This window comes from Echeneis naucrates, chromosome 16 (assembly GCF_900963305.1).
Source record: "Echeneis naucrates chromosome 16, fEcheNa1.1, whole genome shotgun sequence".
In the NCBI taxonomy this organism is placed as follows: domain Eukaryota; kingdom Metazoa; phylum Chordata; class Actinopteri; order Carangiformes; family Echeneidae; genus Echeneis; species Echeneis naucrates.
Window position 1 is genome coordinate 11,276,758 of NC_042526.1, and position 60,948 is coordinate 11,337,705.

General features: G+C 41.2%; 2 protein-coding genes across 6 annotated transcripts in view; both read right to left on the reverse strand.

The window, feature by feature from the left end:
- sema3e (sema domain, immunoglobulin domain (Ig), short basic domain, secreted, (semaphorin) 3E) overlaps positions 1–10,063 on the reverse strand; it is an 18,909-nt gene extending 8,846 nt beyond the window's left edge. For all 3 annotated transcript variants that reach the window (XM_029522504.1, XM_029522503.1, XM_029522502.1), the window contains exons 1-2: positions 9,500–10,063; positions 65–225 (exon numbers count right to left, since the gene is read on the reverse strand). In XM_029522504.1, the coding sequence (XP_029378364.1) occupies positions 65–225; positions 9,500–9,617 (279 nt within the window). In that variant the 5' untranslated portion in view covers positions 9,618–10,063. The remainder of the gene's footprint in view (positions 1–64; positions 226–9,499) is intronic.
- A 13,318-nt stretch (positions 10,064–23,381) lies between these two features.
- sema3ab (sema domain, immunoglobulin domain (Ig), short basic domain, secreted, (semaphorin) 3Ab) lies at positions 23,382–57,107 on the reverse strand. Of its 3 annotated transcripts, none has more exons than XM_029522498.1 (18): positions 57,023–57,107; positions 42,265–42,617; positions 35,002–35,162; positions 34,556–34,618; positions 32,033–32,152; positions 31,178–31,268; positions 30,276–30,395; positions 29,949–30,091; positions 28,679–28,793; positions 28,524–28,593; positions 28,267–28,411; positions 27,953–28,172; positions 27,765–27,856; positions 27,636–27,677; positions 26,910–27,067; positions 25,533–25,600; positions 24,334–24,479; positions 23,382–24,088 (listed from the first exon to the last, which is right to left on the reverse strand). In XM_029522498.1, the coding sequence occupies exons 2-18, from the start codon at positions 42,386–42,388 to the stop codon at positions 23,549–23,551; spliced, it is 2,418 nt and encodes an 805-aa protein (XP_029378358.1). In that variant the 5' UTR covers positions 42,389–42,617; positions 57,023–57,107; the 3' UTR covers positions 23,382–23,548. The 3 variants fall into 3 exon arrangements, with proteins under 3 accessions (XP_029378358.1, XP_029378359.1, XP_029378357.1); XM_029522499.1 differs by lacking the exon at positions 57,023–57,107 and having other exon boundaries at positions 23,382–23,651; positions 23,730–24,088; positions 42,265–43,038; XM_029522497.1 differs by lacking the exon at positions 57,023–57,107 and having other exon boundaries at positions 42,265–43,038.
- Positions 57,108–60,948: the final 3,841 nt, after the last annotated feature.

Below are 60,948 nucleotides of genomic sequence, written 5' to 3' on the forward strand. Positions count from 1 at the left end.
GGTTCACCTCTATCCCAGAGAGGCTAAACGTTCCATATGCGGTGAGATTTGAGAGCAGGCTTACCTCTCTGTGGTGTGTGTTAACCCGGTCCAGGCTAAGGGAGAACAGAGTATTCTTGGCCCCGACGTAAAGCCTCTCATGGCCCTCATCCAGCAGCATGGTCTGGGGCTGAAGAGACACTCCATGTCCCTGGAATACCCATGTCCTGTTCAGCTGCCAGAGCTCTGCAGCAACGACAACAACACACACATGCATACACAGAGTAGACGTCAAATTATTAGCAACAGAATAGGTAGGAAAAGATAGATCGATAGACAGACAGACAGACAGACAGACAGAGAGACAGACAGGCAGATAGACCGATAGACAGACAGACAGACAAACAGACAGACAGACAGACAGATAGATAGATAGACAGACAGACAGACAGACAAACAGACAGACAGACAGACAGATAGACAGGCAGACAGGCAGATAGACCGATAGACAGACAGACAGACAAACAGACAGACAGACAGACAGATAGATAGATAGATAGATAGACAGACAGACAGACAGACAGATAGATAGATAGACAGACAGACAGACAGATAGATAGAGAGACAGACACACAGAGAGATAGACAGATAGATAGATAGACAGATAGGTCTGGTTTTCATTGCATATGTGGTTTCTCATTTTGCCTCTTGCCTGCAGTAACCAGCAAGATCAAATTTGACCAAACCCCTCCCTCAAGGGATTTCTAACTGATCCAGTAACTTGTGTCTGCGTCCCAAATGCTGCCAAGCATTGCAGCATGTGTTTCTGATTCGTAGCTTCCTTTCCGGCAGAGCGCACCAGGAGGGTTATCGTTCCCTCTCATCTGTACCTCATATGTGGAGGATGCCTATGCATCCTCTCACACCATTGGTTGGATCATAGCTGCACAATTGTTTTCACCACTAATAAGTTCAAAACTCAAAAGTGGCCTCTCAGGAATGAGTAGGTGGTATATGCAAGGTCCACTACTCACCCTTGACACGGCCAAACTAAGAAGACACTTTAGAAAGTATGAAAGATTTTTGCCTAAATGGATGGAAGTAGGGAGATATGTGTCCTGGGAAAGATGTTGTGATTATGAGGCGCATTTGATGTCGGCAGTCTGCCCTACGTTTTCTTTAACTGGGACAGTTTTATCTGAGAGGAAGCGGAACCATTCTCTTTATCAGTCATTAGTTTGACATCAGCTGCCACTCCCTGTCAGTCTTGCTTTAGGTAATTTGAAATCCTACTTTGAAAAGGAGGCAGCGGACTGTGACGGGCATGTCATTAAATATAAACATTCACTCATCAGAATGACCACAGATCTTTGTAAACAGCACGATCAGAGATAATTAGTGTGCCTATATACACACATGTGAAAACACACCTAGCTTTCTAGTGTTGTTTTCTCTACCTGATTGAACTTGACAGGTTGGTGCTGTATACCTGCACTCTGTGAGATCAAGGCTGAGAGCGAAGGATTTAAGGTGCAGAAAACCCCAAAGGCGTGCACTTCCTGTGGGTTGCACTGGCTCTTTGTGAACACATGACTACTAGGTGCGAGGGGCCTTGTAAAAGGAGAGGGGGTAATCTGGTGTGTGTTCGCAGAGCTTTTTATAGTTGAGAATTCCAAGCAGACAAGTCGCAGTTTGTGATGAAATTTATTTATTTAATTCCCTTTCAATTGATAGAATAAAAACAATCTGACTGATAGTAACGGAACCATCATCTATGTGCTCATGACTGTAATACTAGGCCACCCTTTCAGCTGCCTCAGTTGTTGCTGAGGTGTCTCTACATGCTGGGGTGGCAGAGGGTAATTGTACGGTTTGTTTTTGTAGCATCTGTGTATTTTTAGTGATACTCGATCTCCTAGATAGAAGGAGAGTGTTTATCCTATTTTCCTAGATTACTCATAGCCGCAACATATGCTCTGTGGAAGGTTTTATTTGTTTAAAATGGGATTAGGTATCCACAGAGGAGTGGGTGACTGTGTACATTTAGTTGCTATTAAGATTTCTATGTTGGAGACAAGCGACTGTTTGTTTGAGTAGCACTCGCTCTCAGGTGGTTGGGTGGCAGAGACAGAGGGGATGTGGCAGTGGTGTTCTGCCAGGGCTCAGACATGCTTCCTGTAATTATCTAATCCACACACCCGACGCACTCGCTTTCCTTCTCACTCACCGCACACACACAAACCGGCTGCCTGCCCTCTATGTCCTTATAGCTTGCTCTGAGTTAAGCTGAAGTTGGATCAAGAACAGTCCTCTGAAACATTCCACTGCATTTTTTTTTTTTTTTTTTTTACAAATGTCAGGCTGGCTCCCAAACAATCAGCTCCTTCTTTACCGGGAGTCAAATCTGCTACCACTTATTTAGATGACAGACTGAAACAGCTATTTAAATTGATGGCGTAAACAGTGTTTAAGCAGAAGCTCTCTTTCAATCTACTTTTCACTGTCTTTGGTAGTGTTGGAAATTGGAAGGCCTTCAATTATAAAGATATGAACAAGAAAAGAACAAGACGTTTCTTGGTTTGATTCCTTTTTCTGTGTGGAGTTTGTATGTTCTCCATGTGTGGCTTTCTCCCACAGGCCAAAGACATGTATTTTCAGGTTATTTGGTGACATTTCTGAAAGGCTTGAGTATGAATGGTTGTATACCTCTATATGTCAGCTTGATGATAGAATGATGACCTGTCCTGGATTTACCGTGTCTGTGTCCAATGTCTGCTGGGATTGGGGCCACGCTGATGGATAAGCACTACGGGATGATGGATGGATGGATGGATGAATAAACCACATTTAAGAACTAGGGTTAGGGCCAGCAAATATTAAATCTCAAAATATACTTTCCAGTTGGAATTAACTTAACAGCTACAACTAAAATGATAATATATATTCCGTTACAAACAAAGGAAACAGAGAGCTCAAAGATGGCTTCTTGGATATGGAAAAGGGAAAGAGTGTATGTCTTTGTTTAAGGCCAATTCATGCAGTAAAGCATTAAAAAAGGGGGCTTGCTAGATGCAAGACCTAATCACAGATGTGTATGTAAAACATGTTCTATCAAGTTAACATCACCCAGTCCGTGGAAAAAGAGAGGCTGTTTCAAGTGGGTTGCTTTGTAAAGTCCAGTGAACTTCAGGCCTGCATGTATCATGTCACAGTAAAAAATTGCTCCAATTTTTCTGTAGAACAAAAGAACATGTGGCCTTGACGTTTTGAACGTACTGAGGGCAAGCAACTGCATGATGATGAGCTGATTTATGCGGACAGATGTGTGCAGCAAAATGCATGCACATACATAAAGCTTTCTCTCTCTGACAAGCATAAATAAAGACAGATTCCACGCTATAATTTTGTTTGCACATGTGAGCATATACATTGCCTGATCAGGTTACCCATGTGATAAATGTAAAAGAAAGAAAGTTCATAATAAAAGAAGGTGTTAATTAATCGACTTAATTACACCCATTACAGAGTACAGACTATAAAGCAATTGGCGGTTGACACGCTAAGAGACGCTTCTGAGTGCACACTGCTATTTAAAAGAGTTCTTCTCTGTTATTACGTGAGCCAGACAGATGCAGCTATTGCTCAGACTGAATGAGGCAAAAAGGGGATTTCTGTATTCCCCCTTTCACACCTCTCCATTTCTTTTTTTGCAAGTAAGGTCCCCCCTCAGTTGAAGGGCTGTGAGGAGAAAGAGTAGTAGGAGGTGGAAGTGTGTTTCTCCATCAGCAACTGAGCCGGGGAGACACATGGCCTTACTGTGATCCCACTTCAAATGGAAAACACAGAGAAAAAGGACACCCCTGAGATTGACACTTTCACCAGCTGCCTTAGCAATGCTGAGCGATGCCTGAGAAGATTTGCTGAAGTGAAACCAAAATAAACTGAGTGATCTCCTTTTTATCGGATATAGAAACCCTCAGGAAACAGAGAGAATAATATGTGTTTACGTGTATCGGTTTGTGTGCGCACAGCAGCAACCTACTCTTTTATTCTAAGTCTCTTGAAAATATTAATATTTAGAGATCGATGTGCCAAGGAGACCAGAAAATCCCCTTCCAAAGTTTAAAACTGAAATTAAAGTTGCTATCATAAATCCATTTATTGCCAGTGTTAAGTGTATATTTTATTTTAGAAATTAAACTTTACAGTCTCTTATTTGCTGAGAAGAATCCTTACGTTTACTTAAGGAGTCATTTGTGCTGGAACAGAATAAAAGATTTATTGGACTGAGTTTGTAGTCCTTATGTTGTCCAGAGCTTGGTGAGGCTATGCAGTGGGGTGCGGAGCTGGAGAACCGGGGCCCAATGCTGTTATCAGTACATGGCCTAGTGTTTCCACTGTGTCCACTGTGAAGCTTGATGATGATGTCAGTCTGTAAAATGAAAGCCACATGTAGTGTCTGAGGAGGACGAGACAGACGGATCAAAGTGTGTGTCTCTGTAATGGCAGTGGAAGTCTGTAGCCTGATTGATGTCGGAGGAGTACTTTATAGTGAAAACTCATGTTGGTACTAGCCTGAAAAGACAAACAGCGCTTCATCATGTCATGTCTGCATTCAAATACAGTAAACGTGTCCATTTCAAAATATGTTTTACAAATACTCATGTTCACTGACATTCACAACACAACACTTTTGTTTTTCAAAGGTGGATTGGCTAAAGGATCCTGGTGTCTTTGAGGAGGGAGAGCAGCAGTGAGTTCTGTAGATTAACCTGGAATTTGACATCACCTGGGCTCTCTCACCAACAATCTTTTGAGATTGTTTCATCTTGATGAACAAGAGAAGTTGTGTATTTCCAGTTGATGCCACTTGACGGCGCTATTTTGAAGATGGGCAGACGAATGTCTTCCGAGATGCTTATTTAATGCATTTGCTGACAGGTCAAATGCAAATTTCCAGTTTAAAACCCTAACTTCCTTTTTTCGTTTTTTATTTGTTTGCCTGTCTGCAAAAGTCACTGCAGGCTGCTGCATTATATAAATGACTAGGGGCCAAAATGAATTCGTTATTGATTTGGCTCATTCCTGTAACATCATAGTCATATGTCAACAGTCAGATGCCATCCCCTTCTATCTTGTAATGTCTACAACAGCTTTAACATTGAAAAAGTGAGAATAGATTGAACTGATTTAAACTTGTATATAAATGTCTGAAAAGCATATTTATCGGTACAGTTATGATCCATATGAACAGTTCTGTCCTCACATGATATTCTCTGTGCCACCTCGGCCAGGTGAAATAAAGCAAGGAAAGCGTTCCTTTTGACTGTGAGCGTAGAAAAATACATGTCATTTGGTGTTGAAGTGCTCGCTGCATTGCGTTCGTCATCCACTTTCTTCCGTTGTAATATTATTGCAACATTCTCTGGAGTGAGACAAACAATCTCTGTGCTTTCTCTCCTTCTCTCGAGTCACGAACTTAACTCATCGCCTCTCCCCGGTCCCTTCACTCGGAAAAGGTCAGAAAAGATATTAGACATCCACCAGCTGCCTTCCCCTCTAGACATCTCATTAATGAACTGGAGAGCACACACATAACACAATGGGAGAGAAAAGGGCGCTGAGATATACACAGACAAAATGAAAGCGTGAGGGACGAGCAAGAGGTACAGAGAGAGAGAGAAGGTGAGGGAGGTGAGAGAAGGGGGTTGAAAAATATTGTTTTTCCTTTGCTGACCTAAAAGCTGTGATTTATCTAATCATCACTATGCCCTCCATTTTCCAGGGGTTTGATATAAGGCCTATGACTGCCCTATGGCCACAGTCCAATGCGGTTACTGGTAATTATAGGCCTCTGTGCATGGAGGCGGAAGAACCTTAATGAAACTCTTCACCTCACACATTAACTTTGAATGGGAAAAGTAAGAAAAAAGAATTCCCCTGTCATTGATGTCCTAGCAAACACAGCTTTCCTGGTATTCCCCACCTCACCATCAGAACAAAGTCACCTGCAGCCACATTAATTCAGCTTTCCTTTTCCTTGTCTGGAGAGGAAGGTGTAAAATTACAGCTCAAAGGGGGTTTCATGCATCAGTAATTACTGCCTGAGTAATCCCTGTGTTCACACATGCATGTGCCTCAGCTGCTTTTGCTTAAATCTCACAATTTTGCAGTATCTGCTGAAGAGCACAAAGGTTTGGCATTGTGCTCACGTGTTATCATTTCCTTTTCATATCCTGCTCTGAGTTTAAGAAGAGGATATGAAGAGGAAACTTTACTTTACTTTAACATATACAGTGTGTACATGTAAGCATAGTCAGCTGTTATCTGCTTTAAACCATCTTTTCTGAGGAAAATGTTGGTCATGAGTTTATTCATACTGTATAAAACAACACATATACAGCTTGAAGTTAATGGATGATGTTAACCCATCTGGAACAGATTACATCATGCCCTTTTCACACCTGCTGAGGAAAAATCCTTGTATTTTACTCATGACGCTGAAGTAACGACCTCATTTGCTGACCTGACACTTAAGTGGTTGTGAAACTTTTGTTCCAGGTGTCTGGTCGAACAGTTCAACACTTTAACTAAAACATGTTTCCCAAATTGACAGGCTTGCCAGTGGTAATAACAAGCCAACTCATGTTACTTTTTAAGAATGTGAGAAGCAATTTAAGGAGCCTTTTAAAGGAAATGTTTTGGAAACATGAGCGGAAAATTCTTTCGTCGTAAAAAAAAAAAAATAAAAAAAAAATTGATGTTTGCTCTTTTATGAGGAAGAAATGTTTGGCTTAGTTAAATCAGGAATGAATTATCCAGATTTATCCACACACAGCGCCATTTTTAAACTCGGTCAAGCTTTTAATCCGACCTTTAAAAAATATGCCCGGAATTAAGTAAATCGGCCAACAGAGTAAACTATTCAGTCATGAAATGATTTTGGAAGTGACTTTGGTCAGAGTAGGTCATCACCATTATGAAAACTGCTGTATCACACTCTATGCTATGCATGATGACAGCGCTGTAGAGGCAGCAGAATACATTAACGCCTGGCCACCCACTGGCAGCCTGATGACAACATGTTGCTTCAGCTGGCAACAACTTCATTAGCAGCAGAGTTGATGGTTGTCTTAAGAGAAGAGATCATTTCACTTTACAGACCTGCAGCTCTCAGGAAAACTGCTGCCAAGCCTTGGATAATGCAGACTCAAATCCCATAGATCTGTGTCCAGAGAAAAACACAACATGTTCTAGTTTCTGTATAGTGCTCGCATCTCCTCGGGGCATTTACCTGTAATATTCCAGGATTTAGGGAGTTTGATTGGACCAAAATCCAAGCAATTGGGGTGCCTTACTGTCTACATATAGACTGTGTTTATGGTATTTGCAAGCTGTGCAGCCAAAGATTATGGTCCATTCTCTCTAAGGACGGTAGAGTCTGTGACTGTAATTCAATACTCTGTGATTTAGGTAACAACCTTATGGAACTTGAGATAATTGGGGCATAAGCAAATGAAAGAATGACTGGGTTAAAGGTGAATCAGGTGCATTTGGATAAATCTTGTTTGGTCCAAATGTCTAGACAAGTAGACGAAAAGACCAAGTATATAACAGTTTTACACCCTGTGTTAAATGTGCCTAACTTCAAAGCATCCACAGATCTATAGTGTATGCTGTTTGGGCCGTCCTTGGAATGCAGGCTAATGTGCCCAAAGGAATTCATGCCGAGAAGTCAGGAGAAAACTGATCTGATACTTTATTGAGACTTTTATTGATCCCTCTCTTGGTATCAGGTGTGGCATACCAATATTAACTTTTCTTTCCCCTGATCAATCTCTCTGTCAGGAGAGGACAGTCCGATTTTTCCATCTTGTTGTGATACCAGATGTTACTTTAATATTTTCCTCATAGTCCTCAGGGTGCATAGCTAAAATAGCATCCGTCTCCATCACCCTGACCTGCATCCAAGTCATCAGAGTGCAAAGAATTCACACTATTCCTGTGCATGGGTCTGTGTGTGCATGTGCATATGTGTGAACTTGAGGTTTTGTATGTAAAAATTCACAGACAGAGCCCATGAGGCATACATTAGGCCTAGATGTTTTTCATTCCATAATGATAGGATCCAACTGCAGCCTTTTCATAGTGCCCTGTGCTAGCCAGAACATGTATCAGAGGAGCCATGGGGAGTGAGAGAGGGGTGGGATGTCAGTCACTGTAGCAGCTTTCCCCTCAAGCAGTTAATGAATTAGGCGATATATGAAAGGCTCATCATAAAAGATGCTGATGTGGCATTAGTGGCTAAGCACACTGACAGTGATCTGCTCCATTCTGTTGACATATGAGGATTTCATTTACAGTAGCCAGTGTGCCTTCCTTTTCTCCAAGTTAAACTTTATTTTTTTCGTTTGGGTTTGTGGCTTAATTGCTATTGCCTTGCATTGTTGAACTGCATTTCAACATATATTTGTTTTCTAACAATTTTCTGACAAATTCCATTCAAAATTAGTTAATATCATAAAACAGCAAACTGTCCTCAAAACTGTAAATGATGAACCTGACTTGTCACCTCTCATAACAGGCTCACAGTGGCGTAGTTATGAGTTATGACCATCCAAATTCCACACCTATATTCAGCCATGACTAACAGGCTTATGAGGAATTGTCACCTCCTGTTGCTATAGAGATCAAAGGAAGTGTGAGAAAAAGGCAGTGTTTACTTAAGAGTTTTATATGCAAAGATAAAACCCTCATCAGTGTCCAAGAGATACACAATCATCAGTCTGCATTCTAGCGAGTGCTCTTCCATATCACACACTCCCACATGCATTTAAACAGGATTTTTTTGTATATCTATATTTAAATATATATATATCTTTCAGCCACATACACAACTTCATGCAATCCCTTATTCAAGAAAACCTCCTCCGTTCCACCTCTATGGCTTGACAGGCAGCCACAATGTGGATTCTCAGCCACCACGGCTGAGGGACCAAAACAAACTACAAGGAGGCTCCTTGAGCATCAACAGTGAGTGACACAAGTATGTGCCTCAAAAAGTGAGAGGGAAAGTCGGCCAATACAAATCCAAGCCATGCTCAGTGGCTTTCTATTCCTTTCTATTTGATAAAATGTACCACTTCATAAAATTTTCAGCACATATAACACGTCTGAGAGAGTGGCAGTAAACTACAAATGTTAAATCTGTACATAGATAAAATAAAAATTTTTGGTAAATTCCAGTAGTAAACACTGAGCAACACAAACAAACATGTTTCAGTGAAGACTGTTAACACTGAAAGTGTGTGAAAAATTCACATAGCACAAAATGATTGCTTGGACTGAGGCTGCAGGACTATTCCCCTCAGTTTTACACACCGTGCTGCATCTTCTGAAGTCTGCCTTTGCCATTCCAATGATGCAACCCAAAAGAGCATTTAATTTGAAAACACTGCAAGCATTTGTTACCAAAGTAGATTAAAGTTAATCAAAGAAACACACACGAGGCATTCCTTACCTTTGTGAGAGAGCCGTATCCGTGGGTAGATGCTGTGGGCTGTGTGCGCCGTGCCCAGCAAAACAAGATACCGCAGCATCAGAATCAGATGCATAGTCCGTATGCACTCTGCCATCATCACTGAGACGTACACTAAAAGCACCTAAGTCCATTCAGTTTAAAGAGCAAAGTCGGTGGGGAGAGGCTGGAGTCCACAGGTCTCTGTTCAGTAAGTTCTTGCAAACAATGTTTAAAGAGAGATAATCTTAGGAGGAACAATCCATCAAGAGTCTACATGGAGGCAGCAATCCATTTTCTGATGATCACCACAATGTGCATCAACTACTGTGCCGCTTCTATACAGTCTCAGCTTCCCCCTATAGCAGTCTGTTGAAAGAGGCATCCACCCACTACCTCTGTGGTCAGGGTAATGTTCTGGATATTATCCTTCCCTGGTCTCAGTAATCAGAGAGAAGTCCAGTTACTACTTGCACACTGCAGTGCCCACTGCTCTCTGTCCATATGTCAGTGCGTCTGTTTATCTGTCTGTCTCTATGCCCCAGCTAAGATCCAATCCTCCTGACTTGTTAACCAAAAAAAAAAAAAAAACGTAGATAAAAATCAAGTCTGTGAATCCCACAAAGGTGTTCGAGCTGCTTGATTTGGAGCTGCAGGCAAGCAGGCAGGCAGGCAGGCAGGCAGGCAGGGAGGGCTGAAGCTGCTGTACTGCTGTCTCCTCAGGCTGCGTTCCTCCTCTTGGGTCCACTGAAGCCAGTCATTTCTCTGGACAGCAGCCCAGAGAAAAGGCAGAGTGGGAGAGGGGAGGAGTGGTGAGCCTCGTGCCTGGCGTGAGGTCTCACTGCAACTCAACCTTTAAAAAATATTCCTAAAAGTCAGCCATCAGAGTGAAATGTTTTTGGAACATTTCACAGGAGAAGAGAGTGGAAGCTCTAGCCCCTAGCTCCAAACCTCAGCTCAAGCCTCAGTAAGTCTGCTAAGACGGTTTCTGCCACAGCTACTGATCTGGGCAGAGGCCACCTGGCACCAAGTGGTGTGTGAGGAAATGCCTCTGTGTGAGTGCTTGGTAATGTGGGAAGTGTGTATCAGCTTGACGGGCTGAAATTGCCTGCTCCTTCCTCTAGATCGTCTTTAGATCACTCCCCCTCCCAGGCACACGGATTAAGTGTGCTATGTCTCCCAGACAGGCTTTGCAAAACTCTCCCTCTAAGATATATTGCGACTCGCGTCACGCTATCGACCACCCCTCACTTCTCCTCTCCCCTTCCCCTCCTCCTGCACCTTCCTTTCACTCCCACCTCTGTTGCATTAGCATGGACCTTGGTCAAGGTTTTCAGCATCTTCACTCTGGCACTTATTTCATTTTCAATTATTGCCCTCTTTGTGTTTTTCTCCATGTGGATAGTCATTATCTCTGTTACCATGGATTTTCGTGTACAAGGTTTCTTTCATGGTTATTTTCTTCTCCCTTCCTTTGTAATAACTCCCCTGTCTTTATCTCTCACACACACCTCAGTTTTGTAAAACCTAGTTATTAGCTTGTCCTTGGGTCCAACATGTTTCTCTTCTGATGTTTCATATCATGCTTGGCATGCTTTTTATCTTTTGTTTTAATTTCTCCATTCCTGCAACAGTGTTGTCTAAATGAGTTACTCTTAGTCTCTGTTTAAAGAAGAGTTTGTTTTTGTGTGTGTGTGTGTGTGTGTGTGTGTGTGTGTGTCCTTGCATATAAATAGATCTATTCATGTTGATGTCATGCTTGTTAAAAATATTCACGTTGAGCTGATTGTGCTGCGTCTTTGCAGTCTAGTTTATTTTCTCTCCGGGTCCATGTATTTTTCTAAAGATAAATTTAGAAAACTCACACGAAAAAAAAATCAACTCTCATAATTATTGAATTTTCAAGTAACTGACAGAAAAATCCCACAGGCATCCAGTTACTGGTGCAGAGCGCTGTCTCCTGCAAAGCTGTGTGAGATACACCTGTCTCTCTCTGGCTCTGTCTTTTTCTCATGGCAGCGCAGTGACACCAATGTTAAGTCACACTGATCCCTGACATGGAAACACAATTTCAGTGTCAGTTTTCAGTTTCATCAGTCATTTTGTTGTTCTCAAACTCTGTATGTCTCAGTGTGTATATATATTATGTTTAGTCGACGACAAACTGATGGAGTGAGGGAGGTATGCAAGTGTGTGTATCTGAGTGTGAACTCCTCAACAAATGGCGATAAGTGTATGTATTAAAATACATACAGTGATTGGAATTGTATTAGGCTGTAGCAGCTGCACCCCCACCCCGTCTGCACCACTCTGGGATTTGATGACTCCAACTCCCACACTGCACCTGTTCCCTGCCAGAACAGAAGGACTTTGTGTGTGTGTGTGTGTGGAGGTCTCGTAACATACACTATCTGTGTTATTCCATTGCCTGGTGCAATTATAGACTCATCTGTTGTTGAGGGTAAAACAACTGTTCGCTGTCAGCTCCCCTGGAGATGACGTTATTTGACTGACTGCGACACATAATTCCATCAGTGTGACTCGAAGCATTGATTTCAGAGCACAATTTTGCCTTTTGTCCAGATAAAAGGTTCTCGGGAAGAATTTCATCTACGATCACTTAAACCACTGCCTCAGATTAATAGGCATGTAAAGAGGCTAATGCACACAGACCATTGGCCGCAGCATAAACTTACTCACATCAGCCCCTCTGTGACTGGATGTGTATCTACTTCCTTTACCCACTGTAATAGCAGTCATAAGTCAAAAACAGTAACAGCAACAGCTCAATCCCCCAACTCCCTATTGCTTTTTTTTCTATGCCTCCCTCACTCTGTCTCTGCTTTTTGATTTGTGTTAAACTTCCATTAGTGTGATTCCAGCTGCGCTAGTCCTTTTTTCCAAGGGCCCTCCCATACGTCACTCCTGTTTGTAGTAACTATGGCAGCCTTACACCCACTTCCTTTACACAAATCTATCCCTCTTTGGTGCGTCAATGGGATTCCACCACTGGCACTAGGATTTGTTTTTTTTTTCTTTCTTTTCTTTTTATGTGTAGTTTACTGCAAAGACATTTTCACGGTTAGAAAGCTTGACACATAATGCAATATGACACCTTCTTTAGGCTGCTGTTTTGGGAAACCTGTCTGTGAAAAGAGTGTTTGATTGAGTGCTGGTGTCTGCCGTTTGTTTGAATAGGCCATGTCCAAATGCCTGGCAGTGTTCTTTTCATGCTCTCTGAACACGGAAAATATTTTCATTCATGCTAATGCTGTGTCAATATCCGCCCTTTTCAACAGAAGCCTCTCTCACCTCCTGTTTGACCCACAGAAACAGACATGAACATCCCCTGCCCCCTCCAACATACACATACGCATTTACACTGTTTACGTCCATGCAAGTGTCTAGAACGGTGTGCATTCAGCTTTGAAGTGTTAGTATATGACAGTGAGGGAGAAGAGGGACTACCTTAAGAATAAAGCCACACTGAACTTAACTTTGGGAGTATGTGGGCATGCATTTATGCATGAAACTGTGTGTATGTTAGTGTATGTCCGCCACTGGCTGCTCACAGGGTTCCCCTCTGCAAAGGAGAGGTCATGTCTTATGTCTCCAGTGGCAACAGACACAGCACTCTGAGGATCCAGTGTTTTATAGCTACAAGATACTGCAACCGTTTACACAGGTGGCTATCATATGGGCGGTCAGGACTGTCCCGTGACACACACTCACTATAGAGACATAGAGTCAGAAATCAGATGAGGGAGCAGTATTTGCATCATTACTGTGTCAGTGAGTCCAGCGTACGGTTTGCTGAATCTCTCTGTAAGCTCATGCTGTGTGTAATCGCACGCGGAGAGAGGGAGAGAGGAAAGAAAAAAGGAGATGCAGCAGAGGAGATGTGGACCTGTTCTGACTGAAAAGCCAGGTGTGTTATGGCTGGATTAGTTGGATCTGCTGAGTGTGAACATTACGGTATATAACCCTCTGTGTACATCTTCACACGATTCATGCTTGTAACCACTTTTAACATATGTCTGTAGATAAGTGGAAGGAAGTCTGTATTTATAAATATTCTCTCCTGGTGATCACTTCTGGCCTTCAGGTGAGGCCTTAAGCAGGCTAATGTCTGGCATGAATCTCCATGGCAGCAAAGTACATTGAATGTATGCTTGTCAAATATGAATTACTGTCTGACTTGATACCAGAGATCACAATGTGTCATCAAAACCTCCGTTGGTTGCAGAACTCCTATGCAGTCACCATCTTTGGCTTCCCTTGCTTCCTGTGATTCAGCTCTTGGGACACATTTCGTAGTTTTTAATAGAAAACCCAGGCCAACCTGGTGCTCTGCAGTCACAGATGGGGAAGAGGGGGAATGGATTACACCACTGGAGTGACATGTGGAAGTGACCATCTGGCCTCGTATTTATTCTCACCCATCATCATGGTAACCGGCACATAAGCTACAGGTGTTTGTGGGTGAGGGTGAATCCTCCTGAATGCATGTGTACCGTTTGCTTATGTTTATGTCCATACAGGTGCTGACACCTGCAGAGGACAAAGACTCTAACTGACGTGGCTTCTCCCTGTTTATTGTCATATGCAATGCTTGCAAGGTGACATGAATGCAGATGGATGCAAGTTCAAAATTGTCTTTTTTTAACCTGATTAGCTGTGATCACTGTTAGCAGACAAAACAGAGATAAATAATAATATCTGTGCATACATTAGACATCTGCCTTCCATTTGTACTTATTACTGCTTCTTCTTGCACACTGGTTTGTGATTTATACCCACAGAAAATCTGGGACACATTTCAATTAGCAACTAAACAAAAACAAGATGAAAACTTGGAACTATCTTGTTTTCACTCCCTGTGGGGAAACTGCATCAACTCAGACAACACATTTTTCGGGGGTAAAACCTCCTTCCAGACTATGCACAAATTGGTAAAACATCTCTCAGTCTAGCATATGCGTGTGTTTGTGTGTGGATGCATGACAAGAGCATGTTTTTTTATGATATCTTTATGCATACGCCTCTATGTTTATGAAATATGAATTCTGATTGAGTCAGCCTTCTCCCATTCTGTTTCGGGGCAGGACCATCTGAAGTCACGGAATATTTTCGGCTCTCTGCTTTGAAATGGTTTAGAAGAAGCAAGAATTTATGTAAATCCGGCATGGAATATCCGGCAAACCAGCTCTCAAGTTATATCAGAGTGTAAACACATTAGCTCAACCAATCTGGCATAAACATTCAACAAAATGACAGAAAAAACCCTGTTTAACATAAGCTTAAGACAAAATTAGCTTAATCAAGACCAAATTTTTGAAAATGTCACACGTATCCACGTTTGTAAATTGAGGGTATAAGAATGGTATGTGTCTTTACGGAGTGTGCACTGCATGTGTATGTTGTTTACGCCGACAAACACTCACTCTTCAGATTGATACCTCATACTTGTCAGAACTCAGACTCTGCTGCCAGAGGAAGGAGTTGAAAGACAGCAACATTTCACTGCCTACAAGATTCACAGAGCTTCCCTTGCCAAATGCTTCCGTCACTGTTAAATGACAAAATGAAGAATGTGAGTGGGAAGACGAGGTTAATGCTTGTTCCAGATGTGTTGTTACTTCTACAGAGCTATAAGTTAACCAGTTAACTTGGACTATATTACACCGCCAAAACGCCGCATCGGTGACCTGTGTCTAAATGCCTGTGGATCCATCTGTAAATATCACTTTGTTTACCTTTCCCTCAGTCTGATTAATAACCACAGGCAGTCTCTTAGACTGGAATGAGACATGCTGATGTACTCCATGTGTACAGATGCACATGTACACAAGCAGCATCACAACTTAAAACTTACAGACATAGGTTGCTTTTTGTCCAAGCTTGACAAAAAAATTGCATAATATAATATATATAATATAAGAATGTAACTATTTTAATGTGCTGTACTTTTTAGGATCAATATGTGCCTCAAACCAACATATTAACGATCCCGTAAAATGTTCCTCACCAAAGAATGACTGACAAATAAAAAGCAAACCCCCAAATATATAACCATCCTCCTGCTGCGTCACAGTTTCAGACTGACGCCAGTGAGGCAGTAATGGGAGCAATGCCAGTAATGCCGCTGTCTGCATTGACTGACTGTTTCATGCCTTTGTAAACTGCAACAGCTTTGTTTGTCACTTTGTGAATCCATAATTACTGGACTTACAATTCCACAAAAACCACGGCAAGATCCATTTAGACTCCGGGAGGAGGACGGGAGGTAAACATCGCAGTTTTTAAAGTCGCTATAATCAACACTTTATGTCAACTGACAAACACTTTTCCTGGAAGAAAACACACTTGTTTTGGGTCATACATATTGAGTCACCAGTGTGTACTCATCAGCACAGCCTCACACAACAAGTGTGAACTGCAAAAAGTAGATTATGTGGTGAATGAGAAATTTTCTTTCCTACACCACTAAATGGATAATGGGCCAGTGGCAAGAAACAGGTGAGCTATTTTCACGTCTTCAGCCCATGAAGAAGTCGGCTAATTGTTAAATTTAGACAGAACACACCTTGAAACTAAATCCTGCAGGGCTGTAACAGCACTTTTGCTGACAAATTCTCCTCCTAACACATCAGCGCTTCCTAAATCAACAGAAAAAACTTCACAGTATGTGGATTTTAACAACCAGTCACAGCTGCGTGAGCTGTCTTCCTTATGATTATCCCATCTCCTGTTTTGTCTTTTTTTTTTTTTTTCTTTTTGTGTCAGTTTTGTTTTTGCTTCATGACTGACATGACCTGACCCCGAAGTAACACAATTTCCCAGTGGAAGTAATAAAACTGAACTCATATCATTACCTTTCAGTATAATTCCTAATAAGTCCTTCTGCTTTTTACACAACTACACAAAGAATACAGTTTTATCCATAAAGAGGGCCAAAATCCAAATTTAAAATGTTTAGCTAAAGCTTTGAGTATTTCTACTTTTTTATGACAAAAAAAAACAAATAATGGCAAACGAGTCGGACTGTTTTGTATGTTTCTCTGTACAAATTTCCCATCTGTAAAGAAAAGAAAAAGAAACAATAATGCAAATTAATGCTGCTTTGTAAGCAAATTAATGCTTTGTTCAGCAGCCTCAGAAATGCAAATGTGCAGTGATAAATACTTGTTTTTCTACTGCAGGTTTTCAATTCTAATAGACTATGAGAGGACTACATGCATGCAGTGCACACTCATTCATGTTGGATATAGCAAATGCTGATAGAAATGAATTGACGTGAGGAATGCTGACGTTACAGTATTTCTGATTTATTATAATGTTTATAATGTGGAGGCAAAGGTGTACTTGGTGGAGTCGGGGGGGGGATTTTACTTCTGTACGCAGAGTTTCCAACGTCTTTCAAAGGTTCGGCAGTTTTGATTATTTAAACATAAAGCAGCAGAGCCTTGTGATTCAATTTAGTTAGCCCTTTGTTACTTTTAAATTCAAAATCTATGTTATTATCTTTGATATTCATAGAGCCGGCGTGAGGAAGAATGGCACGGCGCTAAGCGGTGTACTGGGTGATGTGTTCCAGGAGCTGAGGCCAAACTGGGTGTCCGCAGAGCTCAATCACTTTCAGATTAGAGGTGTGAAAGGGAGCAGCTAGGCAACAGTAAGACACACAGCAGGCTGCCGACACATATTTCGCTCAAAAAAATGACCTCTTCTTTGGTGCACAGACCTTTGACCCATGTCACTGTCACCTCAGGCCTGGCCTGGGGCATCATTCATCTACTGTCTGATCCTATCTCTTTAGCTCCTTTCAGCAGCTTTCATTCCTCTGTTTTTATTGCTCCTTCTCACGTCTTTCGTCTGATAACAGTTTTAATTGCCGGCCTTCCCCTCGGGGGCTTGACTTGGAAGATAATCAACAATCTTTTTTGTTTTTCTTTCTTTTTTCTTCTGTTTTCTTCTGTTTTTTTTGCATTGTTTAGATTTACAGATAGTTCCCCATAAATCAATTAGACCAAGCTGTGACAGGTTATTTTATTTTCAGTCACCCACATTCATGTTCCTGCTAGCGCTTATATGGGCTGTCTAGACAATTACATTACTTACTGTACAAATGAGCTTACAAACACTTAAGATGGTAGAAGTTTATTCCAACGTAATTGTATGTTTTTAATGCATGAGTCAAGTGTGAATGGTGAAGGAAATAAACAGCTTGTCTTCCAAAATCCACATCTCATTAAAAAAATGTTTTATACATGTGAACTGTCAAAATGATGACAGAAGCACTTCAGATGACAAGCCATGAATTATATCAATCTTGTTCTGCTATGGGAAAGGAATGAAACATTTATTCCCATTTGTATTGTATGTCATATTATAAAGATTTATGGTTTCACTGCCACATTTTACGTAAGGTGGAGTGTTTATTGCCAGCTTTGTGAATATGCTTTTTGTGTAATTTGCACATTTGTCAGCACTGTTGAGTATCCGAATATAAGAAAATACGTTTGAGACTTTTAACATATTAAGGTTTTATTGGCATGTATTGTAAAATAAATGGGGCAAACATAACAGTAATTTCACTTAACTGTGACAGTTGTAAAAATGTCTTTGCAGCAGAAATTTTCCGCAGAGGAAATGAGGTAAAGGTCTTGTCATACCTCCAGTCTGAGCCTACTCTTGTAAACCACACTGTCACTCAAAGCAGAGAGACACTTGAGGTTCTTGCCAACTCCACGGCACCACCAGTCCGACCACTGCCAAGCTGCCACAGCTGCCACAGATTAACACTCTGTCCTCTGTTTTACCCCAGGCAAGGGGATTTGCCCCTGCAATGCTATCACAACACACTACCAAAGACTGATTGAGAGCAACAAACGCAGACACACACATCCTTCACCGCACTTCAAAGCATTATCTGTCAATGATCTAGGAAACTAACCCCACAGCCTGCAAAATTACATTTTCCAGATAATAACTGTGCTCTCTCACTTAAACTTGCATACACACACTCACACCAGCAGTTCTGACTCTATGACGCAGGCAGGGACGCTGCCAGAACTGTACAAGCATTTGATAAGTGACAGCTGGAGGGGAAAGAATAGATCATTACCTCACATAAAGTGCTGTGATATACCATACTCTGCTCTAAGGAGACACATCTTTGGTTTGACCGCAAATATTTTTTTTCTTGTCTGGCTAATAGGCTGGATGCTGTCAAGGGGTCAGTTTTTAGTCCAGAAAATGTCAGACATGTCGTGTCTGAATAGTTTGTGGTTTGCTGTGCTGGGACTCTTCAAACGATGCTGTTCTGTCCACAGCTCACAGTTGTGTCATGTGTCCTCTGTATGGAAAATATCTATAGTGAAATGCTGGGAGGGGATTTCTGCCTCTTCAAGATCTGAATCTCAGCAAATATCTGGATGCATTTATTATAATTCGACCTTCTGCGTTCGCAATTTTCCATCTATCTTCCAGGCAAAGCAATGCGTGCTTTCTTCCGAGGTTACCCAGAAGAGACTCGTCAGCATGCAACAGTTTTCTGTGCATGCACATACATGTCTCCAACAGAATCCCTTTGGGTCTCGCCAAACATCAATCCAGTGCGTCTTCCCCTGGGGTGAAGTAAAGTATCTTGATCTCTGCTCGATTTCACATTTCCCAAGCCTCCTAATATGAGAGAATAGGCAGATGACTCTTTCCCTCTGCTGCAGTAAAGGATGCAGCTGCAGTTAAAGATGAGTGTTAAAGGAAAATGCAGAGTGCATGCAAAACTGTTTTCTTGTATATTCACTCAGCTGTGTGCCAGATGCCTGTCAAGAGTCACCACATGATCACGAGAGGTCTCATTATTGAACACAAAGTGATAATTCACACTCAGCTTTATTTGAAACTCTCCCCATTTATTCAGTTTCCGCATTACATATTTTTTTGTCAAATTTAATACTCTCATCCTGTTGTCTGCCCCTTTTCTTTGAGTGGTCTTGTGTGGACATACACACTGTAGTGCATTATTTCTTTTAAACATGTTCTTGGTTTTAGGAGTCTTGTTTCACTTCCACAGAAAGCTTCCTTCTAAATGGAAATGTGGCTTCCTTGATGTGAACTGTGTAGTTGAATTTGTGGAGTTGTGTTTGCGAATGAACCAACTTTTTTTTTTTATTGAAATTTGGTTACAAAACTGAAACATGTAAATGAAATTCAGCAGTGAGAAGGTTATTAACGTCCCCTTAATCTCTGCATTCTCACTCCCCCTCCCTCTGTCACTCATGTGTCAGTTTTTCCATCGAATCTAGAGGGTCTTTGTTTGTGTGTCAGGGCGGTCCTCTTCATTCATCCATGGCCTTGGCAGGGAGTCAGAAAGGAGGAGCGGCTATTTTCCATCTGGCTGATGGTGGAGTTGAACTGTATTGAATGAGGCGCCTTCATCCACTGGAGGGCAGTCACACTCTGTGTTATGACTGCCAAAGATCAATCCCTCCTGGCACCTTTGGTGGCAGATGGGAAAAGGGCAGAAATGATAGCAAGGCTCTGCTTCGTTGACTTCGCTAAAACCCCCTGAACAAATCATTAAGTGGATGTATTTTATAGTGCTGACGTTTAGTGTCGTTCACTCTTTCAGTTTAGCAGTTTAAAACCTTATTCTGTGAGCCTACAGTATGTGAGTTTTGTTTTTGTTTTTTTTTTTTTGAGGCGCCTGAAGCTGATGAGCTACTGCAGAAGCTCAAGCTCAAAGCCCAGGAGAGATATATGCTGAATGACCTTTTGACCTTGGATCAAAGCTACCCAAACATATCAACAAAGGCTCCACTGTGACACAATAATCAAGTTGTCATCAAATTTATGAATATAGTGCCAGATCAGAGTTTCTTCTTCAAGGTGCTTTACATATGGAGCAGGTTTAGACTCAATGTCTTTCTAGAATTATTGAAAGAGACCCAACAAATCCCTCTATTACCATATTGCTCCATATCTCCTTATTTAGCCTAAGGGCTGCCACATGAGGCACCACGAGGCACCATGTTGAGCACTTAATGCTATAAAACCAGGCAGAACATTTGAACTGTTGTTCAAACATTCGTCTTCCATCGCTTATCTGTTTCCAGATGGCAGGTGGTGCTGGAACCAATCCCAGCTGACATTACTGCAGGTGAGGGCGTGGCCACCCTGGACAGGTCGCCAGTTCATCGCAGGGACAACACACAGAGACAGGCAGAGACCAACAAGCACTCACACCCACGGGCAATTTAGAGTCACAAACTAACCCAAAGCTATGCAATGTCTTTGGACGGTGGAAACATGCAGAACATGCAAACTCCACACCGAAGGGCCCCAGGCCCAGGAACCGAACTCGCTTTTCCATTATAACCACCAGAGGGCAATAGTACAACTAAGAACAATGAAGATCATTGAAGTGCTCAAACCCTGAAGTATTGATTTATGACAGATTATTTGTTTGCCTGTTGTTGTTTTTTTTTTTTTACCAGTTTAAATTGATCCTCTGAAAACTGATTTTGAACCATATCTTTAGCTGCTGATTCACACTGGCATGCAAATCGAACAGCTGGGTGTCTGCTGCAAACGGCAGGGAATCTCATCTCATCACATCACATCTCATATCAAAGTCAATCACAACTTAGAGTTATTCCTCTTGAGCATGAGGCAAAACATTTTATAGGTATCTTTTCACTAATCATGTAGGTAAAAGTCAGTTGAGCTGATTTCCACCCTTGCTTATCTGTTTGTTTGTTTTTTAGAACATCATTACTATAAAATTTGTTAGGTTGTTTGTTTGAGTTTAATAATAATAAATATATATATTTTTTTTAAGTTAGATGATTGTAGTGAACTGGACATAATTGCAAGTAGATAAATCTTAATCTTATAGCAAAATTATAAATTTGTAAAGTTTTCTTCATTAATATGGAAATGAATGGCGTATCTAACATCTAATCTGATTATCCTAGCTAAAGGAAACATACCACATGCCATGGTAGCAGTACATCACGCATTAAAATAGATTTAATGAAACCAGCACTTTATGAAGAGACATTTATTAGATCAGTAGAATACATCATGATCATCATCATCATCATGCCAAAGAGCAGGAGCAGCAGCAGCAATGCTTAATTTCCTCACCTCCACCGTATATCCACCACAGAGGCAGTGAGGCACCTTATATCTTCTCTCAGTAATGATAATAATATCAGTCCCACAGCTCTGATCTTGTTTTGTTAGCCTAAAATCTCTTCCTGGCTTCTGACATACTGATGTGTTGCAATGCTTCACTGGCATTGTTCATTGTTGTCCATGTTGAGTTTTTTTTATAACATTTATGAACACCTACCTCAGGAATTATTAATCATACAATCCTAACAGAAACAGTATGTACATCTTTGAAATAGTTAATATTGTGTACTGCATTTGCAAACAACAGGACAGTGACAACATCAGACTAGTATATCATTGCTATAGCAAAACAGGAACACAACAATAGTATTCACATGCACTAGTACACAGTGTCATACTTGTCAAACATAGACCATAGTATTTCTATTTACATAATGTTCACAGCTACATTCCAGGTTTATGTTTGTGAGTTTGTGTGTTTGTGCGTTGAATAATAGTAGATTGTTATCTGGAAAAAGTAGGGGGGGGGTTATGCTTCATGCAGTGAATATAAGCTGTCACACTGCATAGCCTATGAAGAATATGGATATGATATGAGGCAATAAATGTGGAAGAAATACGGGTGCTAACTGGGTTATTGCTCAGTGCTTTTGATATGCAATGCATGTAATTTTGGCTAATATTGAGAAATAACTTCCAGAATTTTACACTACAGTTACTTTAAGAGATTGGTCCTGTAAAACAAATCAAATGGGGGGAAAAAAAAAAAGGCTGCACGTTGAAAAATATTTTCACAATGTACATTATTCTATATCAATAAATACACATGTAGTCGAAAGAAATAGTATACAAAGCATAATTAAATCGACATGGAAGAACTCAGTGTGACATTTTGTGCACTGAGATGATGCAGCTGTCAGCAACTGCCAACTTAACGACGGCTGACACTGGAAGGAATCTGATGATTCAAAAGAGGAAAAAACCAAAACAAAATTACAAAACCTGTCTTAGCATGGGAAGCTTATCTGGGGTGTAGACACAGACGAGTAGAAAATCTCTCTGTTTGCAGCTGATTTCCAAAGACTTTTTTTTATATAAATTCCTATCTTGGGACAACATGACAACTGCAAGACATTCCCTTCAGTTAGAGGAGACGTCCCCGCCACCCGACCCCGGATAAGTGGATGAAGACGAATGGATGGATAGAGGAGACGTCGGAGTATTTAAACATTTTAGCTAGTTCATTTGTTGGCGAATGGTGAATGTTGCTCCCAATTTCTTGCAGGGCTCTGGCATTTTTCCCCTCTGTCATCATGACTGATTGAACATGCTATAATACCAAAACATGTCTAAACACCCCATCTTGTGTTTTCTATGAGCTTCACTGCTTGCAATTCCACTTTGCTTCCATTAAGTCTCCACACTGTTTTATTTTAATGCATCTATTTAATTTCGCATTGACAAAGACACCTAACTAGCATGCCATGAGACAATGCCATTGACACATTCCTCCCCATAATGGTGTCAGTGATGTTTCTAGGGTGGACATATGTATCCAGCTCTTGTGCTGGTAGACACTGTCCCTTTGCTGTGCTCAGGTCACAGAGGCCAGCTGAGATAATATGTCCCGGTGGTCTTTTGCGATGCATCATCCTGTTTCCTGCAGTCCTCTGTACAGGTGCACTGTAAACATGGCTGCCAACGCACAGAACAAACCAGCTAGCAGGGTAGTATGACCTTCTTTTTTTTTTTTTTTTTTTTTTTTTCCAGTTTAACTTTTCTATCCAGTCTTTGAGGAAAAAGTCTGTGTCTTAGTATGAAGAAGAAAACTGGGTAAGTTAATCAAGGTTACAGAATGAGAATTGGGTGTGGTTTCAGGTTTGGATGTTAAAAGTTTAAGGTTATAGGTCAGACGCTGCGGGGTGCCCTCTCCAGTTCATGGGTCCTGCGGTTGCGTCCCTTCTGTCTCTCCTGCAGGTGTTTCCACTTTGCTGCCAGCCCTTGAGCGTGCATGTGGGTGTGAGGGATCACCACAATCTTAGGTTGCTGCTGCTGCTGCTGCTGGTGTAGCTGCACCTGCTGCACCAGGTGGGCTTTCTGCCTCCTGTGCTTCCTCTCTCTTTTCCAAATTTGCTCGCAGAACTCATCCATGGTGTTAAGAGTCGGGTGATTCACCAAAGATAAGAAGTCTCTGTACCACAGCTTCTGATTGGGAGTTTCTCGAGGGGAGAGAGGGTCCGGGGCCGTGGCGCCTGCTGCGGCCTCTTCGTCGCGATGAAGCAAATCCTCCAGACGTTCAGTGTCGATGACCTCTAAGGTCACTTTCAGAAGTGTCTGCATGAAGCCATGCTCCACCGCCTGACACAGATAGATCCCCGAATCCTTCTTGTCAAGTGTGCGAATCAAGAGTCCCTGGTCTGTGCGAATGAAACGTTCTTCTGATTTGATCTAAGAAGTGAGATTCAGCGTTTCAAAATCATTAAAATTATTATGATGCACTTTTTGCTATCCATCATGGCTGTTTTGTGCAAAATGTAATTCACGTAGTCCAACTGAATGAAATCAAATAATAAAATATAACTCTGTGCCATCTGAGACATCAGTATATATCAGTGTTTATGTTGGCTGCACATAGATTGTATCTGAGTATATTCCAGCAAACTAGAGCGAGCGTCTGCTCAGCCAATACCGACCTCTTGTTTGCGGTCATCGGTGGAGCGCTGATACTGCCAGTATGTCAGAGCTCTTTGGGATTTGGGGCTGCACTCAAGAAAAGTGCTGCTGTTCTCCACACCATACACAGTTTTATCCAGCAGAGTTGCTTGCCCACTTAGTTCATCTAGACAAAAAAAAAAATTGAAAATGCAGTCACACAAGTTTGTTAACACATTTGCTTTCTATTACTTTTTTGCTGATATTACTGGTTGTGGTTGCAGCTGAATGTTTTGAATTCTTTTACGGCCAAAGAAGGAAAAAAAAAAAGAAAGAAAGAAAGAGCTGTGCAAAGTCAGCCTCTCTATTACTGTCTGTATAAAACTTTTTGCTTTTCTTGTGCTGAAAAGTACTAGATGTAATGTTTTTTACATTAGTCTGTTACATTATTCCATCTCTTTTCTTATCACACTCCATCACATGTTGAATATGTAGATTCCAGCAAAGACACAGAGGCTTCAGGAAATGGGCTGCAAATAAAATCTGTGTTTTATTCAGTCATGTTTTATAGTCAAGGATATTTTTCACTGTAAGGTCAGAGTTCCTGTTATATCCTCTGATAAATTCAGTGATTCAGAATCCACAAAATAGTTTGTTATCCTCTCATTCTTTTCAAAACCTTTCAGCCTTTCCCATATAGACCTTTGAATCTGGAATTCACAGAAAACGTGCACAGTCTGAATTTTCAAGCAACATGCAACGGCACGCCGTCTACACTCTTCAGTCTTAACTTCTGTTGGATTTGGTGATAGATTTGGTGATTTGATAGATTTGATCGAACACTTTTTTGTCATGTTCTCTTTTCTAGTTTGCAGAAATAAATACATAATTAAGGAAGCAAGTCCTGACAAGTAGAGTAGAGGGATTGGCAACCCAGAGGCGGCTTGGTGGAATCCAGACCATTTTAATTATATGTTTAACAAAGACCAACTCTAATCTTCACCCCAAAAAACATATAAAACGCAGACACAACACCAAACAGACTCAGCTGGATTCTCTCCTCTTAGGAATGGCCGGCAGTTTCTGTTCAACCTATGTTCAACTAAATATATGTGTACATGTGTCTTGATGAGTAATAGTTACACATTATGCTATTGTTTGCATTAAAACCAAGATAGCCTTTGCCTTGGTTATTATCTCTGTTTGAGAATAACCACAAATAAATATTATTTTTATGTACCATGGTGTTGCAGATCTGAGCATTGAGTGAGTGGGTCTCCATTCCTGATATCTTGTCTCCTTGTTCTCCTGCAGAAACACAAATATACACATTGATGAGTCCCAGCAGGGAAATACTTTTCCAATGTGTATATATATATATATATACACATTGGAAATATTTGTAATGGGATATGATATGATATGAACAGTACAATAGTGCAGCAATGTGCAAATGTTCATGAGGTTGTCAGGTGGCTTATGGGGAGATCTGGAAGACAGCCCGGAGGAAGAAACAGTTTACTTATTTATTTTTTTGTTTGTTTATTTTATTTGAATTTGACAGGCATGTGCGGCAGTATTTGAGGCCAAAACAAATCAAACTTAATTAGAAGCTTTTGGCTGCCAGCCCAAAAGGTATTGAAACCTAATTAATCACGCTAAAATATCTTCTGTGTCAGATTCTGACAGAAAGCAAACAAGAGCCCAACGTTCGGTGTAAGACATAACTCTTGAGATATTTTTCATAAACATGACATGCAGAACTATAGAGACACAATACAAGCTGGTAACTTAACTCTCTCTGCTTCCCATCATTCAAAGCCAGCAATAGTGTGCTGACAATCGTAGGTAAGAGTTTGTTCTGGCATCCTTATTTTTGAATGTAGGACTCTGAAGCTAGCATTTAAATCAATAAGCCCCATGGAGCTGTGAGTGGGAAGCAGCACATACAAATACACACACATGAACACGAACAGATCAGTCTGCCACAACAAAACACTGAACCTCTAACACCTACCTCACCCCTGGTTCACCCAGACAGCCTCCAGACATTGCTGACATGGGTTTTCAGTGACAGTAAACACGTGAGGCAGGTTATATTTCTAGTTTTCTGCTAGAAATACGACCCTGTACCTTTAGGGTTTTTTGGCAACTATACAAAAACTGCACTATTGGTGTGCCCTCGCTCCAGCCCTAAATTACAGTCTGACTGCATATGTCCTCAATCTGAACATGAGAACCTGTCTATACAATCTGGGTTAACTCCATAAACTAAACAAATTCCTAAACAACTCAGAGTCAGACGTATGTTGTATATTTGGCATCTTTAATCTAAAGCAGATTCCATTTGTGGCAGACTTCAATGCGCTTTACTGTCAATGCTTGAAGCTGAATTTGTCCTTATTTCAAACAAAGCCACTTCCACTTTCCAGGTTTGGCATGCACCAAATTCAGACAATACACCTGGCCAGATGTGTGAAGTTTTGCCATTGCTACATAGCCAGGTTTAGCTCAACGCAAGCAGTTTGCTCTGCTGCACTGGAAACAGCCTCTGTTGAATAAAGGTTTCAGTCTGGTGCGACATGACAAGCATAAATGCAGAGTATATATTCAGTACCTCTTGGCCATGGGGAAGTATCGGGAGCACTCAGTGCCATCCCACGCACAGTAAGGGTCTCTCGCAAGGCAACACTCAGCACAAGCCTTCCCGTAAACCTCACACCGATGCAGAGGCATCTGGGACACACCGATGTCTGACCCCAAGTACAGTTGTTGCTGTGCAGGAAGAGGAGGAAAAAGTCACATGTCGTATATTCTATGTTTTAAAAGAGCTACCATTCAGGTTGCACGTTTGGCTCAGCTTGTGGTTTTCACTGAAGTAGAACTACAAGTCAGGGATGGTGACAAAGTACTGCAGGTGCTCGTCACCTCCTATCTGTCACTTCACTGACTCCCTTTGTCTGTCCCTGTCATTAGGTTGATGAGCTAATTGTTAGGGTGAAATGTTAGGTCACAAGATCTTATCATATTAGTTCATCTCAGTGTGTAGACAAGTTAGTCTTTGTTCTGTTCCCCAGCCTTGCAGCAAGGTGTGTCATTTCTGAGGAAAGACTCACTCTAAGACACTCGTCGGCAGGCAGTGATTAAATAACCTGTTCCTCTTTTTTTTTTTTTCTTCTTCCTTTTTCGTTTCTCACCATTGTAAGCCAGTAAACATATCTTGTATTGTCACCAACAGCATTATTCCTTTTGAAAATAATCTGGACGATTTGTTTTATTTACCAGTTTGCCATAGTTTAGTTTATTTATTGAATGTGTAATTACAGCAAGAACAAGCCAATACCTGTTTTGTTGAGAGTTCCATGGCTGTAATGGCTGTTGGTTCCTGTCAGAAAAACGATAGGGGATGAAATAATCAGACGACACTCAAATCAGGCACCTCAAATAATGCAGGTGATGAGATATGACCTACTCTAAAGACAGTCATCTCCTCCAATAGGACTTCTTCCAGATCATGCCAGGAGCCTCTTGGGATGGATACCACTTTTAGTATTGTCCCCATGTCTAGAAAACACAGGTTCTGAGTTTATTTCTAAATTTTCTAGTTATTCTTTATATATTTTGGTCAACTAGTTGCTGTATTTATGAAAATGTTCAAACCTGTGCCTATGAACATAACGTCATACTGGCCATCCTCTGCTTCCACTTTATCTACCACTATCTGGGTGAACTGGTAGTCCACATCTGTTTTCACAATGATTGGCCGATTGTTAATGGGGTACACGGGGTTGAACATGGCTGGATGACTCCTGGCAAATGTGACAACTTCATCAGGAAGGTCCTTAGTTGTATCAAATCCTCCAAATGTCTTGCTGGGGCACTGTGGACAAAGACGATTTACTGTCCCACTCTAAGACGAAGCTTTAAGACTCTTCATTAAAATCCCAGCCCAGATGAGAGTATACTGTACTCACTGTGCCAGGTCGGGGGTAGGGAACACGGCCTTGGAAGGGCACCCACTGATAATTGGGTCCGTCTCTATGAGCGTAAGGCCCAAGAAACACTCTCCTGACATCTGTCATGCTGTACATACACACAGCTGAACCTTTGAAGATGTTGCTAAAGGACAAGAAGTGGGAGAGATAAGGAAAGGTCTGGTGCCTGTTGATAATAAGGGCCATGCAGTGTTCTCAGATAATGGTCAAAACGATCGTAACTTCAGCCACAGTACCTGGAAGTGGTGAAAATTGCATAGATGATGGGGCTCTTGGGATCCTTTGTGCTCATGAGAAAAACATCCTCTGAAAAACAAACAAACAAACGAAAAAATCATGACACATTTTATCTTCAGACGATAAAGATGTGAAATGAGCTTTAATCACTTACGCAGCTCATCAAAGTGGGTGTCTATTCCATTACTGCCAGGCACAGAACAAATAAGTCGAGCCTTCAGGAAAGTCGTCCACTTATTCACCAGACTCCTGTGACCTCCCAGGTCATTCTGTGAGACAGATCACCGGCTGAGGCTTAGCGAGGAAGTTCCATCATTTGGAAACAAAAGGAACATTCTTCACTTTTTATTTCAGTGGGCGCTTTTCTTACCTGGCCAACACTATTAGTTTAATTTTTCAAAGATTGCTATTGATCTGATGTAGAGCATGAGAACTGGCTTATGAAGGAACTTTCACAGGACAAGCTTGTGAAGTATCATCAATGGTGTTTCTTAGCGCCAAATACATTTGAAAAAACACAGGCAGGTCACTGTGCGAGCTGTAGTCAAGAAAGCTAATTTAAAACATTTCAATTATTCCATGTTTAGCTGTGGCAAGAAGAGACTCTAAAGACTCTAAAGTACAGTATGTCCCAATGAACACCCTAATAATATGCATCTGTGTCCCCCACAGCATACAGTTTGTTTTCCACAAACACAGAAGCACAAAGTGCTGGCTCACAAAAATACGTATCCCACTTGGTGTTGATTTATGGCCACAAATTAGAATGTGTCCATGTAGACTTCAGCCCAAATTAATACCACATCTCACATAATGGATGGCTTGTCTTGTGACAAGGAGAGCAGATTCCTGACATTCGGGGTAATCAGGCTATTATGAAGGAGGCACGAAATGCAGCTAAACGGGAGGCTGATACTCCCTCTCTGATCTGTAGTCAGCTTGGTGAATTCCTGCCCCGTGACTAAGAGCGGGATTTGGAATGTGAAAGCTGATACAAGGCCAGTAATTTAACAATAGTCCCATGGAGCTGGAGGGTGCAGCGTTCTCAATCAGAGCCAAAGCCTGGCTTTAGGATAACAGGGCTGCCAATGACAGCATCTATTCCTCTCAGGTTCGAGTGACATTTAGCGTTTCTCTCAGGTTTCCCTTTCAGCGGTGATTGTACTCAGCAAAACAAAGGCCACTCTTCTCCAGGCTAAAAATAATCACAGATAACAGCACCTGAAAGCTGCCATGATGAAAGCCACTCAGACACCCGTTGAGTGTTTTTCCAGGTACAGAAGCTATTTCACATAATGTTGGCATGGCTTTGTGTGTGTGTGTGTGTGTGTGTGTGTGTGCGCGCGCCATTTTCTCTCTCCTTTGTGCGTTTTCCTTTTTGAAAGCCGGTTTGTGTGATAGGGAGTCAAATTGTGTATGCGTACTTTGCAGAGCTGTCCGATGCGAGCATGTGTGGCTTTCCCAGCATGTTCTCCATCCATGGCATTCTCTCGGAAGAAGAGGTACATTTTATCATCCTCTGGGTTGTCACTCTCAGGAATCAGATGAATGCCGACAAACCTGGGATCTGCAATGTACACAGAGTTAGAGATCAATAATATCAAGGTGTAGATTATAAATAAATAATAAGAATAATATTATAATAAAAAAATATATACTTTTTCATAAAAGAAATTGCCTCCTCTGTCTTTGTTGCTACAATTGCTCTTACTTTATCTTTTAAGAGTTATTCAGAAACTCTTCTTGCTCACCATTTAACCACCGGGAATCATGTTGCTCTGTCCTGATTGGGTGATGCTTGCCAAGAGTTCGAAAAATGGCAAAATCCCGGCCCATGAAGTCTGCTGACGTCCCAGCATACAATTCCCTGTCTGAGAGTAAATTGTGTTAATATTGTAACCCTGTAAGTGAAAACAATGTGAAGTGATTTTTCCTTGTGATTTTTCTGTCTATGAGTCTGAGGAATTGTTCAGAGGCTTAGCAGCTCAGGTAGACTTGGAATCTTGTGAAAGCAGATTGTGATGGACTTGATGAACATCAGGAGTGTGAAATTGACATTAGCACAGTGGGCTGGGCTAAGAGGGGGAGGTAACGTATTAAATGAACGGCTGGGGGAGCAGATGAGGGACAGGACAGAGGTGTGAGACAGGGGGAGTACATAATAATGCTGGTGAGAGGGGACAGAGAAAGGGGAGAGCAGACAAGGCGTGATGAGCTGGAAAATGGCCATCTGCCGGCTTTAACGGTGCGATATAACACAATATGACTAGCGATTATTGGGGGTAGAGAGGAAAAACATGCTCGCACACAATCATGCCTTATCTGGCACAAGCTGAGAATTCAGTTTGAGGGAAATTCTCCATAGTGTCATCTGTCATGCACACCCAGCATTTAGAAGAGGTATATCCAGATTGAAATAGAGTTTACAGTGCTGCCAATGAAGGGTTCCCAATGTGTAAATACAAACTAAAGAGCAAATACACTTGTAATGAAGGGCAGGAATGCCCTGTTCTGTTATTCACGTTTATTTTACTTCCTCTATCTGCTGAGATGAAAGAGCATGGCAGAGGGTGTTTTTAGGACTCCCAGGTTTTTATGTGACATTTCTCAAACACACAGAAGTGCAGCACTGTGCATCTGGTCTTAAACTCACCAATTAGCATGGAGGCAGTCAGCAACTTGGGATCATAGGGACTCTTCCCACGGCCGTTTTCTATATGAGGTTCCAGTCTGAACACACTGTCCTGAACGGGTACAGAGAGGAATTGAAGAGTAATATCAAAGGCAATGGTAAATTAATTATATTTTGGCATGACGGATAAAATTGCTCACGGAAAAAATAAGTGCTTCAGTACAAGTAAAATTCTCTCTGGGAAACCCATTTCGTGATTCAAAACATTGAGGTTGACGAAAATGAGCATTATAATGCAGAATTATGTTTGAAAGTTTTGTCTAAACCATGTTGCTGCAAAATGTTACACTGAATTCTTAAACAAAAGAAGTGCAGATGTTTGAAACCTTTGAAATCTTCTGAGAAGCAGAGGAATATATCATCATTCACTTATGACTGCGTGACCTCAACTATCACAGGACACCCGTCAGATGAATTACATTTCAGGCATCTGATCTATATACAGTAAATGGCTTTTCTCCAAGATGTTTCCTGCCTCTAATTGTCTGTAAATAGCTGTCTAATGAATAGGAAAAGCACATTTATAAGTCTGAAGGAGAAGAGAGCAATTTCCTTTTCTCATACTCAAATGAACACATATGTACAGTACATATACAGCTGTTCTGAGTGATGAATTGGAAATGCGGCAGACGATGAAACCCTGTCTTTAATTTCCCTCCTCATTTTTCTAAATGAAACAATTTTACGCACTTAGCTAATCATTTATTAGAAAGCAAGTTCAAACCCAAGCAGAACAGGTCCTTCAGAACTTTAAATGCCTAAACCGTGCTGCTCCACAGCAAGGGGGTGCAGAACGATGCAGAGCGTAGCATGTACCTCTGGCTTCTTTCCCACCTCCAGGTAGGAACACACAGGATGGAAGGCTCCTGTCCCACACACATAGAGATGAGTGTGGTTGAATGGCTGCAGCACCTTGATGAAATTCGAGCACTCCCTCTGAAGAAAGAGAGACATAGAACAAATGAATCAGGATGAGTAATTGATGCTAGATGTAAAACCATTTTACGTTTCTGACAATGGCCATTAGTGCCATGGTTATCCAGAAGCGTGTTGCCATAGCACCCAGGACATCTGAGTCAATCAAACATAGTGAAACAACTGGATAAATAACCAGGTCAGACTACATTAAGCACACAAGAGGAAGAGGTTATAGATGACAATACATTACTGAAATAAAGAGATTCACAGTGATAACGGCCAGCAAAGCTTAAAGTAATCTGTTGCCATTTCCTTGAAAATGGCCAACAAACCCTCACAGTGGGCTGAATAATGAATCTGGATATAATATTATGACCTGACTGTACATTATCATCCATGACTCAGCATTTTCTTTTGAACTCCTCTACATACAGTTCTACACAATCCCATTGTACCATAACATATAAACACGTTTCTGAACTCAGTGACATTTCTCTCCGCTGCATCAGGAGCTATATAATTCTTCATGGTCTCATTGTAAAATGAGAACAGAACAAAATGCGGTCAACAAAGCTCGACTGTGATGAAATAATCTTACATATGCAGGTTTTCTACCTAGTTCCACATGTGTGGATGTGTGTGAAGCACAACAGGCATTTGTATGTATTGTATGCCATTTGGCACAGTTCCTCGTGTGCCGGCTGCACGTGTCTGAATAAACCTGGCTTCAAATAAAACTGAATATGTTTTCACACACTGAAGAAGGGGGGGGAAAGGGGGAAGGAAATGAAAAAAAAAAAAAAAAAAAAAAATAGAATAGCCCACAAATTACGCATGACTAAGTTCATCTGGCTTTACTAGGTCATCAGCAGAGAGAAGCGTCTGCTTGTGTAAGCTTCTGTTGTCACTGAAGCAATTTGTCTTTACTGGGATTTACAGCATGCGAATAATGAACATCGTTGCACGCGATGACACAGCATTTCAAACCTTCCAGATTTTTGCAGATTTGTATTCTGACCCTACAGAGTATTTTTCCTTTTATTTCTTGCTCAGAAAAACAGGAAGTATCAGCAGCTCTCCTCTGTCTTGTGGGTGTAGTGTGACACCTCTCACTCGCTTCTATCTTTTTCTTTCCTTTCTGCTTCTTGTCCACCAGTGTCTGCTTACAGTACATCAGAGGGCATCAGCGGACGACTCACCCCGCATCTCTCTCCACCTCCCTTTAATTCTTACTTTTCTCTAACTCTATAACAGCGAGACCGCCCTTCAGGGCACCTTATTCATCCACGCCACACTGTTTACAGAAAACACACAAAAGACTTCACGGTGCTTCAAATCAAGGAGAGCTTGCCCTGTTCTGGCCAATGTGAACCGAGGCATAAACAGCATCACTATGATTTTACATTCCAACCTGTTGCCTGAGGCTATATTGAAGATAAAATTCATAACACAGCTTGCAGAGAGAAGAGACACCCTTTCAGCATGTTTACATAGAGCTTCACCACACCACACAAGCTGCTCTAAAACTGCACTTGGCCAGATACGAGGAGATGTGATGCTTGGCTTGTCATTAAAGGGGTTTAGTAAGGTAAAGGGGTTGAAAATTCCCTTGATTTTAATGTTACTACATAAGTTGATTCAGATCCAGTTTTAACCTCAGGTCATTGAATTTCATGAAACATTTCTATCCTAAACAAATAAACGGACTGCAGCTTAAGCTTATGCACTTCGTTCTCAATTGCAGTACTGGATTGGCTGCAGATAAGATTAATGCTTTTTCTTCAATATGTTGTTCAAGTAAAGGTTCAACTTTAAAGTAGGTTAAACTGAAGAATCAAGTGCTACAGTAACAGGCAGACAAGCAACAATATGGACTGGCATTACTGACTCTAAATCGGCGAGCACAAAGGAAGAACCAGAAAAATCATCAGTCTGATAGCATGGAAACACTAATGCCTGTGATCCTCGAATATAAGACAGCAGTTTTTATTCATGGTGTACTGTTATACCAGCAGGTCTGGTATAAAGCACAGTGATTTCCCAGGCCTCACTCCGTTAAATGGACTGCCCAGAGACTTGATAAGTGATTAAGGTCACATGATGGACCTGAGATTATCAGACCTATGGTTAGCTACGCGACGCTGTCTATATGAAAGCTTGGATGTGTCAACACAATGGAATAAACAATCCGAAAGATTGAAGTAAATCTTCTATTGTCTATGATTAAAATACCACATATATGGAACACTTATCCAATGTAATCCCTCTGCAACTGCAAGTGCAAACTCTGAGCTTTACTTTGAGACCTGCAAACTTGCACCTTCTTTATACAAAAGAACAGAGATATCTTCAAAACACCTGTGGGAGTGGAGGGACAAAATGCAAACGCCCACTGGCGAGATGGACGGTTTTGGTCCTTACCGAAAGATCTTTCCCTGCCCACTTGCATTCATCTCTCCTGGTGGGAGAAGCTGGCCAAGGGATCTGCAACACAAACATAATTCTCATACATGTTAGACAAGAACAAGTTTTACAGAGCGTGTCAATTCAGCTGCAGCTTGTGTGCATGAGGGTCGAAGTGGTCACAACACGATTTGTTATCCACTTTGTTTCAGTTTACTCCATTATTCATCCAGGTGTGCAGTGAGCAGCTAACATGCCTGGCACAGCGTGTGATCGTGTGCGACAGCCCTCATCTGAAATATTCATGAGGCACTTTTCTGTAGAAACAGAAAAGATAGTCCAGAGATACCTGAGAATGGAGAGGTACACTCAGGCTGGCATTAAGTCGAACAAAAGTCCAATAAGGCCTCACAAATGGTTCGAACCGGCAGATAGAATGACTGGGATTCCAAAGTCATCTATACCTGTGCATAGTCTTTGCTGATATTGAGGAGGTTAAAGGAGAAGATGTGGTCCTTGGCTCCCACTATAAGTCTTCCTTTCTCCTCGTCCAACAGGAAGGTGTGGTAAGATGAACTGTTGGCCAGGCCTTCAAACGTCACCAGGTTGTTAGACTCCAGCATGTCTGCAAAGAAAAATGGGAGGTTAAGAGGTGATCAGCAGAAAATAATACATTTTTCCGAAGCTCACTCTTATTGTGTGCAGAATGAAAGCTCAAGGCTATTTGAAAAAACATAATCCTGTTGTAATGACACAACGGTTCACCTCTACGCTAAATAATCTAACTGCTCAGTTGTAATGTAACATTACATGTCAGTAACAGGATCGCTGTTGCCTCGAGGGTAAATCTACTGTGGGCTGTCTTGTTTTTGTACACTGATGTTTTTCTTTTTTGGTCTGCTCCTTCTTTGTATTTTATTTTATTTTATTTTATTTATTTTATTTTATTTTATTTTATTTTTTTTGTATAAATGTTGTTGCTTCCCATCCATGTACAAACTGTCCTCAGGACTGGAAACTAGATCTGGCAAAGCATGGCAACTGACAGACAGTGAAGAGCCACTTTCTGCCAAAGTGCCAAATGGGACTGGGCAGGTAATACCGGCACTAGAGCCAGTGATCAAGCTGTCTGCATGGGAAGTGTCCTTGATCAGAGCAGCCAAGCAAAACTCTGTAGAATCACAGGGAAAACTAGATAACGTCTAGTTACTCTGCAAGTATTTCATAATCCAACTGCAGGATTACTTTAAACCACATCAGCTGTTATGGCGTGTTACTACGGGCTACAGCCAACGTTATTCAGTGTAATGCAACTGTCTGCCAAGTTTGGCAAAGAAGAGACATTTGCTTTCACAGCAGAAAACCAAACTTGTCACTAACAGACATTGAAGATCTCAATACCGTAATGAATTCTAAAGGTGGCACTATGACTACGGCATGATAACACCTTTTGGGTAACATATGCCGACACATACACACACACACAATCACACACATTCACATCCCTCTCACATTTTGTTCTCACCAGCAAAGTGTAACCACATTATGACCCCCTCCCATTGACCACCCACACAAAAGGATGGAGAGTTATGGACCAAATGGGAACTGGTTTCTTGGGTACTCTCTTTATCTCTCTCTCGCTCTCTCGCTCTCTTTCAATTTCTCGGGTAGTAAATAACAAAAACCCTCATGAATGTTTTAGTTAGGAAAATGCCCCTGAAGTGTGTCAGAACCCAAGAGAGTGAAAAGCCAAACTAAAGCAAATCTGGTACAAAAAAAAAAAGAGGAGAACGGTGGGCATCATGCTGACAGCTTTTACTAATTCATAAACTGTAAATTTTATGAGAATTTTCAACTTAAAAACATTGTCCAATAAGACTCAGGCAGCTGTGATCTAAGAAGGTTTCTATACAATTCTCTTTCAGACATCTAGTCAAAAGTTTCTTTCATCTTTAGAGAAGCCAAATGTAATCAGGGTTGTCACAGTACATTGGACTTTTTCTACTATTATTATTGCACCATTCACAATTCAGCTACTATGATCAGAATCAGAATCATAGCAGCATCACGGGGGGATGAGAGAAAACCTTGCATATGACAGAAATATATTTATTTGATATAAATCATAATGTAGTCCAACTTTAAATTAAGGGCCTATTGAGAGTTGAGTTTGATACTCTATTCAGTATGTATGCTGAAACATTAACCTTTTGCAGGAAGTGAATGATGAGGTAAATGAAAATGTTAAACATCGAAGAAATACGACTGCGCCAGCAAACTGAGAAAAGGGGAACCTCTAGGGTCTGCTTACAAATGACATCGTCTTCATTTTTCACGAACGTAAATGTTTTCATACACCCATAAATGATCAGGCACACATACACACTACTCTAGACAAAGGATAGTAATATACAATGGGTTGACACCCTGTCTTCATAGTAATTGTCTCAATGATTTAGTTGGTTTCCTTTGCCTCAGCACTGATGGGGAAAGATATAGTCAGTCTCCTAAATATAAACTAAAGTTGCTGTGGGCCTCAGCCCTCAAGTTCCCCAAGTCCATAGTTCAAAATCTGACGAGAACTTAAAATCAAAATCTGACTTAATAAGTCCACAAGGATTTGAAAGTATTCTCAAAACCAAGAACAGATATAGTCTGTAGCCAGTCAAATATTTAATGTGACAACTTCCAACCCCCCCGCCCCCCAAAAAAAGGTGATTAATGGTTAATGGAATTATCTTTGAATACGATCCAAAATTTAAATTAGGATTCATGAATCCTGAAAAGCAATCAGATAAGTTAATTTGTAATATAAGTCATTTTTTTGATATTGTTTCGGGATTCTGGGGCTCCTCGTAAAAAGCAGCCACTTTTCATAAGAATGAAAAGAAGCTTAAGGTCATTTTAAAACTTCTGTAATAGTTTTGCTCAGCCCATTTCAAAGTTATGTCCCAGATTTATGTTCTTCTGCAGCCACGGTGATCAGTCATGAGTATTACACTTGTGGTAGCACTGTGAGCACGTCACTGACAGCTCAGTATCCTCCGCCTGGTACCTCTGACCTTTTTTCACCTGCACCGTGGCTGTATTTATGTGTGGGAGAGAAAGTCAGCGAGAGCGCAATAAAAACACTGGGAGACCGTCCTCCACACATAATATTTTTACTTTGGCTTATAGAAAGGGAAAAAAATGTGTTTGACACATTGTTACAGTTAACAGTATCTGATAAGCACAATAATGAAACACTGAAAAAAACAAGAAGGAATATCCATTGCGGTCCTTAAAACAAAATAACAACCACACAGATTGTGCGTTTGTGTAATGTGTAACATGTACAATCCGTTTATCTGAGTTATTAACTAATTTCAGGCAGAATAACACTTAAGTGTGAAGGAAACTGCACAGACATGATGTCTGCACTTCACTCCTTCTAAAAACCTCAACCCTAAGTGAGAGTACGGAGACCCGCATCACCACATACACCCACCAGACACGTACACACATCCCTGGTTTATGAATATTTTCTATGGGAGTAGTGTCCATGGCAACAGACCATTCAACAGAGACTACTGCCGAGTTATTAAAAGCTAATTACCCAGAGACAGATACTCTGTGGGTATTGTGTGTGAAGCTGTGTGTGTGTGTGTATGTGTGTGTGTGTTAGTGCATTTATGGAGCACAATGTTGTGATGTGTGTTATTGGAAAGAAAGAGGATGTTTCCAAGATACACTGGAGGTGGTGGCCTATACATGTCTGGACGGTGTCCCCTTTGGTTAACATATACATGAAGCAAGATATTTTTTTTCCCTATTTTAATCCGTAACCTTCAACCAAATACTCCCCCCCAAAAAAAAATAACTATAAAACAGTTTTCCCTTCCAGCTCATGCACCATGGTTCATAATAATTACTTTTACTTTTACAGATTATGTCATATTAATATTGTGCTTCACAGGACAGGACTGACTGAATTTGGAGTCCAGACAGACGGACAGATACTTGGATGAGCAAATGTGTGGCTTGTAACAGGTGTCAGCTGCTGCCCTGCAATATTTTACCAATTTTCTCTTTTACCTTGCAATCGTTGAAGTGAACCCATCAAAAATCCTACAAATTGATTTGTAGGATTTGAAAACAAAACCAGTTGGCTGTTTTTTTTTTTTTCTTCTTCCTTTCTCTTTGTCTCTCTTTGGTTTACTTTGTACTTCCATCTTGCCACCTTTCATTATTTGATCTCGAAAAACTCTCTGTTTTATTCATTTCCTTGTGTATACTTTACAATGGATGTGTGTGTGAGAGACAGAGAGAGCAGTACAGTAAGAGGAAGAAATGGGAGAGAAAGTGACGAATAGAGAGAGAGAGAAAGAAGAGGGCAGATGGAATGGATGCAAAGAATCAACAGTCCCTTGTGAGACTGATAAAAATAAACTCTTTTACCCTACATTCACTCCCTCTTTCTCTTTCTCAACTTGAGGGCACAGAGATTGTTATCTAAGTGCTTCTTATGAAAAAAAAACATACACATCTTGACAATAAACTATGTGTTCCCATCCACTTTATGGGAACACTGACAAATGTTCATCACTCACGTAGTTAAATGTGCGATTGCACACTGACAAAACACAATGTATTACTGCACCACTCAGCGTGCATAGAGTACAATTACTGAATAAATGAAACAACACAAGGCTTTGATTGTCAGTTAAGTGATTTGTTCAGTGCCGCGCAGAAATGCAAACACCTCAAATTCTTAGAAATTATTCGACTTTGAACATTTTGGATAACGTTCTTCACTGATGTAATACATTTCTGTAAAACTTACATCAATCCATTTTACACGAGTTTGATAATTGCATCTGGATACAATGCCTGGTTCATTTTCAATATGATTTATTTTATTTAGTAGCCAATAACCACAATCAGTGGTCGTAGTATCAGCTGATGTAGTCCCACTGTATGAAGCAAGCTCAATTACATCTTTGCTGCTGGTACAGATGACGACTAACTCAAATGACTACAAAGAATCGTCTTTGTTGGAATAAATATATCCCATGCAAGCTGTCAATTGAAGAAAAACTGAATATCGGGTACCCTAGAAAGTTTGCCACCATCCAGTTCTGAGTGTGTAAAATACCTTCCTATGGCCATTCGGGGTCATCCAGAGTCATACTGTACACACCCTTAGAAACCCAACTCCGCTCGGAAGATTCTTCACGTGCTTATGGATTAAAAAGTCTTTAAGAAAACGTCTCCTTTACCCAACTCTGACTGAAAGCCAGTTCACATGACAATGAAAGGAACATTAACACGGCTTTTTGTGTGACTGCTGGAAGAAGATTTTTGTGACCAGAACAACAAAGGTTCTACGGTAGTTCAATTTTTCCATTCTGATTGTTGAGAGAGAGTGAGGATTCAGTTGTGCTTGCTGTGAATGTACTTGCCAGTGTGTGCGTGGACGTGTACATGTGCTTGTGTGTAAGCCCTTGGCTCAGCTCAGAAAAGGGGTGGACAGGTCAGAGAGAAGGAGTACTTTTGGCAGTACACTTATGTCCTATAAAACTGAAGTACCCACTCTTTCCTCTCTGGACAGTAAACAACATGTTGTACTTTTTTGGCCCATAAACCTGCAAACCATATGGATCTCTGTTAACTCCCCAGAGGATCAATTTGCCCCGAGGATGTGAATCAGTCCAGTGTCAATTTATGTCAAAGTATATGCAATGAACTGTAAATCTATAGCCTCTGTATACCTCATCATCACCCAGTCACTTAGTTGTTGATACAGTTGGACCATAGCTGGTGTTTAGATAGCCATGGGGTACCATTGTTATCCTTCCCCCTACTCCACTGCCCTTCTGCCCCTCAACCCTCACTTTCAAAGAACTTTTGGAGTCCCCTGGGGTTTAGCAGGGAGGTCGGGGTTACGTGTGTGTGTGGTAGTGGTTGTTCAGTGAAGTTGGTATGTGTGCTTCAGAGAGTCTATGTTCATTGAGGAGGTCGTACTGCGGAGGAGCAAGCTGCTACTCGGATTCATGCTCTAAAGATAAACTCTTTCCTGCTGCGTCCATGTGAGTGAAGTCCTCAGTAGAGCTAAAAACCATCTGCAAGCGTGCGAACGCCTGCACCGACGCAGACACGTTAATCTGAACACACACAGGTTTACCCCCTTTTCCCAGTGCCCTGTAGGTGTCAGAGTTCCCTCACCGCGCAGTCCTATCGGTCACCAATCAGACAATATTACTCTGGATAGCACAGCTTCTCAGGCTGTCGAGGTAGCTACTGCTCTGTAATTGATTATAGTAGCTCATCTGATTTCCCTCTCTACACGAACAAATATGAGTCAGCGTCACCTCTTGTAGGAGTGAGAAATAATTTATATATGATATAAATTATTCATAAAGCAATAATCCCTTGTCACTTGCCTAATGGGACCAACAGTGGATAATGTGGAAATTCCACAGTAATATATGAATAATACTCCCACTGCATTACAGGCAATGAAATTTATACCTGCTCACTATCCTCTGGCAGGAACTGAGCCAGGGATGTTGCCAAATTGCATATTCCACCAGCCAAAATTTGAATGAGGTCTAATGGAAATATCAAATGGTGAGATGGCAGCTAAACAACCAGGCTGGCCAGGCTGCTACCTGAAGGTTTGACTTGTAATAGAGATATCACTGAATGGGTGTGTTTCACTAAAATGACAGCATGTGGTTTTAAATGACTGATATGCTCACAGGTATCATTAGCAATCTACAGATGGCCATGCATTTGCGTGTGTGTGTGTGTGTGCACTTGCAAGTATGCGCATGCTTGTGTGTATAATTATGGATCTCCCAGTGCTGAGCGAGAAACATTTCTCTTTGGGAAAGCCATCTGCTGAAACAGACCTGCACCATTTTTCCTGAGTGTAATTACCATGCAGGAAAAAGGACAGAGCGGAAAAATGACATCCACAAAAAAGGAAAGGGAAGGAGGAATAAATGACATTAAACTGCCTGGGAGTCTAAGTCTGGCACCACTTTTCATTGCAAAACTGACAACAGCACTTGATCAAACCAGAGGAAGAGAGGCAGGAAGAGAGACAATGACAGATTTCTTTAATGAACTGTTTAATTTATACCATTAAACAAGAGACTTTTGATTTGACTGAAGTCAATCACAATAAACTGCTCTTTTTTGGAAGTGAAAATTCCTATAATGACAATAATGCATAATTTTGCTCATTTGAATGTAATGTTGCGTGGATATTAAATTGTAAGTATAAGAGTTATTTGTATGAGGAAAAAAAAACTTTTTTTAAAGGTCTGCAGGCGACAGTTTTGATTTTTAAAAAGTGAACTTCACCTGCCTAACTGAAATCACATACAAGATAAATACATGGCTGTGTCACACAACCCGGCCGTACACCTGTTAAACCATAAAGCACGACAAGGTTTGTATTGAATTCATTTATTGGTTTGAGCTTAGTGTACCTTAGTGTGTTGGCATTTTTATGAGTAAACAGAGCAGGATCTCTCTGCCTCATTGGAACACCTTGCATCACACCGTTTCTGCAACTTCAGTCAGGTAATCAATATACTATGTGGAGTGAGGATTTAAAGCTTTGTGATCAAGAGGAAAGGTTCTGTGACGCATCTCAGACAAAGCAGTCACATTATTTGAAGGTGTCACACATGGCAAATCCTTTGTCATCAAGTACAACATAAAAGCAAGGAACTGACCTTTATAGGAGAGTTTTAGCCGAGGGACGTTGTTCTTGTTCTTGGTGGCTTCAGCTTCACTGCTGTCCATCCCAAGTAGAATCATCCCAAAGAGCAGCATAACGCTTCCCCAGATAAACCCCATGGTCTCGGGGCAAGAGGGGCCAGACAAGTCCTTTGATAGAAAACTCCAGTGCAGTCAGTCTTAGATCTGTTATGGCTGAAGACTTACTGGGAACAAAAATGTTCCTGTTGTCCAGTGATAGTGGATCAGCCCAGTCTGGGTTTCATCAGGTTTTGAGCCAAATTAAAAAAAATCTTTTCCTGTTCCAGGGGTCAAAAGCCAAAATTGCAGTCCAACTCCAGGACACAACCTGCAAAGCAGAGTTGGGGGGTAATAGGTCAGTATCGATGCAAGTGAGTCTCCCACACCAGTCCACAAGTCCAGGATAAACTTGAACCAAACTAAGCACAAACATGAGCTCTCCACCACACTGAATGCAAGTAAGAGTGAGAGGGTCTGGTTACATATGCCATGGTTTCCAGTTCTGGTACCCAACCAGTACGAGGCTCTGTTTGAACGGCAATCCACGTTATCGACTCCACCAGTCTCTACCTTTAGCTAAAGAAAGAAAAACAGGTCCAGTTTGTTTCGGCTGTTAATCCAGTAACCACAATCTGCACTGTGTATCGCTCTCTCTCTCTCTCACCCTTTCCACCCTGTTTTTCTATCTGCCTCTCTCTCTCTACTTCACATTGGTCTGGACTAGTATGCAGTTCTGCCCTGTCCCCACAGCACAAGGCACACAGTGCAACTGAGAACAGCTGAGGCAGACAGCATCGCCAGAGAGAGAGAGAGGGAGAGGAAGGGAGAGAGAGAGCATGAGAGAGACGGGAAGAGTGAGAGAAGGACTGAGAGAAGAAGAGAGTGCAGTGTAGGCGGGAGAGAGGGTGAGAGAGAGCAAAGCAGGAGAGAAAAGAAATTTGTGAAAGCAAAAGTAGCAGGAGATGAAAGGTTAGGGCAAGGCAAGAGGTTAGAAAAAGTGTGAGACGGGAAAGGTAAAAGTGAAACATTCAGACCAAACTCATTCTTAGAAAGGATTCAGAAAGGATTCAGTAATTTTTGTGTTTTTTTGTGTGTGTATATATATATGATGGTATCACTCATGCAAATACTGAACTAAAACAATGACATAAATATGTTACATTTATAATATCCAAAAGATTTAAAAGTATTGCTCAAACACCATAAACACAATTTGTAGAATCCCGAGTTTTTCTATCTTCTTCTTTTCTTTTCTTTTTTTTCAGATCTGTGCTGTTCTGAACGCTTGGCATTACCTAATCATCGAGGGGGGAAAAAAAGTATCATAAATCGGGTTATTTTGCAATCTCCCTTGTTCCCAAATATATTAAGCTCTAGGTCCAGCAGTCAGTCCATTACCTGTTTACTTATAGCTGGCTGTTACATAATGTATCAGCTATACCAGCAATCCCACCACAAATTACAGTTGAAGTGTTGTTCCTTGAACAGCCCCCTCATAGTGTGAAACATCAGCACCTGAGTCTGGTAGATTCACGGCCCAGCTGTTGTTACAGCGCTGGTGGTTTATAGTGAACTATGATACAGATGTAGACATCTTATCAGACTGATCTACAGTAGGTGAAGGTTAAGATATCTCATGGGTGAACAAAGAGGCTCCTTCTTTTCAAGCTATAACTTTATTGTCAAGCTTAACGGCCTGTTTTATGATTTAAAGTGTGACAAATGTGCATCTGTGAGAAAAGAAGGGTTCAGTACTGACTAAAGAGCATCATCCCCAGAGTGACATGCACCTGATTTGGGCTCGGACATGAACAAGTGTAAAGATTCCTGCACCATTCACAAAACTCTATTAGCAACAATCAATCTTGATGGACAGATGAAGCCTATCAAGTTTAACATAAGTAAAATAGTCATTTTTGCATAAACATAGATTGAATGGATATTTATTGCCCACTCGATCATAGTCTGAAGGGGAGTTTCTCAGCTTTTGTCTTAAACCATCCCAAATGAGATGTCAATCTCCCTCTAAACAGCAGACCTTCAGTGAGCTGATTCCTTCTTGTGGTGAATGATAATGACTTTAGAGGCAATGGGGTGGTTAAGACCTCTAACTGGCTGCATCCATCTGGATAAAGAGCCATCAGACAGTGGGTGGAGAGCTGAACTAATCCTGTAGTGAGTGGATGAGCCTCACGGTTATGCTAATGTAAACTGGCGCTCGGAGGTTCCAGGGAGAACACTGACGACTATGTGGAACAAGTGTCACGCCACAGTCTCTGCTTCCCAAACAGACTGGATTAGGAGCTGGAACAGACAGATCCTTTTCTTTGCTATGTGGGATTGGCAGTGTTGACGTACCAGTTCATTATTCCAAGAGCCATGTAACACAATCTGCCATAACTAAGGCCAGACGAGTGATTGTTTGAGGTGAATTAAGAGTGAATAGCCCACTTGAGAATGTTACTCCACACTTCTCCTGGCCGTCCTCCTTGCATGTTGATAACTACAAAGTACTTTCATTCATTTGATGTTTGAGTCTTGCAGATAGCAGTAACGATAGCTTTATGTGCTAAAGGCCACATCAACGGGTGTGAGTGCTGTCACTTGGTTTGGTTTGAATTTGTCATAACTGCACGTGCAGACTTGAAAATTGGCTGTAAAGTTCTCCTGCCTTCTCCTCAAAGGGAAAAGACAGTGGTGAGAATGTCCCAGTTCCTGACACAGGGGAGGTATTCATAGCTTCCAACTCAAGAGTTCTCCACTTCTCCAGTGAACCCTTTAAATTCACATCCCATCCTAACTCATCCATCCTCCACCTCACCAGCCTTTTTTATACTTTTTTCCCATTTCTCTGCTTTGGCCTATTTGCACGCACTTTTAGTGTTTGCAATCTTGCAAATTCAGAACTTTCTTAAAGTTTTTGGTCTTGTTTAAATAGTTGAGTATTATCCTCCTTTGCTTCTTGCTTCTCCACCAAGCTATGGTTAAAAAATATACTGAATAACTTTGGTCTGACAAAAAAGGGGTGCATCCTTGTCCATGTGTGGGGTTTTCCCCAAAGCCTCACTGGAGTTGTGTGTTTCAAAGTTTCACAGAGAATACTCCTCTTTGAAGTACCAATTCAGCTTCATGGTCTAAACTCTTATTCACTAAAACAGAGTGCCTGAAGTACTTTGGCCATCTCAGAGCTCTTCAGCTCATATGTGTGAGTGTTGTGGGGGCTGGGGCTTCTTTAACTTGGGGGGAACTGTGGTATGTTTGAAAGTGGGGTTGATGAGGGCTGTGGAGTGGGGACAACAGTGGATATCTGTTGATACCCACAGAGCGTGACCCCCCCAACTGTCTGCATCATCTCATTCTGGCTTCCTTAACGAATGCTTTCCCTAGCTCACTACACCTCCTGCCCTCATAAATACAACCCCAACTCTCAGATCTCTCCACACGCAAGCTGCTTTCGTCTCCTGCTTCTTTCTAAGCATCACCTCCCCCCCCTCGAGACAAGTACATACATTAACCCCCATCTGCTACCATGTCTCTCATCTTTCTGCACCTACGCCCCCCTCTGAAAACTCTTTCCATCACTTTCTCCATTCATCTGTCCATTCTGTCTTTTTCTGTTTCATCCACTCTGACCTCCAACCACTTGCCACAAGCCCGTGCATACAATCCCCTAAATGGGATGATTTGGCTCAGCAAAATGAACCACAAGCCCGAGACAAGTAAATTGACCACATGTGCCGCCCACCTCCCCTTTACAATACCAGCTTGCATAGTTCACCATCACACCCACCGAGTAACATTACAGGTTCAAATATAGTAAAGGCTAGTTTTGAAAAAATTATTTGTTTAGGCATTCATATTACATCTGTCGTCTGAGTGGAATAAATTACTGCCGGAGATTTAAAATACTATCGTATGAAATTTAATTTTCATGGCCAAAACAAGAAGAAATATATGAGGTAGTGACGCCATGGATATTGGGTTGCAGTCTATGACAGGACTGTTATATTGGCATTGACATTATTATGGGCATAAAGCACACACACACACAAACATGCAAGGATGGAAGCCAGCTGTGTGAGCTGCCAGGTTTTGTAACCAGAAAAAAAGTAGAGGTCTTTATTCATCTTGGGAATTATCAGGACTGATATCACAGCAACCTCAGCAACATCTGGAAGACTATGCTCGACTCTGACCAATGCTTTACACTACTAGCACTATTTAGAACACAAAAATTATATTTCAGCATATCTATCATTGGCGTCATCAAACCATGGAGAAAAACAAAAAAACATATTTTCCATTGTGACTGTTCCATGTGAGCAAACTCATGAGGGTTAGGCATAAATAGGCAGAGGATGCCATACACTATTCATGACGGAATAAACCCCATGCTGTTGGTGATTTACTGTTTCTTAATGAAAAATTGATGAAAAATACAGAAAAACCTTGGAGCTATGAATAAATTACTGTGGACAGTGTATCATATTCAACAAGGAAGGAACCACACCCTTATTGTGGCAATAACGCAGCAAAACTGAAAGCATGTAAATGTATTAATATGATCAAAAATGCGCGTTGACATGTGAAGCACAGTCGTACAATAATCACAGATTTAATTTAGAACACCTTTTCAACGAGACAACAACAACAACTGGCCACAGACGGACATTAACATTAGAACCAGACGATGCAGTGTCGGTGTGGTTGTGCTTCACTTTTTCACCAGCCGCATGAATTTATCATCATCCATCAATATTTCAACCTCCGGGCTACCTACTTCTCACCTCCACAGGGAACACCAAAAACACACTGCCTCTCTCTTACTTCATGTGTTGCCGTACAGAGTGACAACGCTGGTCCCAGCTTCAGTTGCATGGCCCATAAACCGATCAAGGTTTGTGGGTCATGCACTCCTTCAAATATGGGATATTCTTCAGCTGATTCATGGCATTTTTGTGTATGTGAGGATGAATCTTAGAGTCAGTGATCATTGATATGTGATTTGTCTTCTTTGCCTTCCCTTTACTATTTGGGACATAAACTTTAACCTTGTCTCTCATATCTCTATTAATGATATCGGGAAATAGGCACAGATGATACAAACCAAAAACTTTCCGCTTGTGGTGTTGAAATTGTGAAACACCATGTATCATTACATTTCCTCTCCTCTTGTGAAAAAAGGCATCACACCTCCCATGATCTCGGGGGACTTTTCTAAATATCCTTTCATAAACTCAGTTTGGAAAATGTAATCTATACTTAACAACTTGCTGATGCTTATTGACATTGATCTTGATGGCGCACACATGAAGCACACTTACTCTTTCAACAAATGCGTGACTTTGTGTACCAAAATATATTTTTAAAAAATCTATTCCAAAAAATCAATTCCAACACAGCAAACAAGCCCCATTTTTCATTAAAAAAGATTATTCCATCGTTAAACTCAACATCTGCCAAATAAATTTAATATTTTATACGGATGTGAAAGTGCTGAAGTTTTACAGTTTTACTGTATGAAAGTAATAAATCACTTGAGAATAAAACACATGTATTTGCAGAACTGGTTTGTCAGAGCAGAGAGTTGCCTTTCCACTGCGGGAGGGAGGCCAGGTATAATGAGAAAGTGAATCAGGGGAATGAATTACGATACGCTATGGTCACTGTTAATATTGTGGGTGCACGTTCCTGTACGTGTGCGTGTGTGTGTGTGTGTGTGTGTGTGTGTATGATGGAGACAGACAAGCTGAAACTCATCACTGATGCTGTTTATTGACTGAGCTCAGAGTGACAGCAGTCTAGACATTACACAGCTCACCTTGTTCATACTATAACAAACTAAATGGACGGGACTCTGTACTACACTTAGTGCCTCTCTGTTGTACTCGTTCTGGTTTACACAGCAAGCTTTGTGTAACCTGAGGTGTGAAGAGGAAAAGATGGGGAAAGTCAAAGGGAGAAAGAAACATAAAGCACTAAACCATAGCCCAGCATGTAATGGTATACCATCTGGAAGTAGACATAACAATAACTTCTTCAAGGCAAACATGAGACTCACAAACCACCATTTTCCCCTCATTGCGGGCAGTGCCAATGGCAAAGCGGTTCACAAGACACACAGGAGTGACTGTTTCCCAGTTTTGAAATGTTCCAACCTGCTGATACACTATTTTAGGACAGCGGCATCTTTCCCTTCTTGCTGAACTCTGCCAACTCATACAGAGTCTTGAAATAATATTCAGCATTCAATATTTTCTAATGGTTCTGCTCCAAAAGGGCCGAAATGTAACTGTTAAAACGGAGCTCCATTTACTCTCTGACTACCACAACTTGACAGTCCAATTCACTCGCCACTTTTGTCATGTTAAGCTGGTGGAAGTTAAAAGTTAAACTTGGTTTAAAATCAATAGAAAATTCTTGGTATTATATGCTGAGCCTTTGATCCAAAAGGGCTGGGGTGAACTGACATTCTGTCACTGTGGGTTGAGACCAACTTCTGGGCATGCAGCATTATTTTCAGAAAACATTGTATCATCTGTGAAGTCCAAATATGAAACCATCAACATTGATTTAATCATTCACGGCTCTATCATGACAGTTTGGAGAAATCCATTCAATTATTTTTCTTTTCTGTTACATTTTCCGATATGATCAGTGCAATAACATGTCAGGGAATGCAGTAACATTTCTGATACTGCATATGTTAGTGTAAGTACATAGTATTGGTTACATGTACTTATATATGTGTATAATGTATATAAAAATATAAAGTACCAAGTTTTGGTAAAATAAAGCCACTATTGACTGATTGAAGATACTTCTGATTCTTCTTTTGGACAAACAGAAGAACAGCCATACAGTACAACTTACAGCATACAACTTTGTGCCTTTATCTTTGGTCTGCTTATCCCTCATACATGCTGCATGTCCTTGTAATGCCCCTTCGTGCATTTTAATGAAATATCTCTGTTTGCCGCAGCTGACCCTCAAATGTGTACACCAGCGACAGATGAGCTCGTAAACATTCTGCGTTCTGACATTTAAGGATGGATTATCTGACCTTGTCAATAGCAAGAGAGTCTGGGGAGGGGGGAGAGATCGATCAAACCGGGGCATCTTTTTTAATGGGACCGCTGGTGTTAAGCGTAGGTCAAACTGAAGGCATCCATGAGCATGCGTCCTTCCTCCCAGATTTATACCTTCATTCTGAACCTTGACTCTGACATAAACCCAATAACCCTCATTCAGCCTTGGACTGTTCTGTCCCCAGTGAATGTGATCTACCTACTCTAAATCACTGAGGGCAACAAAAGATGAATGGAGCCTTGTGTTTCTGCCCACAAAACCCCAGATAAAACCAACAGATAAAACCCCTGGCTGATGTCCTCTGTCACTCCTCCCTTGCTTGTTCACACTCACTCCTTGTCTTGTTGGACAACTTCCAGTGCTCTGTAGCTCCAACAAGAAGTTCACTTTGCTGAGGCCCTGGGGAGGCTGATAAAACAGCAGCAATTCCGCACTAATTAGTCAAGAGGAAATTGCACCTCATTTTAGCTTATTGCTGGACACATAGCAGAAATGTGACACAACATGTCTTCCATCATGGCCAGTCAGTCCAGGTGTTAACTCTAAATCTACCATGGTACGATACGTGTCCGAGAATCAACAAAATTTGCATGTGTGTTATTCCCTTGATTTAATCTGTTGCCTCTTTTTCTACAAACCTCTACTACACCTCTCACTCCTCCTCTGTCCTTATACACTTACTCTCATCCACAGGTATGCCATTATGAGCAAATTCCAGGTGCAGCTATATAATTTTTACAAGATTTTAATGCTTTGCTCATAAATAATCTTTATGATGTGGCTTTCAAGATTAATGTTCCATTTGTAAAAAATCTCAGTTTTTGTGTTTTTAAAGATCAAATTTCATGTCACATAAAATAGCATTTATCATAACGTGCGACCTGCAGATGAAAACAAAACACCATGAAAGAATAGTGTGTTTAATTTCACTTCGAAGAAGAGAGCCCGCATTCCTGTAAGTTAATACACGACGCTTAATGACTATTAAGAGTTTGTGTTTCTGCTCCAAAGTAGGTGGGGAGAACACTTACAAAGGGCAGAAAGAGAACCATGCATTATTGTTTGGTCCCCGTTAGCTAAAGTATCAATAACTGCTGGTTTTGTAATGGTTAAGTGACAAGAGCTGCTACGCTGAGGGAAGAGAGAAACAACACATCCATCTCTCAATATCTGATTTCAGCACCGAAAGCAAACACTTTCCCTATGCTGGCAAACAGGAGGAAAATAAGATAAAATAAGAGAAGAGAAGAGAAACTCACAGCAAGTGGACAGTTGTCCAGTTACACAGACACTCCAGCCCAGGGAGGAACCCTGCAGAAGGGCCCTGCAGCCACTGCAGCCACTGTCACAGAGAGCAGACACATTCTGGTAATGCTGATGATTGCATACAAACACAAACAAAAGGTCTCTCAGCACACCCCCTGTCCCCCCGTCGGTCATTTCAGGCTGTTTCTGCCTGTGTCTCTTTGTTCGCCGGCTCTGCCCTGCTGCCTGTGACAGAGGGTAAGAGTGTCCAACCTGTCATCTTCAATCATACTAATGTGCTCTGCAGCTTTCATGTGTCCGTCGATTTGGGAAATGCAAGATTCTGTTTTCATCATCATTACGGCCGATCTATTCAATACCAGTGTTGTGAACATGGATTTAAATGGTTGTTAATGAGGGCTTGATTGTCTGATCCAGTTTCACACAGCAGTCACTGTTTCACACTCAGTTGTTGTTTCTGTAGCTCTAAATTCATCTGGATGCAAATAAGCAATTTCCACTGTTAATGTTACGCCTTCTCTTGGAGATGCATTGCAAAATAGCCTAGTGTCAAACCTCCCACCATGGAGTGAATATTTTTGCCTTGTTTATTGAAAACAACCAAATTGAGTGGAAAAAGGATACACTGAACATCTACTCTGAATATGGAAAAAGCACAAATTAAGAACGCAGTGTTGGCTACATTATTAAATTGAGTAATTAACTAAACCTACAGCAGTGTGTTTTCATTCTTGGCTGCATCTCTCTCTCTCTCTCTCTCTCTCTCTCTCTCTCTCTCTCTCTCTCTCTTGGATGTGTGGTCTGCCATGCTGCTGCATAATACATTGTGTTATGTTGGAGTCAGTAAATGAAAAAAGGAACACAAACTCAATGTTATATTAAAAGTAAAGCTCATGGAACCATATCACACCACAGAGCAATAATAATCTTATGAACAAACTCAAAGCACAAAGATATTTATGATTCATATTTATGATTGGCAATATTTTGCCACAGCCTTCCTGCGAAGTTGCTGTTATTGCTCCCTTTATGTTTCCTGACTGTAGCCACTCTCTGCTTTGAATACAAACTGGGATATTATGAAGGTTTTGGACACACAAGTGACCTTTTGACTGTTGTCTCTAACACATGCAAAGACAAGCTTGTCATGACTTTAGCCCACAAATATACCCTGCTGTTACAGCTGTGGCTCAGGCAAGGCGTCCCATTTAAGTCTCCTGTCTATGGTTCTCCAATCCTTTACCCACCGTCCCTCCTTCTGCTGATATCTGCCCAACCACAGCCATCTATTCCTCACCAGGTATCACCAGACATTTGTTTTAAACCATAGCATGGTTAAACATTGCGACCAGCTGCTCGTGTCCAGGATCATTATTCACCTTACTGTCTCCCATTATCTGCCTATTCTATCTGCCTGCCAGCAGCTTTCAAGCTTCATTCCAACTCTGCCAGTCATGCTTGGTCCCTCATTGCACGCTCATGCCCAGCCACATTTTCTCACCACCCTTTCCTCTAGACCCTTATTTCCTACCATCAGCCCCAAAAGCAGCAAATTCCCCTTCAATAAATCTCATTCCTTGCCTATTCTGTCTGCATTCCACGTTTGGGACCCTTCTGAGAACACCTGCACTCCATAGGGAGGTAGGTCAGCACCGTAAGGGGGGAGGGGTGAGAATTAATGGCACACTTAAAGAGTCTTGTCAAAACAAAGTGAAACTCACCTCAGGATATCAGGGTCATTATAACACTCTGCTCTACAAAGCCTGACACACCTCCTTCCTAAACAAGTTTGAGGGAAAAGAAACATCCCTCAGGCTCTGGTATCTGTGCTGTTTACTTAAGGCATCTCTCCAATGTCCCAGGTCAGTTAATATTATCACTTGACCGTGTCGCATTTGCCAGGAAATATGCACACATTTTTTTCACTGCACTTTTGTTGAAATACTAACGCAAACTTGTACATATTTACAGACCTAACTGTCTGTGGATCTTGTGGAAAGCAGAGATTTGAGCCAGGTTCAACTGTTTTGCTGAAGGCTGAGGATTTTTCTCTTTTTTGCCAGAGTCATCTGTACAGGGCTCCAGCATTGTGTCAGTGTATTGGATCGCATTAAAATGAATGAGAAAGCTGTGTTTTTCGGTGTTGTTAGGTCTCTATGTGGCCTTACACTGCACTTGTTGCAGTGACAGCATATGTACACTGCTTAGTCAGTAATAGTTGCAAAAAGTGTGACAGAAACTGCAGTGGCTCAGTGTGTTTATTCTGATGACAGTAGTTCCAGGAGTCCACATATTTTTATCTACATGATGGAGCTAAAACAACAGGCTCTGCATTATTTCTGCAGCATTCCTGGAAATCATTACTCTACAAAAACAAAAATGATCTATATAAATCCTGAGGCAAAATAAAGAAGACTAACCTCCCTCTAAGTTCCTGCTAACGTCAGCCTCAAAAATAAACCAGTTGGGTGCCACTTTAATGCCTAATTTCCAGGCAGCATACAGCAGTAAATGCAGATGAGAGTGATAACAGAATAATGTGTTAATGGCTGTTACAGACATGTCTATTCATCATGCCTTAATTAGTCTTACCTTCATTAACTTTATCTTAATAACACTCGGCTAAAATTAAGGACTCATTTAGCTAATTAGGATATCTGTGGGTGACTACAACAGATCACACTTTATAATTCTCTGCCTTGGAGCAACTTTAGCAAATGCAGAATAATCACTTAAGTGAATTTAATAAGGCTTTGTCCTTCAATGACACAGACTGACTTCTGCTCAGAACATAAATTCAACCACAATGGGCTTCACTCATTCAGTTTTCCTGAAATGTGCATCTGGCATGTGTGTCTGTGTGTGAGAGAGCACGTGCAGGCATGTCTCCATATGTTGCTGAATGTGTTCACCAGGGGGGGGTTGTGACAGCTAATACAGAGGAACATGCCCCAATCCCCGTTCCTCCATGCTGCCTGCACCTAGAGAAAAGTGTAAATCTGATGGTTTGTCACAGTTTGCAAACAGAAGTGTCCGGCGGAGCAGACGGCTTCATCTCATGGGTCACCTAGCATGAACTACCAGAGCACCATCTGTGTCAGCACCACGAGCACTTGTGGTGGGGCTGATGATGTGTGTTCTAGAGAAGAGGTGGAGAATGTTAGATGGAAGAAGAAGATGGAGAGATGATGAAAAACCTAAAGTTAGATAAGAGCCTAAAGATAGACGGAGGGAATTAACTGGCTTGTTTGCACTGAATTTAACAGAAATAATACACAGTAGGGGCAAACTGCAGCTGAGTGATTAGACTTGCAGAAGCACGTGTTTGCGCTAAATGAAACCTCTGTTATTTTAACGATGAAAAGAGCTTTTGTTGCCCACAATTTGAAACAGACCCATTGGTTGGGGAGTGACTTGAAGGAAATTTGAACTGCGGGGAAGTGGATAGTTTTTCCAAGATAACCTTGGAAATATTAAGTGACAGTGGGTCAGAGATTCAAACACAGTCAACATACATCATCGCTTTGATGTGAGCTAAAAGGAGGATTGTGTTTCAACAGTAACTAACAGATCTAGCATTCACTTAACACATGGAAACATCTGTTCTATTGGACTACAGGAAAACATTAGATAATATAAAAAACATAAATAACATGTATGATGTCTGCGCTTCATGTTTGACATACTAGTAAAAAAAGCCTCAATATTAAAACTTTCCATCATTTCTTCATTACGTAATAACCAGATCGTACCACAATCTATATTAATGAAATACAAAAATCATTCCATTGCCTTGTTTAACTTCGATAATTTCCCAAACTCTGTAAATTATTATTGGCAATATTAATATTCAGATATCCAAAAGTTAAAATACTGTGTACAGTTGACAAAAATCCCAACATATTCTTTGGGGAATTCCTCTCTTTTACCTATTTCATAAAGACTTAGTTTAACATCCAGATGGAACCAATTCTGTGAAAACAAAGACTCGCTGGTGAGAAAAATATTTAGCTTCCAGAGCTATCAATAGGAAAGCCTGTTTCTTAATGAAACTACTGTATAACAAACGCTTACTGTCAGATTTGCTCTTTGTGGCATTGGCAGACTACAGTGAGAATAATGTACTAGAATGTTTTTGTTTTTTTGTAGGTATCTTAAGGTAAAATTAGACCTCTGGCTGCTGACCCTACTGTAATACTGAGTGAAGAGAGTGTAAGTTGGAAATAGCCAAAGTAGTTCGGCGCTCTCTGCCACTCTGTGTGATCACAGCACAAACTGGGGTATCCCATATTTCACCAGAGGTGTTGTTAGCTGTTGTACTTGTAATTGAAATTACTCTATGAAAGGTGTTGTTATACTGCTTACACTTGACTTGTCCATGTGTGATCAGAGAAATCCCAACACGCAACATTTATTCACTGACTGAACCTCAGTTCCTTGTGAGTCTGTAAAAATCTAGTTTTGTCTTGCCGCAGTTGCGTTTTTGCACATTTCATATTGCACTTCTGAACAGTGAGCTTCTTTTTCCTACAAACCATTCAGATTTTACAGGATCTGGTTGAGCAGTAGCAGAAAAGTTATGGTAACCCCTCTTAACCTCACCTCCATGTGGTAACAGTCAGCTCCACTTAATGAGAGGTATTCTGTTGCATTGTGCCCAGAGAAACAAAAAACATACGCCTGCTTCTGGCTTTGTAGGAGCTGACTGTGAAGGGGAAAATTTAGACTACATGTCAGGAGACGTTGCATTTGTAGTTGAAGCTGGCCTAAATATTTCGCCCCAACAGAGATTCAGCATTTTGCATATCCCAGAAAAATTAGCTGCAAGGTGTTACGCTGGCATCAAGTGCTGTCTGTTAAATAAAGTTACTGATAGGACTTGGATTGCAAAAGTAATGTAGTAGCTGGTATGGAAACCTGTCACAGCCTTTTTAAAATCCAGTTGATTTTTGTAATTGTGTGTATGTTTGGGAGTGGCCTTGTTGAGGAGACTGGAGTATGTTCACCCACTCTCTCCCCTGAGACATGGCAGCTGCGTACGATCTCCCTCTGCCTAATGGTGTGTATATCTGTGTGTGTGTGTGTGTGTGTGTGTGTGTGTGTTACAGTATTTCGTCCAGCATGAGCCGCTGTCAGCACCTTTAACTAGTCCCCACAGTGCAGCGTGGCAGTAAATAAGCCGTCACGCCTTTCAGCCACTCACTTAGGAGCACACATCCCTGTACATAGCTTTTAATTAGAGACTTTAAGGATCAGTGTAAACACACGTAGACATGAGGCATTACGGTGCTTTATACAAACAATGTGTTACTTTCTAAAGCGCATTTAAAACTATTGACTGACTTGTGACAGATTACATAATCATATTGCACCTCAAGGAGTGACTTTAATTAGTTTTCTAATTGCGTATCACGAACTCTGGCTTATGGAGGAAAATATTCAGTAGTCTGAGCAAGATCTTCCCTATGGACTGATTTTTCCGTTGTGAAAAAATACAACAAGTTTTGCTGGGTGGTTACAGAAGCAGGATATCAGATCAAAATATACTAAAGAACTAGAGTAGGTTACAGTACACACTATCTGCAGATCTTTGTGTGTGTGTGCGTGTTTAGGACATAGTCATGCCTGCTAACTTCCTGTCCTGAAGAAAGACATTAAGCACTGATGATCCATCATGTGTCTTAGCGTAGTCTGTCTGTCTCATGGACTTGTTATTTTTCTTAGCTGAAGGCAAATAGAAAAAATATCTCTATAAAAACAACCAAATAAGCAAAGTACTTAGAAAATACAAAATCAATCATGTGAGCGTTTTTTTTTTTTGTTTGTTTGTTTTTTTTTTTCAATATTAACACCCAAATTAAATACAAGGGCAACAAGTTCGTATCTGCTGAATATCTCTCCCTATAACGCCAGACAATACACGGATTATGAGTCTGTACAGACTACATAAAAGCATGTTTGGTTTTTTACTGAACACTGTACACTTCATAATACCATAGACAGGGCTGCCATCTCACACTGAGTCACTCTGCTGGTTACTGTGCTGATTTCATGTACACATAAGAAAACATCAGGTTGTGTTATGAGATCACGTGCGCCCCCCCCAGGGTGAATTTTCAGGTTTAGTCTCAATATCTGTTACTCAGCCCAAACAACACCAACAAATGGTAAATGATACTCCTTTGAAAACCATGACAAATGATGCGATCACTTAACTGCTTACCCTCACAGCATGATATCAGCAATGATAAGACAATAGAGCCTTCTGTGGATAACTAACAACAACTCTCCTGTCTCTTACCCAGTAAAGACATATCACATCTCCTGTAATAATGCCGAAAGAATGCCTCTGAAACAAACAAAACGGTGCTCACTTACTCTTATTAATCCAGAGAGATGTGTTTGATACATAGACATAGAGTCCTATGTACCTGAAACCCTAAGTATGACAGCAACCGCCTTTGGGTGTGTGGAAGAGAGTGCATACGGTTGAGTGTGCATGGAGCCCAGGCTCGGAGTAGTGTTGGGGGTTGGAGTAACAGTGGATGTGTTTAAGTGGGCAGTAATATCAGTCCTCACTACATCACCATCTGCCAACTGCTGATCATTAGCATCTCTCTTTCCTTATTTCCATCTCTCTCTTCCTCTCCATGTCTGTTTTCCAAACAAAAACACAGTTGTTCCAGCGTGTGTCTCCGTAGTCATTACATACATTAGTCAATATAGAAACACATATTGGTGTCTGAACGTGTTGATGCGTTCACCTGGGAAAAAAGTGGTGACGTGAGCTGCTCTCAGAGGAGGATGGGGGCTGGCAATGGGCATGACCGCATCAGCCCGCCCCTGTGGGGAACCTATTTTGGCAAAGAGTCAACACAAGATACAGGAAGAAAGGTAGGCTGGCGTAAAGAGTGAATGAAGAGTGAAGGTGGAGCGTCAAAGATGTGAATGTCTCCCAGCAGAAAAAGGATATGCTGGGATACAAATATATACAAACTATAAAAATCCAGCTAATGAAGAGACTCATCCATGACTCATTCATGGAGACTGTGTGACTGACTGTATGGTCCTGAGGTCACAGACACATAAAAAGGGTATGTGCTGCCTATGGTTCCCAAATGACAAAGATTTACAGCTCTCCAAAGTGCCGTACACAGTAGAGCAGCCTGCCTGGTAACCATTCAGAATAATCCAGAAGAGTAGCAAATCTTTCCTTTCTAACAGTCCAGCACATGACTTCATCTGATCCAATTCTCTGTGTCCTCATTCAGAAAATACACACATACATGCAAACACTTCAGTGAGTATTAATTCGAAGACGTGTCGCCGCGTCAATCTAATTCACTCATTGTTCATTGTCAGAGCCTATTACTTCAACGACCACTGAGCCCAGACCACAAACAACTTCGCTTGGGCTTCAGTAAAAACACACAGATGCCGGACAACATACAGTCGTGGCATTGCATGTGGTTTTCATCAACACACACTGTCACCACCATGCAGTGATGGAACTGCCACATGTCCGGCACCTTCAGAGCAAGCACTTTTAAAATGACATCCCCACAAGGCCACCTCCGAAGCAGCTCTTCCCCCTATTCACTTATTTTCACATTCATATTCGGAATCATGCAGCAAAACACATGGACCACACTGTGTGGTGCTTCTGTCAGCCATATGCAGTTCTTTTATGTGTACGTCTGTGCCTCCACATGCATTTTTGTGTGCCTGATGTTGCATGTGTGGCTTTGCATGTTTTCATATGACATACAAGCTCCATTCATCTCATTATTATTTGATAAGAAAAGTAGAAGCGATGTCATCAAACTCAATGTCAGCTTCACCAAAGGCTAATATTCTGATCCAAGATTTTTGTGTTGTTTGGTTTCTTTAAGCCCAAACCAATCACACAAAAATAAATGAATTATTATATATGAATTATTTTATGACATTATGAAAAGTTGGAATAATTCTTTAAAGCTATCGCCATAATAATTGTTTTCTGCCTCTTCCAGACAGTTACCTCCAATGTGGTGCTGCTCACGTTACATCAGTGTGACCCAACCCAGGTAGCAGCTGGGTCTGGTCCAGATCTATCTGTCCCATGTTACCCATGTTACATTAACTTGAATGTCTCATTCCCAACTAGATACACTATAGAAGTGGACAGTATCATTTGGGCCTAAAAATTTAGTCGACAAGACATCCACATTTAAAACTGCACTCTATTGTTATAAGAAAAGGCGCTGCTCCAGGTCCATTTTACTGATCTGGGCTGGAGGTCATCAAAGCCCTGGGCCATATGGATTTTACCATCAGAGTACAGGTTTGCCTTCAATGGATGAATGATGCAGTGAATCAGTCTTTGGAGTGCACTATGTCAGTCTTAGCATTGCCTTAAACTGGAACTGTGCTCCTGAAAAGGTACAAAACACCTCCCCACAGACAAAGCTGTTATGGGTAGTCATTGGTTGGGGAGGTTCTCTAAGGAGACAATGTGTAAAAGTCCCATATCTGCACAACAGGATGTGTGAGCCCGAGCATCAAGCAAGCTGGTTGATCCAACATTTGACAGGAGCCATGCTGTTTGGCTCACACCACCAAGGTCATACTGAGTACAGCCAAATGGCAGTCAGACACTTGACAGCATGTCAATATTGTCAGCTCAGGACAGTGTTTATCTAATCAATAGAGACCAAGCCACAAGCTTCCAGTCGCAAAGACAGAGGGTGAGATCTGTTTCCATCGCTCAACATCAAGTAATGGAACTGTGGTAATCTGACCTATGAGAAGGTTTCTCAACCATAAATTCTTCACATGCATGTCCTTCTCTCATCGCATCTGAAAAACTGAAATAGCAAACAATTAGACCAAAGCAGAGTAGCAATTTCAAATACTATCCAGTCAGCACTACTTAACAGGCAGTCACTACATACGAAGGCTCAACAAATTCTGGACACACAACTATATGCACACACAATGCCCTTGTGTGTGTCTGGTATTTAAATTGTACAGGGAAATTGGTATTTGGTTCTAAAAGAGTCAATTACAGAGACCACAGCACTCATATAGCATTGAAATGCGTGTGAGGAACGGTTTACATTTTTTTACATTATTATTATTATTTAACCACAGGAATGTTTTTACTATACGATCAATAGCTATTCTTTGTCCCCACGATAACTGTTGAAATGATTGATTCAATGGAGAGCAGCTGTAGTCGTAATTCATTTGTTTCATATTAAATTTTCATTTTCAAGTGTATGTGTGTGTGTGTGTGTGTGTACAGGGGCCTGAGGCTGGAGTGGGTGTCTGTCCTGGTCCCTGTCCCAGGCTCTGCTAACCAGGGTCGTAAAGTTATCCAGTGTCACCACAGGACCATTGGATGGCTGTCAGCAAGCTAAATTAAAAACCACAAGCTCGCAGTGTTTAATTTCAGTTTTTACCCCTAATGGAGTTAGACCGCCTGCCATTGCGGTGCTAGAAAGTGTGTGTGTGTCTTTCTGTGTTTGCACATGGATACATACCTCTACACAGTACTAGGTGTCCACATGTCTCTCTGTCCCGTCTTCATGTGGGGAGACAGTCAGACAGACTGGCCTAGACTAATGTATTACATACAACACCACGGATAAATGATTTGTCCATATGAAAGTGATTTTCTTTATTATAATAGAGTAAAAGAACAAGGCAGGACCCATCAGCAAAATCTCATTTAAATCAAATTAGCCCAAATGACGAGACAATATCGCCTGACCAAAAAGGAGCGAGTCTAATGACATTCAAAGTGCAGAGGAGCCAAGAGACAGTAAGAAGTCTTTGGAGATAATTATATGTCTGTTCAGATTAGCATTCTGTTGGGGAACGTGGTAAACAACAGTTATTCAAGGCTCCAATGTGATTACTGGCTTTGCAACAGAAGAGCAGTAGACCAAGCCATGCTTTTTATAAGCCTGAAATTAAACTTAATGGTCTAAATTGAACACTGTTTTGCAATCAATGTTATAAGTATAGTTTTTCATTAAAACTCAGTCGAGTCCAACCAAAGAACTGAGACCTTCGTACGATTTGGCTGAAGAATCTCTCCAAGAAGTGTAAATGTGAACATTCATGGACCATAACAGACCTTTCACCAGTAATCAAGTATATTAGTGTATATTAGCCTGCATATTTCACATATGGGACATTTCTCTGACCTCCACTGAATAGAGCACGGCACAGTGGAGACACTGCAGATGCCCTTTACCAACCTGCAGCAGGATAATGTAGAAGTGAAGAGTGAATTAAATAAATGGCACCAGAGCACT

Bases quoted from the DNA above. Each gene is read 5' to 3' on its own strand.
- sema3ab (XM_029522498.1), bottom strand. From the start codon at position 42,388: ATGGGGTTTATCTGGGGAAGCGTTATGCTGCTCTTTGGGATGATTCTA. The intron at 32,153-34,555 runs GTAAGGACCAAA...CTCTTTCTTCAG, and splicing joins GGGCAGGGAAAGATCTTTCG to AGGGAGTGCTCGAATTTCAT. The intron at 27,857-27,952 runs GTTTGAACATTT...TGTGTTTTCTAG, and splicing joins CGTTATGTTCATAGGCACAG to ACATGGGGACAATACTAAAA.